The sequence below is a fragment of the Syzygium oleosum genome, unplaced genomic scaffold (genome assembly GCF_021117445.2).
Source record: "Syzygium oleosum isolate NSW1041296 unplaced genomic scaffold, Sole_v2.1 Sole_v2.18, whole genome shotgun sequence".
NCBI classification, from domain to species: Eukaryota; Viridiplantae; Streptophyta; class Magnoliopsida; order Myrtales; family Myrtaceae; genus Syzygium; species Syzygium oleosum.
The window spans coordinates 6,516,561-6,588,477 of NW_026607502.1; the positions used below are offsets into that span (position 1 = coordinate 6,516,561).

The window sequence follows — 71,917 nt, forward strand, 5'->3', positions numbered from 1 at the left end:
GGCGAAAGTACTGTAGTTTCCTTGGCACCAGAAAGATTACTCGACTACTTGAGATAGGTTGGAGCAAGGAAATGGTTACTGGACTATCTCTGCGACACATTTATAGCGTCGCTGGTAAAGAAGAAGAAGGGAAAGCAGGAGGCAAGGCATGATTGCTCCTCGACTATTTAAGTATATTTTTAATCTCTCGAAGTACGTTGGTCGTTTCATGTATTTCACGTGTTCACACTTGGAATCTGGATATGCGTTCAAATTGGCTCAAAGCAAACTACTCACGCATTGCCTTCTTGTGGTCCAAACTCCTCCTCATCCTCGACGTTGGCTTCTCGGCAATATCCGATCCGATGGATGATCATTCCATTCACTGCTCCAAGCGCGCCTTTCCTTTCCACTTCTTGGAGTCTTCCTCTTCCGCGTGCTTAGTCATGGCCTTTTAGGCATTATCAGGTGGCGGTTCTATCTCAATGCTGAATGGAATCAAGATGAGCTGATTTTCTTAAGATTTATATCAGCAGTTCAGTTTGCCCGTGCTACGCATGGGTGCATTAGCGCATCGGGTTTATTTTGTTGTCATTTTCCACGGCAATGTTAGTACTGTGCCGAAAATCAAGGAAAAAAAAAGGAATAAAAGAACTTAATGGCTACATTGTCACTACGATCATCTTACCATTATTGTGGCCTATAGACCCGTGCTATGCACGGAAAAGTCTTGTGAAATAGATTATAGGAAACAATCATTCGAGAAGTATGTTGATCATCATGAAAATAAGAGCTTTTCGTAATATTGAAAGTGAAATATTTATAAGTTGGCAAAAAGAAAAAGTGAAATATCTAAAAGCGAACGTTAATAAAAAATTTATTAATTTTATTTGTGACTCACTATTTCCGCTGATACATTTTTATTTTGAATTATGAGCTTTTACATAAATAGATAACTTATATTGTACTTAAAATTAAAACATGCCTTACTCCACTGATTGTATCTCGTTTGGTAAATCACTGATTTCACTAGAAACTTGCTATCTCTACCATTAGGTCTTTGTTCGAGTGGCAAATTTCTAAAGATGTTGATAACTTACTATTGCGTTTGTAAATTACTGTCGGCATACCTAACCAATTACATTGTTTTACCATATAACAAGACTGAGTTGTGTTTTTTGCTCAACTTGCTAGTAGTAATAGATAAATTACTTAATTTCTCACTTTCAACAATACACTAAGTTTTCCCATATGTCAAATCCTTAATGAATTCAGGTGTTTGCTAGATACCTTGTAAATAACAAGTTTAATTCAGTCGATCATTCGAACTTCCCAATTGAGTCGGGGATATGATGGAGATGATAATCACCAGCACATTACCGGAAAGCATTCATCAATTATTTTCTCATCCGCCCCGGTCACTCTTTCTTTTCTGAGTCTCCAAGGGCATCATGACCCTCTCCTTTTTTTTTTATTTTTTTGGTCGAAATGACCCTCTCCTTGTTAGAGTCAATGTGAAACGCGCTGATTGCACCGACACAATTAGTACGTTCCAGAAACGTTTGCGTGAAGTGTTTGTCCTCTAATTTGAATCGTGCAGCAGGGGAATCATTAGACCTGGAAATCAAAGTCCATAGGCTGCCATGTAGCAAATAGTAAGTCTCCCAGTAGGGAACTATTTGGGGGACATATAAAAAATGCTTTCACAAAGAAAATGATAGATGAGGAGCTCTTGACGTGTATGTGAAGCTAAGGTTCATAAAGTTTGGGATTTTGTCTTTCAAAATTTGTGGGCTTTAATTTTTGTGGCTGAACGTGTGAATGTTTTGTTCAAGAATTTTGTTACGCATTTCAGAAAGGGAATATACCGCAAAAAATCTCTAACTTTATTCAACATGATAAATTTATTTTAAATTTTTTTATGATACAAAAAATTTTAAATTTATATTCGTATAATATATTTATCCTAAACTTTTTTCTATAATACAAAAAATTCTAAACTTTGCTAACTATGATACATTTATCCTAGACTCTTTGGTCGAAAGGCATTTTCGTCTTTTAATTTTTAAATTTTTTTTCCTTTCCTTTTTCTATTTTTTTTCCTTTTTTTCTTCTTCTCCCTTCTCTCAGCTAGGAAGCCGCCAGCGTCGGCAAGAGGCTTTGTTGCTGGTGGCGATTGGCGACGGGTGATTGTGAGATAGAGCGATAAAAAGCCAGAGGCGACTGGGTCATCATGGGTCCCTTGTGGGGTGTCGAAAGATTGGTCTTTTGGCTCGTGGAGGGGCTGTTGTTACATACGCCTTCATCGTCGAGGTGGGTTTTGGATGCGAGTGGGATCTGAATGGAGAGATGATGATGGTGATTCAGTTCGCGAGGTGGGTTTGGTGCGAGGTTGGCGGTTCCTTGCTGGGGACTCGAGTTCTTCTAGTGGGTGCCGGAATCGGAAGAGAGGCCGGCGCTTTCTTTCCTGATCAAAAGCTCGGATTTCTTCTTATGCATGAATCAATCGAAGGTGGTCAGCGCGCGTGTTGAGAATTTCTTCTGACCCAAGCGAGACCCTCACCCGACACCATTCATAACTCGAAAGTTTCTCTGACCCTTTACTAATCGGGTCTGACCACCATCTCTTATTGATTTTGTATCTTTTCCATCCTATTCTATATTCAATTCAAATGAATTGAATAATTTTTCGTTGCATAAGAATCCATTCAATTCCACTTGATTTTTTTGAATTGTATTGAATGTTGTATTCAATCGACAGGAAAAAAAAGGGGAGATTTGGTTAAAATATGCCGGATTCCGCCAAGTATACAAATGGATTTTAGCAACAACAAAAGCTGCAAAAAAGAATGTAGCAATACTACTAGAAGGGACGGTTTCAATACTGCCCATACGCAAGGGCCGCCCTCGCCGGACTCAGGTGAGGGCCGACACCGGCAGCTTCCCTCTACCATGGCTGGCGGAGGGAAGGGAGAAGAAGAAAAAAGGGAAAAAAATTTAAAAAATAAAAGATGAAAATGTCCTTCAATCAAAGAGTTTTGAGTAAATGTGTCACAGTTGGTAAAGTTTGGGGTTTTTGATGTCACAGAAAAAAATTTGGGATAAATGTGTCACACGGATATAAATTTGAGGTTTTTTGTGTCACAAAAAAAAATTTAAGGTAAATTTGTTACGTTGAACAAAGTTTAGGATTTTTTGTGACATTTTCCCTTTGTTCCCAAAGGCTAAGGTTCCTAAAGCAGTAGATTGGTGCATATAAATAGGGCATTAGAAAGCTTCAGCATGCCAAGCTTCGCTAATAGAAAGAGAGAGAGAGAGAGAGAGAGCTGGCTCGTCCGTCCGTGAGGGAATGAAATATTCTTACTTCTTTGCTTTAACTTTTGGCCCGACTGTTTCAAGTAATATTGGTTTTTGCAATTTTTTACAATAAACAATTTAATTTTGGGACCTCACGTTCCACTTGTTTATAATTTTTCTTGTGCCAATTTGCAATTTTTGAAAGGAAGCAAGCCACACAAAATATCACATGATCTTAAATCGAAGAAAAAAAAGAAAACAAAAAGCAAAGTGAGTTGGGTGGCCACATGTCTACACCTTAGAGGCTCCCTCTCCATGCTCCTACTATATGCAATCTTTCTTATTGATGAGTTACAAATATAGACATCATCCATATTTAATTTTAGTTAGTTTGCATATTGGTATTTCTATAAGTTGAACATCAATAAAAAAATATAGTTGGAGGTAATTTTTTCCAACTTAATGGAGGAAAAAGTGACATCGCTTACGATGAAGAAAATCACCTCAAGCTCCATGCATTTGTAAGAAGAATGTGAGATCTAATTCTAACATTTTAGGGAAAGTTTCATTTTACCCTTCATAAATTCGAAGTTGGCGCATGTCACATCTTAAAAAAAGTTACAACTCCTGTTCGCCTAACCCGAACTTGTATCTTGTTACGCTCATTAACACCGCTAACCTTTTTTCCATTAACAAGTATGGTGCACGTCTTTATGGGATAAATAAGTTACATATCCTATATAATCTAAAATCCTTTGCTAAATGATTCTTAATATGGTGAGTGTCAATTGTCTAATTGGCGATGGATTACTCATATGATGAGATGTTATTTGTTGCATTTGTGCTGCCATAAAAGTATTCAACTTTGTGAATAGAAATTGGGCTCCGGAGGATCAACGAAATTTGCTATGAAATTGACATTATCGGTAAGTCTTAAGATGGGCATTAGAGGTGGCAGTGCAATTTTTAGGCTCCAAAAGTTTAGAATTGGTAAGTCCAGAGTGGTTGTGCTACTAATTTGATACCCACCATGTAGCCTTACATAGTATATTTTACATGATATCTTTTAGAGAGGTAGTAGATTCAAAATATATTAATTAAATAATCATTAACTAATTAATTGTTCATGAAATTATCTTTTACGTCTAGAGTTTCATGTTTAAATTCGTAATAACCATTACTACTCAGCAATCTCTAGCTCCGCTTCAACCCTATCCTCTCTCTCCCTCCCTCCAACAAAGCTCTACCTTCCTCATATTAATATATATGTGCTTTTAGAAGGTGACATTTATTTCTTCACATTTTAATTTCACAATTATAAATATGTTTATCATTTTTATGTTTAAAAAACTAACATTTAAAGTTAAGATTAAACGGGCAAAGGGCAAGAATCAAAAGTTAAAGTCACACCGAACGCTCATTCTATGGCCACTGGCCTTTTAATCTTTGTAAGGCGCAAAAACATGCATCACATTTTGCATCAAAGTCACACCAACACTTATTCTATGGCCACTGGCCTTTTAATCTTTGCAAGGAGCAAAAACATGCATCACATCTCGCATCATCTCGACAGTGAATTACAAATTTATCTTCATGCTAAGTTAAAGGAGCACCTTGTTGGCTTTTTCTAGCATTGTAGAAATCATATTTACAAAATTATGTACATCTCCATTCGGATGCTCTCTTTTCCACACCCATCCACCCCCACCACCCTTTTTCTGCATCCTTTCCTACCGATAGAACCTACTACTCCTTTCGTGCGTGGCCACAGAAAGAGAGAGAGAGAAGGTTGTGTTTGGGGTGCGAAACAACGGCTAGAAGAAAATTGAAAAAAAGAGAGAGGAAAATAGAAAACAAAAAGGGAAGATAAGATGAGGTGTGAATGAGAAGGATGCGTTCATGGGAAGGATGCGTTCAAGTCGGGAAGGGAATGTATGGTGGGCCACACATTACACCTTACAAGTCAAAAGTGATGTCGTGTCTCAATTAGATTTGAATGAAAAATGACCAAATTCACTTAATTCACAGTTACCAAGAAATGCATTGCAACTTGTAATTACACCATACACTGCATCAGTTGGGTGGTTTTTTCAATCATTGTATATCACAAATGAAAAAATCGATCTTTCTATCTCATGAATTGGGGACGCAAATCTATCTCTCTCTTCCTTCCCTCTTTTGCTTTTCGGCTTATTATTCAATGGAGAAACAGATACAGCGAAACACGCCTCTACTGTGCTCACTGAACCCGCAACCCCTCTATCTCATTGTGAATTCCCTCGGGGACCTATGTTACTTTCCTCATCCGTCCGTCCCGCTCTTCTTTCCGAGTCTACAAAGCCACGAAACTTTTTTTTCTGGCGTCAATGTGAAACACGCTGGTTGCCTCCAGCTGTTCGAAAGAAAAAAAAGGAAAAGAGTCCCACATCAATCAGTACATTCACTGAATCGTCAACCTGAAGTTTCATCTGAGTTGCCTTTATTCACACTTATTCAACAAGTTCTATGCAGCACATGCATCATCGGATTGGGAAATTGACAAGATATTTCGTAATTCTTGTCTTCGACAAAAACAATTAAAGAGAAATCAATGTCTACTTGTCAAGGCTACTGTGTAGGAAATAGTAAGGGTAATAATAGGGAGCTATTTGGGAGATATACGATAAATGCTTTCGCAAGAAAATGAAGATGAGGTGCTCTTAAAGTCATCCGTGAAAGCTCAGGTTCTTTCAAAGTTTGCGGGCTCCGAACTGAGGAGAAAAAGAAAGAGTTGGCTCATCCGTGCCGGAAAGAAATTAAAGAGTTTGTTCTAAGTGCTTTTGCTTGTCATGTGAGAAAAACAATCGTAATAGTAAGTGTAAACTTTCACTAATCATAAATTATGTGTGTGATAGTTGGGTGATATATATTTTTTTGGGTGTGTCATATTCATACTTAATTGTCAGCTAAGTATGTCCCAACCCGAGTTGCTCATTACAATTTTCTTGTGTTGCCACTACTGCTTCCGTGCCCAACAACAATGACTGAAGGCACAACAATGACTGATGAATCATATCTAGTTTCAGAACAAATTTCGCTCCAATGTTACCGCCACATGATTTTTCAACCAAACCATTAATGACCTCTTTTTTTTAACTAAAACTTTGAAGACATGGCATAAAATCGTTATGTTCTACCGAAATTGTTTTCGGAAGTGACGCATGATGCAATAATAGCGATACGGCACTAATGCTGAAATTATTGAAGCCTTCGTGAGATTTGCTCTCTGGAGTCATTGTGAAAATGTGGGATGCATTCGCACGGTAGAGCCGACACGCACTGTCCATGGAAAGCTCGGTTTGTGGCTGGCATGCATGGAGTACAAACACGAGTTGAAAAAGCAATGTAAGGGGTGAATTATTGGGGAGAGTGACAAGGGGGGGATCCACTTTGCTTTGTCTTCATCATGGCTTGACCATCATACGCGTTTTGTGGACCATCATCTCTTGAGATCTTTCCCCCGATTGGGGTCAGGTTACGTGAACCTTCAAGAAACCTATCTACACGGTGATTGTTTGGGGGGGCTTGTGTGGTCCAGTGCCTCGACTTGAACTTCACATACATTTTGGGCCTCAACTACTATATTCTGACTCTTGAATGAACATTAAATAAAATCAAAACATGACTTTTCCAGACAGAATGAATTTGATTGATACTCCGCGCTTGGTCAAGTTTGACACGTAAATCTGATCAAGGAATCCAAAATGTCGGGGGAATCTTGTGAATAAAATATAGCAATTGATCAAAAAACATGCTAATGATTTACCATGAAAAGAATTGTTAAGGGACTGAGATAGCTGAACTTAAGGGATTTCCTAAAGAGAACATATGGGTTAGTTGAAGCAATTGTTCTTCTAGTTGAGCATCCTCATGGATAATATGAAATAGAAAGAATTTGCGTAAGGAAATAAAAACAGGAAAAAGAGAAGAAATTAAGTAATTAGCCCAATCCGCTTCTAACAAGAGACAAGCCCAAAAATCAGCACTCCAATGATAGCCAGAAACAAGCCCAATCAGTTTTTTTTTTCAAGCCCAGATCCATCAAACCAACTTGAACCTAAAAGAGGCACCGACGCAAGTCTAAATTTACCTAACCAGACTGAGCCCAGAATTATTAAACCCTGCTTAAGCCCACCTAACCATTTTCTATCTTTCCCCTTCCCCCCTCACACGGATCCGACTCACTGAAGCTCCAGGCTCCTCTCGCACTCGCACACTAGTGGGAGAGCAACACTTTGACTGATGCACTAAATTTCTAGAGACTCGGCTAAATCAGCCAAGAATTACCCATTAAGAATTTTAAAACACAAAATAACCTATACCATTTATTTCAGCAGTTCAGTTTGCCCGTGTGCTACGCATGGGTGCATTGGGTTTATTTTATTGTCATTTTTCACCGCAACGTTAGTACCGTGTCGAAAAGCAAGGAAAAAAAAGAGGAATAAACGAATTTAATGGCCAAGTTGTCACTACGATCGTCTTACCAATACAGTGGCTATGCACGGAAAAGTCTTGTGAATTAGATTATAGGAAATAATCATTCGAGAAGTATGTTGATTATCATGAAAATAAGAGCTTTTCGTAATATTGGAAGTGAAACATCTATAAGTTGGCAAAAAGAAAAAGCGAAATATCTAAAAGTGAATATTCATCAAAAATTTATTAATTTTACTCGTGACTCACTATTTCCACTGATAAATTTTTATTTTGAATGATAAGCTTTTACATAAGTAAATAACTTACATTGTTCTTAAGATTAAAACATGTCTTGCTCCGCTGATCGGCAACGATCGGCAGAAGAAAAAGGATTTATTGTGCTTATGAACGAGGAGGTGCTAATGATAGGTATCGTTGGGTACATATGGCTGATTGAGGAGGATTAGGATCTTATGGGAAAACTATTAAACCAATAGGTATTGTTAGTCTTAGTTACACGAGATTAATTGCAATCTTTAGATGCATGTTTATAAATTTTATAAAGTAAAATTTAAGAGCCAAAATCATGATATTTATAGAGGATTGCGAGCAAGTACTGCTCTAATTAGCATTGAAGTAGTGAAATTAACTGCATATATGCTTATAGAGGATGCACACCATAGGCCGATCGAGATAATATATTAGCTCTTGGAAAGAAGTTTCCAGCTTCTTTGATGAGATCGATAGACAGACTTCCTCCCCCATTTAATATCTTTTTCACGCAGTCTTTTCCTTTCCACTGTCCTTTCTCCCTAAGGAAACTTGGAAGCAGAAGTACCACTCGAAGAGCATAATTTTCAATGTAGGCCATGTAAGCGGGCGATGCTCTCTACACATGATAGTTGGTATTTAAATTTCTCATTAAAGATCATTCTTCGTAAATAACCTGAGAAATATATTAGACCAGCAACCATTGCTGGAACAGTGATCAAAGCGGTGACATCGTGTTTCTCCATAAGCTCAATGGCTGATTTAGCTTTGAACTTGGGTATTAAGACATGGCAAGCTCCAGCAGTTAACATTGCCATAACAGACCACCAATGTGGCACAAAGGAGCAGTATGCAAATAAACCTGAAAAAATTGTTTAAAAAGAAATTCACTTGTCATATTACTCTGACTCTTAATTGCCAGCATACCCTCCAAATATGGAAACAATCACTTCAGACTTATTCTGACAATGGTTATAGAATTTCCGATTGCCAACCAAGCATGAAGACAATAAACGAGAAGAAACTTGGAAAGGGCATGTGTCATTCTCACTGTAACCACATTTGGTTTTTTTTGCCATAGATTGAATGAACAAAGCTGAATGGCTTATGGCGACTCCTTTTGGTTCCCAGTAGAACCTGAAGCCACTAATAAGCCCAGTTGAACTAAACATCTGGAAATAAGAACTTGGGATGTGCCATGCATGACTATGAACTTCCAATGCCGCATTTTTCCAAACTTAGTTATCAAAGTGGCATATAATTGATATTTTGACCCCACCTATGAAAATCAGAGAGAGGAAGGAAATCGTATAAACAGAACCTACGCCCAAAGATATCGGTTGAGTATTGGAATGCAAGACAACCTTTGAAACTAGAAACCAATATCAAATACCGTAATCCTCAAATTTCTGAACCCTTCAAAAATTGCCAAGAAAGATGGACAAACAAGCTTTTCTAGGTAGCCTTGTTCAGATAAGCAACCTGTAATCAAGCCAAAAGAAAGTCGTATATATTTACAAATCTGGTACGGTTTACTCTTTGGCAAATCCGACAAGATTGAAACTTTTTGGGCGGGTAATCAATCCAAAAAAGTGCCATCTGGTATCAGTTCGTATGATTAAGACTTCGAAGTAGGTAATAACGCTACAAAGTGCCATTTCCATGTCTCCGTGGGTGTATATGTGTGTGCTTGCACCTTCACACGTCTCTAAATAGGATCTGTCACTTTATTGAAGAGTAAAAAACCATTCTTTCCCAAAAAATTATCCCTTGAAGACCACAAGAAAAATACTTGTTATTGGCAATAAGAGGAAGTAAAGACTATACCGGAGGTGAAGCATATTATAACAGTAACATCACGAGCCCAGACATAGTCAGTAGTTGAAATGGAACTCGGAGGAGTTACTGGCTGCATATCTAGTATGCCCATAGTTGATACTAGCACATGAAAAGAAAGGCTGGATCAACGATACTAAGAATATCATGATTTTCTACATTGCATGATGGGTAACATGAATTTTTCTCATCCTACGATAACTTCAGACTTCAAGAAAGCGACTTACCATTCACATTTTTTGCATATGGCGAAGAGAGGGAGCCCAAGGGAACATGCCGTTTTAGAGAAGGTATATTATCCTCGTGGATCTCAGAATACCAGCTGAGACAACTCCCGTCTATCACCATCACCGGGGTTATGGCTGACATGGCCAATATAGCTTCATTTGCACTCTACAATCAAGATTTTCGAACGAATTAACACCATCAAATAGAGATGTACACATCATAATGACATTTAGCGGTTTGCCCTACTTTCTCAATTTTCTGGGCGACAAAAGAGACAACTCAGGCACCGAGATCTGCTGATTTCCGCAACTAAGGTACTGAGATTGGCTAATTTCTCCTCCAACCGAATATGATACAGACACCTCATCATCCCTTCTGTTTTTCCACTTCCCCGGAGTCATCACCCACGGTTACACTTCACATGCTGTAATTGCAACATGTTTAGTATGTCTTGCTTTTTGGTTCCGTTACACAGCATTGCATTCATGCGCGGGTCTACTAAAGATTTCTCTGGAGCATCCAAAGTTAAAGCATATAAAAGATTTACATATTCATCATGCTAAAATTGCCATGAAGTCGGCTCATGATGCACTGATGTCTTGCCACTGGGAGTCCTGCTTATGTACCTAAAATTTGACAAGTTACCTCTACTTTCCAATATCGAGCATGAATTATTGTTATATCCATTTAATGCATTCAAATGCATAATTGCCAATACAGAGGATTGAATTCCTTCACTACACTAACTAGTTCTGCAGAACTTCACTCACCCATCTGTAGTTTAGAGGAGCAGACGATCCCTCCAATGAACGCAACAGCTAGTAACCACTCCATGTAGCAGTCACTAACATGAGAAAAATATAAAATTTGAGGGGGGAAACAAGGAAAGAACAAATCATAGGTTACACTAGTAAGAGAAGAGATGGGTGATCAAATTCATCAAAGCAAGGAGTGAAGCTGATGATCGGTTCTGCAACATTGATTCTAGCCATCTCAAAAATCATTCACCGGCTTTATATCCCATTTCAAGTTTCGCCTGACCACATCGATTCGTCGAAGAACAATGCTTGTCATGATAACTCTTTCCTGGGACTTTGAAACGCGAAAAAATGACAGGACAGTGACATTCTTTGGTAGCAAGATTCTGTCAATACCCGTAACTCACAGGACAAGATAATCTGCTGAACTATTTGCACTTCCTACGGATGAACGCTGAGCCAAAAGAATAACAATATCTACGCCAAGCAAAAAAAAGGAAAAATGGACCTGTCAATAATAAAAATATTGTCCATCGATCAATTATTTTAAAAGAACGTGGTCCGTCAGATTTGCGTTGCAAGATTTTCCATCATAGCTTACTGACGTTAAAGAAATATTACGAACACAAAGTTGATCAAACTTACATTACGAATTGAATATTTGACTAAACTTAATATTAACTCAGGTAGGTTACTATTTTCGTGAAATATTACGAACCATGGAACCTAGAAAAATTTACAACTACCGATGGAAAATTACGCCCTCCAAGGAAAAGTCAAGAGAAGATGTTTTACTTGTAAATTACTCGTGAGGACAATTATATATGCCAAAAGAAAGTTACAATTCATTAGGTAGTTTAGCAACAACATAAAAACAAATCGAGGTTGGCGGCGGCGAAGTTCCGGAGGTATGGTTTGGCTTCGACATTGCATGGTACGAGATCGCGCTCCCGATACTCCAGGCACAAGTGACGGCGGAGACTCTGGAGTGGGTGGGGATCGGGAGGGGGGACAACGATGACGGTGTGAACGAGGTGGTGGAGGCGTTCATGGTGGAGGCGGCGGAGGTTTACGGAGTGAAGGAGTTTGAGGTGGTGGCCGACGTCGTGTTCGAGCGAGTGGAATCGGTCAACTGGTCGAGGCACCGAGTCAAGAAACTAGTTGACGAAGGTCAAGATAGTCATCAAGGGAGCGACACACTGGGATTGATGGATTCATAGCCCTAATTTGTGATAATGCGGTTGACTGCATGTTACAGAAATTGAGTTTCGTTAGCATTTTTGTCATGTAAATATAAGAAGATCGAATGACATTTAGACTTTTCATTGTGCTTTGGCTTTTCTAAATTCTTTTTTTCTCATTTTTGTTCTATTACTTCTTGAACAAATAATGTCACGCCCCGAATCCCATCGAGCGCGCAACACACTTCCCTGGTCGATTAATGCGACATCCCAGGGTATTGCCGACCAAATTTCATTTTATCAGAGATTTAAAACGATTAGCGGAACCTACAAATACCCGGACAATTAAAACTGGCGTAATCAGGGAGAATGCACATATTCATTTCTCATTATCAAACATATATAATATTCACAATTTACAACCGCCATATACATATGCACCCCGTACTATAAACCACCGACATCAAAAGAATCGATAGTCTGGATACCCTATCTTCCAAAAATGGAACATTCCAAAAGAGTTACTATAACCCTAAAACTATCCCTGACGCCCGCTAGACGGCGTCCACTCCGATTCCGTCTCCCGGGAATCTAAGTCTGAATCCCTATGAACCTTTGCTCGTCTGTTGGGTACTCTACCACGTTATGGTCGGTGTACATCGGTATCCCAAACGTTGCGGCTGCGGAGGAAGATTCATTGCTCAGGCCGGGGTTCTGAAATGTTTGGTTGAAACAACCGTGAGATTATATCTCAGTAAGTATACCCCTAAACCCCACTTAGGCTATCACGTACCTCCAGACAATCACAAAACACAATTACACACAATCATCAAATAGTAGGCACTTCAATTGTTCTTACCTGGGTCTATCCTACTTGCATCCTGCACATTAGTCGCAATCACACCATATGCAATCACATGCATGTTCAAATCTCATTTCACACATTCGTTCCGATTTCTCCACATCTTTTCCACATCACTCGCCAGTGACCCGCGTAATGGTACCGCCTCAGGTTCACTGCGACCAACTCATCACAACACTCCAGGGTCCGCGTAATGATACCGCCTCAGACCGTGTATCTCGCCCGCGTAGTGGTACCGCCTCAGACTCAACACCTACCACCTACGACACAACCCGCGTAATGGTACCGCCTCGGGTTGGCCGTCCTCCGGTAATACCGGGCATCGTCCCGCGTAGTAGTACCGCCTCAGGACGGAAACATCCCCGCGTAGTGATACCGCCTCAGGAACAGCATCATATGGATGGCCTTCGCCAGATTTAGCCAAGGGTTAAACCGAAAGACAAGGTGGTTTTGCATGCAGAATCTTCCCACATGAGTAGAACACTTAAGAAAGGACCCTCCATAAGCACATCTTTTGCATGCAGAATCTTCCCACATGAGTAGAACACTTAAGAAAGGACGCATATATAGCTTGAATACACATCCAGTTTTATACTGAACCGTGCAATTTCGATCAGAGACGTGAAATTATGGAATAGAAGCTCTGCATACTCGGGTTTATCCCAAGACTTGACAAAAGACATCCCAAATGCTAACCTGATGTTTTCTTTCCAGTGCCTCAAAACCTACAAGAAATTAGATGAACGACCTTTGTACTGAATAATACCAAGAGGTAAATCGATAACATCCAACAACGAACTCCCAGAAAACTACTGCATCATTAGCCATAAACTCAGACTGTAAAGTACTTGTTTCATATAAAGACATACCAATTGTGGGTACAGTAGTTTCAATCTCTCCATGCTTGAGTTTGGACAACCATAGCATCAAGACTGACAGTAAGCACCCACAGCTACTCTAATTAAATCGGATATCGAATGTTACCATCTAGTCATAACAGAAATTTTTGCCTCCTTTGTACAATCAGAACCCTAAAAAAGAAGATGAAAAACCCTTAACACATAACTTGAGTACAAAAGACTGGACTCCATTGCTCGGATGCCCAGAAAACAATAGTTTCCATGTAGAGCATCATTCAAAGAGAGATGAGAGAAGGACATCGGACTCACTGGACATTTGAAGCTTGCTTTGCTTCAATGTCCTCAAGCCTAAGGGTAACAGCTCTCCTGTGGGCTTCCAATCCCTCCACTTCGGCCATAACGGCCACATATGGGCCTAGGTTTCTCAACCCTTCCTCTGTCAGAGACTGAACTGTCATGTACTTCTGAAAGGAGTCGAGAGACACTCCGCCATACATTCGTGCATAACCATAAGTCGGGAGGACATGATTTGTCCCGCTGGCATAGTCTCCAACACTCTCTGGCGTCCACTGGCCTAAAAATACAGAGCCTGCATGATAAAGGAAAGATAAACTTTTAATATTTTCCTTCTTTCTTCCTTTATTCCTTAGGATAGAGCCGTTCATCACAAAAGAGCTAGCACACGCCATCAGTGAAATATGATGCTGTTGATTTAGCACTCATTCTCAACCACAAATATCATCTATCTATAACACTAGCACAAGAGAGGAATTTTTAAGACTAAAATTCACCAAAATCTGCTCTGCAAAATTATGGTAATGAAGATTTGATCCCCTGAGCCCCCTTTCCAAATACCTGAACAATTCTTCAGGGTCTGATTGTAAGTGGTAAACATGGGATGGCCAGTCAACAAGAAATTGCAAAATAAAAATAAAGAACAACTTTTCTCCGGAAAAGAAATTATTTAATCTTAAAAATTTCTCAGCAGTCATGGCACTATGTTTCATATATTTTCTTTTCTAGCGAAAGCTGCATACTGTAGTTATTGGGCTCCATCCATAGTGCTGACTACTCTCTCGATCAGTTTACTCTTACTCTCCCTAGCCGCTTAGTCAAAATTGGTTCCATACCTTGACAGATCAAAAAACAAAATTGGATATATTTTTAGATATCTTTCATACCTATTATCAATAGCAACTAGCAGTAAAAAAATTGTATACATTTTTCATGATATTATGTATGAAAATGTGTCGGCAAAGATATATAGGAATTCTTGAACCTAGGAGTAAAGAATAGCCACTTAGATAATTAAACAGGTTATATTCATGAATAAGCGCAAACTGAGTAAATTGATTATTAGGAACTTGCCATTAACATATCTACTTCACAGAAATCTAAATAAGCTTACTATGGATTTCAGAAATTCATCATAGCAGAAAGGCTAAAGGGACTCAAATGAGGTGAGACTGGACTTCAATATAGTAAATTTGTATTAAATCCAACTTGGAAGGAAAAAAGTAGATCTTGAAGTGCAACCAACCCATGGACTTTAAAAAGTCGAAAGACTTTATTGGGGTTCCAGCCAAAGTTGGGCAAGCTGAAAGCTATATTAGAAGTATAATTTAGTTTTATCATGGAAAGATGACTTTATACCGGCGATTCATAAAACATAATTAGGAGCAACACATTACAAGACATGATATTAAGGGAATGATAGACGGCGAAAAAAAAAGGGTACAAACACAGTGATGATGCTATCCACAAGTTATACCTGCATTCTCAATAAAGCTCTCCCACTTCTCAGCATCTTTTACATTGATGATCAGATGCTCAGGGGCATACAAATTTGAGAAGGAAACTGCCTGCAGATATAAGTAGTTCTGTTAATATCAATAGCAAGTTAATGCATGAATTGGTGCATATATAAAAACATGAAAATAGAAGATATGCACATTTGAGATTGAACAAGAAAACAGATATAACTCCAACTAAACTCCCATAGGGAATGAAGTTGCAAAGTGACATATGAGAATTTTTTGCAGAAAGGAAGTGAAAACTCCTTAAGATAAGCCAAAAACTATCAGTTTTGGACTTTAAAGAACTTTAAATAGGTCTAGCCATCACACCGATGTGTATGTTGCATGCAGTGTTATGAAGCACCCAAATGTTCATACTTTATTTCCTCCGGTATTGGGGGCTACAAATAGACTATTCTCATATTCGGGAAAGATCTCACTTAGAGCATGGACATCAGAGAATCCCAAAGTTCAGGTCTCAAATTCTTCTGTGAAAAGATAAACATAAGACATTCTGAACAGTGAGAGGTTAGTCGCGTAACCTCAACCATATCACGAGCAAACACAATCAAGCTGTGGCTCAGAGCTTTTGAAGCAAATTCTCCTCTAGGAAGGCTCCCACACTGCTTGGTTATTTCTTCCTCAATAGCCTTTATATCCACTCCATCCCCAGCTACGACAAGAACAACTTGACTGTCTGGACCATGTTCAGCCTGACAACGATGAATAATGTGTCAACAAATAAGAAAATATGAACAGGGAACATAACAGATAAAAACCATGTGTGTCATGTGTGGGCAATGATATCAGGAGTCTAATGTAAGCAGACGATGGCTGAAAGTAATTGACACAGCATGGAGTGATTTTAGAAAGATCAAGCATCAAGTCAATGAATTAAAGAGAAAAAGAACACTTCATATGCCATTGATTGCAAGAACTTGAATTTACGGCACAAAGTTAGAGAGAAATGCAAAATGACTCCCTAACGAAAGTAAATCCGACCAAACAAGGAAAAAACAGACGCAAGTTGATTTTTTTGAGTGTGCCTTGCTTCCTTTCTGATGTAAAACGACTAGATCAGACGTAAATCAAGAGTGGAAGTACTACTTCCGGACTGTGACAAGTGCCCATGAAGACTGAAATAGTATTGCAGGCTGGGATTTTGATAAATCAATTCTGAAAGTTGATGAAGGCTTATAAAAAAGGATCTAATTGATAGTATTTGGATAGAATAAAAGAGTTTTGGAAAGAAACATTTAAATTCTCAGGCATCATATCCAAAGCTTCTTAAGCATCAAACTAGTGGGTCTACCACATTCAAATTTTGAACTATTGCTGCAAAGACCTTGGTTTTAGCACATCGTAGCATATCAGTTCAGTTCACAAATTAGACAGCTGTATTTATCTCAGGAAACGAGCAGAGACAGATACTTCAGCAAAGGAAAAGAGCAGAGCCAGAATACTTATCCATAGTGCAGTTTGTACCACAACATTATACATTTGTACAAACATCAAAGAAAGCAACGAAACTCTCCAGTATCTTAAGACACGTGGCACTAGGAAGAGGAAGCCATTAAAATACTAGGTAGAGTGCTTCTCCATTCTCCCATAAGGTTTGGGAGAGAATAATGGACTGAATGATAAGACTAAGGGAACCCTTGCATTCCAGTACGTTCAAACTTGTAATTGCCATAGAGATGAAACGGGAAAGGTAAGCACTTTTTAACAAAAAACTAGAAGCCTGACTGAACCATGTTTGATGCCATTACAAGATGTCGAATAGCCAGAAGGGTGGTCCTTCTTTTTCTTTTCTTTTTTTCTGGATGAAGTATCACATTATGCTACCATTGAGATAGACTCCCCACCATGAGATAGACTCCCCACCATAAACGGATTGTGGAGGCATCCTTCTCATATTCCGCACAGTGCTCGAGCTTCCTAAATAAGATGATGCTTACAGCAACAAAGAAAGCTGAAAGTAACCTTCAGAGCTTTTAACCTATAAGAAACAACTACTAAGTCCCCCAAAGAATTTCATCGCACAAATTGTGGCGCCTGACATTGTGCTAAACATTGTATTTGCAGCCCACAATCCATAGAATAGATCTTTTATTTAAACGACACACCTTAAATTCATAGAGATCAAATGATCATGATAATGCGTCATAAGGAAGCCACATGGAAGAAGCAAGGAAACAAGCCGATCATAAAAACACAATCATGCCACAGGCACCACAGATTAGAATTAAGGAAGTGCAGATGGCAATAGAAAGTTTCTGCTAAACAAAAGGCATGGGCAATACATTTCCTCCTACTGTCCTCTGTATTAGCATTTTGGTCTTTTTCCTCCTTTTCTGGATAAATCCTGCTAGGCGAGCCATTGGAACCACTTTGCTAAATCAGTCCAATACAAGATGTGTTTTGAATTCCATGAGAATTTAACTCCTCCCCTTGTAAACAAATTCTAACTCTCATTCTCTTGAAAACATTTTTCATAGATCATTTTCTTCCAAGATGCAATATGAAATTCATCTGCCTTATTAATCACTACCCTATAGTGAAAGTCTTAAGCTACATGCGATTAGATCATCTACAACTTCTGTAACATCTAAAAACATGATCAAAAGTGAGACAAACTACAACATACTCAATTCTTTTCTTTTTGTTTGTTTTCTCTTCAACAAGTAGTAAATCTATAGAGAAACAAACACCAACCTAATTGATTTCCAAGTTATGAGCAGAAGACTTTTCTGCCCATTTCTAAACAAGAAGGCAAGGCAAACTCATTGTACCAATGCAGATGTGTACTTAGTATATCCCAGCAGATGTCTACATAATATATCCCAAGACAATGATTTAGAATCTGTTGAATACAAATCATATGCAGCACCATTTGTAGAAGTTGTGTTATTCATTAGACATTAAATCACTTCACAAAGTAAAAGCACCTGGGATAGCAGATCAGCTGCTATGTGGACTGGACTAGCATACTTGTCTGCAATGACAAGAACTTCCGAAGGACCCGCAGGCATGTCGATGGAAACCATTGCTTCACTGTTCTGTTGAGGAGATGAGATTACACAAGAGGTGTTAATTGGTGATAATAAATCAGCAAAAGGTATCTGGCTCCAGCAATTTATTTGTGGATAGGACTGAAAATAGTGCTCATTTATACTTGGAGAATCATTTTTGCAGCGGTGACATACTGATTTCCGGGACCAAATATCTTCTCAACCTACCAAAAATAAAAGCAAACCAATATGATAATCATTAGATGCCCAGATGGCATTTCTTTTCATAATGACTCAACAACAGGGAAAAAGTTCTATCACTTTGAATGCAATTTAAGTATGGAGCAAAATTTTAATTGATACCGTTCAACCCCCCTTTTCCCTTAGTTGTCGTTTTTTGTTATCTGAATACTCAAAAGCACACAGATTTCTTTAGAAAAATTAAATGAAGCCCATAAATTCATCGGTAGCAAAGGTCAAGAAGTCCATTTAAATGCATCCACATATATTTGTAACCAAAAATTCAAGCAACCATTCACATAACTCTCATTAGATCCGTTAGCAGGCCTGGTTATACCTCTTCCAAGCAATCGAAGAAATAACAAATCCTATAATATTCCCGTATTCACGTATATAAGAGAAGACTTTGAACCAAAAACTTCTCTCTTCAATTTTGGCCGTTCAATAAAATATTGTCCCTCCCCATTATTAATCTTTGCCACATGCCTTTTGGTCAAGTAGGGTGAGAAATGGGTGAACCATGTAATTGCCCATAGACCTCATATGCACTTTACTAATTTCTTCTTATTTCATGGCCCAAAGCTACGACACTAATCAGGATTTTCACTGATTCCAATAACAATGTGGCTGCACTTCGCAATCCTAAGCATTTGTTGGAGAAAAGATTCATGCGTTTCTCTAAAAAGTCCTGATGACAAAGGATTTCATTGATACCAATTCAAAGTACCTTCGGGCAGGATTCAGTTCCCCATGCCATGGCAGCTATGGCCTGCATAGCAGAACAATACCGCAAATTAAGTAAACCTAACCATGTGAAAGAAACAGATAAAAAAATTAGTAGTCCGTGTCATGTTTCAAACCTGTGCTCCTCCAGCTTTAAGGATGTGAGTCACGCCAGCTTTCTTGGCACAGTATAGTACTTCCTTCAGGCAATTAAAAAATAGAAAGGTGTAATTAGCTCATATTGCTTATCACCTAAACGAAACATCGTTTTCGAAGGAAATTTACCTTGCAGATGCTGCTATCTTGACTTGGGGGAGTTGCAAGAACAACAGTTCTACACCCAGCAATCTGTGCAGGCTGAAGCATGCAACAAACCAGACATCAAGTAAATCTAATTTTCTATATATGGAAATCAAATTATTTGTTGTAGTGGCAAAAAATAACAGAAGAGGCAACCTTCATCCACTTACAACTGCAAGCATAAGGGCTGTTGACGGTAGAACTGCAGTACCCCCAGGAACATAAAGGCCTACAGAGCCAATGCTCCTGGCCACCCTTTTACATCTAACGCCCTAAAGGATCACAATATCCATGAGCCACAATGAGATTGCTAAATTGAAAAGGAGAAACCAGGCAACATTTCTTCTTACTTTCATGTTCTCGATGCTTTTTTCAGGTGATTTTTGAGCCAAATGGAAGGCATATATATTATCATACGCCACATCAAATGCTTCTCTTACTGTTGCATCAAGCTGCAAAATTGGCAAACGTTGGGTCATGATTTTATATCTCTAAACTGATGAGATCATAGGCAGCTGCTGGCCAACAAAAGACGGGTATCTGGAAAGCATGTTATCTTAAGACACCTCTGGGTCCGGAAGGTCAGACACATTCTCAACTATCTTCTCCAGCTCAACTTTGTCAAATCTCGCGGTGTACCTACGAAAACAAACAACACAAGCAGGAGTGTTGACATCATCACAAAGTACTCCTTCTGACTTCATAAATCCTGCCCTGTCGAGAGAAAATGCTAAACGGAATTCAAAGAACATCGTGTTAAACAAGAAGTCAGAGAGAACACGAACTCTTTGACCGCAGTATCGCCTCTACTCTGGATGTCATCGACAATCGGATTGACCTTAAACAAAAGAACGCCGCAAAGCAATCAGCGATGACCATAATTAAGAATAGCCCATGATGAGTGTCATGTGAATCAAACGAGCCTAGAAAAAAACTCACCACGCTAAAGATCTTAGAGAAATCAATACGCGGCCGGGCCTTCAGACGATCGACCTCGGCATGGGAAAGGTCCGACAACTTGTAAGACCTCATGGAACAACTTATCCTCGATCCTATCAAAACATCAAATGCGGCCAAAGTCAAGAGAAACCTGAATGAACTAACTGATTGTCGGTTTCGAACAGCAGAAAATGAATAACGTAGCGAACTGCTGAACACGGGAAGAATCAAAAAAGGAAAGTACTCGCTACGGAGCAATTTCGCCGACGATGCTTGATAACCGACGAAGAGAACGCTCGAAGTTCAGCAGTCGGCAGCAGTTGGGCCGAAAAGATGATCCGACCACAGGAGTGAAATTGTCTGACCATCACCACCTTCGAATCAGGATATATCATTACGCATTTCACCTGACTAAGAACGACGAACTCAGTTCACAAGTTAAAATGAGGAATAGTCGCGGAACCTGTGAGCGGCGGCGGCGGAAGCGGCGGCGGAGATTGGGCGGCGGTCGACTACTTCGGATGCTGCTGGTGCGGGTCTGAGGTCGCAGTGGGGGCTGAAGGAAGGGAAGGAGGGTTTGAGAAAAAAAAAAAGCACAAAATTTCCATATCCGTTTCAAATTTTCACCAAATATATATAATAACTTTCACTTTTGCTCTTTATTTCTTCTCCTCTTTTCTGTCACTTTTTTTATTAATCAAATTTCTTTTACCAAATTCTTCAATATACATTTTATAATTCCTTTTCTTTCACATGATCATAATGCACATAATTTAATATAAGAGTACTGATTGTGACATTAACAACTTATAAGTGTCAAAATTTCTATTTAAGTTCTTACGTGAAATAAGATCGCGCTATTAATAGACGATTTCGAACTTTTATTGATCATAAATTGCATGAGGATATGTCTTATACATGATGATGAATTCACAAATTATATAAGAGATATGGTTTATTAACTATCTATTTCTTTTACTAATTGAGTCAATGAAACATTCAGAGTTAATATGGAATATCACTCAAAAGATTATCTTTTCATTTTTATCGTGACAAAATATGGGTGCCTCGGAATTAATCATTTTGATAAGTCTCTCAAATCTAAATTCGACACGTGCTCTTATATGTGAAGGTAATATTCGAGTTAATTTTTCATTGATAGATAGAAATTTCTTCAAATATCGCAAAATTGTCTAAACTTTACTTTAAAAATATATTTAGGTAAATTGAGACTTATATAGAGTACCACAAACGTTGAAAAATTTAAAAGCGACTAGACAAGTAATGACACTTCGCGTAACGAAAAAATTGATAATTTTGTGATTGTTATATCTTTTTGGTCCAGCATCCATGTGGAGTTATTAGTCTAGCTAGATTATTATTCCTGGGTACCAGGCATAATTGGGCATATTTCCAGCTTGGAATCGTGTCAAAAATTTAATTTTGGAAGGCATCAAAAGGCAAGAAAGTCTGACCTAAGTTCCAAATCAGATGCCCTTATAGGAAACATTATGCAGCAGCAATTGGAGTGAAGAAATTTTAGGTTGTGTTGGTTAAAGAACAAAAATCAAGATTTGAGTTCTCCAACTGTAAACTGTTTTTTCGTTTAAATTGTACACGTGATTTTCTGATGAACCTAACAAAGTTCTCCATTAATGACAACCCAAGACAGGAAAATGGATAAGGCGCTAAGGAAAAGGTCGATCTATTAAGAATGTGCAAACTTCAAGCTAAATTGTTGTTGGTGAGCCAACACAGAGAAGGAGAGAGCAGAGCAACATCAGCTCATCCAAATACCAAGAGGGATTGGATTTAACATCAAAATCCTGGTCACTCTATCTGATGTGAAACTCCTTTGAAACCACCTCATCTTGCGAATTGACATCCCTTAGTCATATGGAATCTGGATATATGCGGCATCGCACACAAAGGGGATGTCGGCATACATGCCGGCAAGGGCGCATCTTATGCACTCCAACACGGTAAACAGGTAGGCGAATGCCACGGCCGTCCAGAAATGCATCCCCAGTTTTCCCCAGTAGACCGCGAGCGGCATCCAACGGCTCACCGTCCCTATCACTTGCAGGGCTATCTCCAACAGCATGCCCATCACCACATGGAACCTGAAGAAGTGAGGCCACTCCTTCCGCCTCACTACCCCCAAGTAGGCGACGAAAAAATAAGCCATTAGAAACCAGCTCGGCAGCCTCCCGATGGCCCCGAGGAACGGGTACGTCAAAAACTCAAAGTCTTCTAAGAAGGGATGAAGATGATAAGCCGTCTCGGCATACATCCAGGTCTCGTGGAGAGGCATCAAGTAAGGGAGACACGCCAAGGTTCTCCACCACCACCTCGGCTTCTTGGTCATAGGAGGGTACCGGTAACTGTATGGCACATCCTTGGATGCTCGTGGGGCCCTGCGAGGTCTCCGCCTGGTGGGAATAATTGGGAGTGAGAATGACAGGCCATCATTGTCTCCTCTAATAAGAGTGGTGGATGCCGAGGATATGTTCTGGTGCAGCAAACCTAAGCAGAGGAAAAAATAATCAAACTTCCATATCTTCAACATATTTCAGCATGTTTCGGAAAGCAAGAAACTGCCACACGCATATTAAATGACTGCATCATTCACATACATCTGTTGGACCATTGCTTAAACTCCAGATGAGGTCTCCAGGAACTCCTGATGCTCGATAAAGTGGCCTTGGTATGTAAGGCAGGTCTATGAGAAACAACTGAGTTAATAGGCAATGTGGGCTTAGAAGCGGGATTTGTGACCCCACACCCCAAGAGTGAGGTGCATCCACTTAATAACATAGTCGGATACCTGTAAAGAAATCGGTATTACTAAGAGAGAACAATTTATAGAGAAGGTGCGGGCAGAACAAAGGGTCATGGGAGGGAAGAGAACAGAACTTACTTCTCATGATAGAATAATAGAACAACTTCATGGAGAAGTCATGTAATCAATCAGGAAAATTAATGTGTGCAGATGTCAGGAGATAAGTGCAAAACATCAGTTTTCTAACCAACATATTGGTACTCCGTGCAAAATGACATTAACTGGCAAAAAGTAGCTATCCCGAGCAACTTCATTAGAGTCGAAGCAGGAGATGAGAAATTTTCCAGGGATTTGTGGAAAGCTTCTAGACATGAACTCTTTTCCATGCCATAAGATTACTCATCAAGAGCCAACTCCCAAGTTTTCATCAAAACCCAACCACAAGCTAGGCTTCAAATGCAGACGACAAGACAACTTCCCAACAAACCCCTAAAGCACTTCCAGCCTCTCGACCATGATAATTAGGGGTGTCGGGTGCAATAGTTGACGTAGTGCTAAAGCTCGACCCAGTTCCAGTTCACAACTTCATTGCTCAAAACCCAATAAGAGATCGATCGAGCATTATCTTTTAAAGCTCAAGCTGGATCTCAAATATTAATGGAGATACTCAAGCACCACTCACTGAGTCATGGATGGGCTCGTGCTCGCATTTTCTTCCAATGACCAAAAAGTGAATTCTCAGTTGGAGCTCCAAAATTGAAACCTACCAAGTCGCCTTAGATTGAAAGGTAACCCGACCCACAAAAATTCAGAGAATCAAAAGAAACAGCACAACGTGTCACCAACACAAAGGCATCTACGCCCCTTTTCCGACGAATACCTCAGTTACCCAGAAACGGCCGGCCGACGAAGGGCTCAAAGCAGACACCATCAGAGCTCATATACTTCGAAACCCACTTGGAAGAAAGCGAAACCAGTTCGTACACTTGGAAGAAAGCGATCACCAAGGCTCAAGCAAGCAAGAAAAGAGAAGAAAAACAACAGATTTGAACACGACATAGAGCGAACTTCAAGCATCTACTACCGAGCACGCACGACACCGGCTGAAAGCGATTCTTCAACAACATCGGAAGATAAAGACAGTACCACAGAAAGAAAACCCACCTGGAGATTCCGAGGCGATGAAGCCCCGCCACGCTCAGGTGATTAGGGTTCTTCCAGCTTCCATCGCCAGCTTAGATAATGCGCAGCTGCGAAACGCGAAGCGCTCGTAACCATATCGGTATTGCTCCCTGAAGAAGACGCACTGCCCGCCGTTGGATCATCGGTGTATCAACGGCCGAAAACCCTGCCCCCTTTCTCTCTCTCCCTCGCCCGTGTTCGTCCTCTCTTCTCGTTTCTTTTCTGGTAAAATTACATAAAACCCCCCCGAACGGCACAATTTTTTACCCTTGATTATCGACCGTCACAACATTCACTAAACTCGTATATTTTCAGTGTATCCATTCTTAGTCGGAACGTGCAATGGATATGATTTAGAAGAGCAAAAGTTGGATATTCATTCGTTATTCTATAAGAGTATCGACACCTAAAATTTCACATACAGTTTCCTCGTACATTTAGAAGTTAGAAGCATTATGATTTCTAGATAACTAATTTCCACCTCATATATGTCATACTGACGTAGTTCAAGCCCTAACCCAAACTATCGTTTATTGTATGAGCTCGGATTCGTGTTTGTTATTTTTGTGTGCCCCCTTGTTATTTGGTTTTGGAATTCGTCCAAATTAATTTGAACCTTTATTCACCCGCTTAATTCCACATCTTAGCACATTATTAAGCCCCCTAAATCAGCCCCATTTAGTCTCCACTAAATTGGAAAATTGATCGTGGCTCCGTTTGTTTCACGTAAGACATTTTTCAAGACAACATTTTTCTCATTTTTCGGCGTTTGGATTGCTTTGGAAAATGAGTCAACAGAAAAGATTTTCCTACCAAAACTTAAATATAGGAAAATTGTTTTCTCTTTAAAAAATTGAAAATCAAATTTCAAAATATGATTAGGTAATTAGCGCTCGGAGCAGAAACTCTGCTCTTAGACATGGAAATCCCAACACTCATTTCAGGGCCCTTGGTAGTGGGGTCCGGTCCTAAACACCTAGGCCTAGGTCCATTGAGGCCAGGCTCGGGACCCCGGCACCTGGACCAAGTCCATCTAGGCCGTGTCTAAGACTCCAGCTACCGTGCAGAGGTCCTCGGGGACCGTGCCCAAGTCTATTGAGGCCGAGCCTCGAACCCCTTACACTAATGCTTGGGTCTCGACTTCTGAGCCAAGGTCCATTGAGGCCGGGCCTAGGAGTCCCGTGCCGGTGCCCTTGCACCCGCACTTCGGTCTGATGCCCAGGACCAGGCGCCGGGGACCGAAGCTTGGCCTCGGAGGATTTGAGCATGGGTGCCAAGGTCCCGAGCCCGACCTCGAGGGACTTGGGTCCAAGCGTTGGGGATTGAGTCCTGAGCGCTGGGGTTTGGCCCTAGCCTCAATTGATCCAAGCCCAGGTGATCGGGTCCCGATCCCAGGTGTTGGGTTTCAGGCTCGGCCTTGATGGACCCAAGCTTGAGTGTTGGGGACATGGGCCTGGCCTCCGCAAAGCAAGGCCGGGGCATTAGGGAGCCGAGCATGAGCATTGAGTTCTCGAGCTCGGTTTCGATGGACCTAAGACTAGTGCCCATACTTATGCTCGAAGTCGGGGAACGGGGCTTGAGACCCCGGTGCCCATGTCGGATTCCTTGGCTACCTATGCGCAAGTCATTGGCGCCCAAATAATGAATATCTATTAAGAAAAATCAAATGAGATTTTCCTTATTAAACGACGGAAAATATTTTTCATTTCATTTTCAAGATTTAGCCAAATACTAAAAAATGACTTCACGGAAAATATTTTTCAGAAATGTTGCATTTCGGCAAAATAAATGGAGCCTAAGCTAGAATTGGAGAACCAAACAAAAGTCCCAAACCGGGCTCTATACTTGTTGGACAAGAGAGAGAGAGAGAGAGAGAGAGAGAGAGAGAGAGAGAGAGAGAGAGAGAGAGAGATGGTGTGAAATTGGGTGGAAAAGAACAAGCTGCGGGTTGTATTCTGGCAACCTACTTCACGGCGATGCCTCGTCTTCGTGGTCCTATACCGCAACACCCGTACATACTACAATGCCTCCTGGAATCCACGAATCTACCCTGGACAGTCTCGACTCCAAACTACTCTGTTCGCCCATGATGCCAAGACGGTGATTGAAGCAAAGCCCCACCGTGAGCCGTAGGAGCAGAGCCGTGAGTTGGGTCGCGCAAGCTGACTTGGTGCGTAGAGGACACGTTCGGCTCGAGTTCAAGTTGAGACAAGGTCCGCTCTTGAATGTGAATTGACACTAATTGTCCATAAAATTTGGCTCGATATACAATGTCATACTTAAACTTTTACTTTGCTTAATGCGATCCACAAACTGTAATCTTTTGTTACTATTCACAAATTTTCATAGTTATACTAATGCCTAGATTTTAGAAAATCTTTTCACTTCAATCCTTATCCTAAATAGACAAAAGATGGGATATCTTTTTATTACCTCTCTACCTTTTTATCATTATAAATATTAGGATAGTTCCCTTTAAGTAAATTTCAGATTATAATATCTAGAATAGTAAAAGTAGAAACTCATTTAGATATATTAAAATTTTATCAATCTCAAAAATAAAGAACAAGATTTAGATTAATATAAATACGAATATCTATAGATAAGTTGATATTGTTTCGAAATATCCTTATGAAAACATTGAGATATAAAGTAGCGGAAATATCAATTTAATTAGGAATACTTGGAAAGTTGAGGGACTAAAATGAACAAATTGAAATTTTAGAAATTGCATCGAGCATTTAGGAATAGTTCAAGTATCATATTGATTACAATAAAAATTTAAGGACAATATTGCATATTGGAATAAAGTTTAGTAACTATTGATATAGTATCTTGGTAAGAAATCGCTTAAAAACAGAACCATCCTTTTGTATAGTGTAGTGGAATGTAAGGTTCAATACTTTTAGTTATTTATTAAATTAATGTTTATATAATATGACCATTCAAGCAAATACCATGAATATTAAGATGAAATAGTAATATAACGGTTTATATTAATAAAAAAAATTGTTTGTTGATTAATGTAAAATAGGTATAAATTTGCGTAAAATTATTGTTTGTCTTATATTATTTGATTATCATATTACCTAAACTAAATTTGAATAAGTGAATTTCTGAATCTATTCAAGGCACCAGTCTCTTAACTAGCAATAGAATAGCGTCACCGACCAAAAGTTTCAAGGCCCAATAAGCCGAGGAAGTGGGCCAAGATAACTAAGCATGTCTTGAAGCTTCCTGATTACTTTAAAATATTCTTTAAGGGAAATATAAAAAATGTGTATTCTAGAGTATTCTTAGGGCCAATAGGAAATATACACTTTATCTCAAACATTAGATCGGGTCGTAGATCTATGGTTGTAATAAAAGAGGTTCTTGTATACCTCGCGATCCCAAAAATATAAATACTATATAAACTCAAGTTTAGAATTTCTCTCTCGACATGTTTCTCTCTAGGATTTCTTGTATTGTTATGAATAACACTGACTTGGGAAAGAGTTTTCCAATATCGTATGGCCTTGCATTCTATCATTGTTTAATGCACGAATATTCTCTGGATAAACATCATATTGGTTTGTTGAAAAGACTTTTTCAAAAAGAGTTAATTGAATAGGTAACAAAGTAATCAGGTCATGTGCCTGGCATGTTCTCCTTACCCAACGTGCATACACCTGTCTCACTAATAGCAAGAAGTATATTTTAACAGTAATATGAAAGATTTCACTAAATGATTCATAAGACTGCCTTTCAACCTGGGGAGTTTGATGCTGGAGAACGGGGATTGAACATAACGCACCTCGGACTTCTACTCAGAACTCATGTTGGGGTGGCTTGTCCCCAGGAGTCATGAGCCAAAGGGGCTTTCTTCCTCACATTGTGCTCCTCTACGATGGCGGCGGACCGCCATGAAGTGCAGACTCCATGGAAGGCCATGAAGTCTTCTATGGCTAGCTGTTGAGCAACGAGCTGCAAGAGCTCTTGCGGGAGTTGCGCCCAATTTGCCGTTACTCCACCTCCTTCATCAATCCTCCTCTGTGTTATCAGGTTCTCACGAGCAAAAGAGTCTTGCACTGATAATGTATGTGATAATGAGTTAGGAATAAGGGCAAAAACAATCTTATTAGGCCTCCGTTTGTTTCGTGGAAAATAATTGATTTGTGAAACATTTTCTCAAAAATGATCATCTGTACCGCTTACAAAAATAAATTAACGAAAACTATTTTTATCGTCCACGAAAATGTTTAGATATAAATTATTGTCGAGGAAGGAAACATTTGCCAATGATTAATTATTTCAAGCGATACAAACGACCATTTTCAGAAAAATATTTTTAAAATCATTCGTTTTTCACAAAATAAACGGAGACTTGGATTTTTTCTGGCCACTCATATAACAATCTTTGAAGATTAATTTTCTAGATCTACCCCTCGCTCCTTGAACAGATTGTTTATAATTTTTGTGCATAGCTAGCTGGCGGTTTGCACATGGGTTGATTACTGTATTATCACATGTTTTTGGTTTCTTCTTGTTATTAGTGTCGGTGATATTTGCGTATGTATTATTTAGGGTTGTTATCCATTATTGAGTATGGAAAATACCAAATAAAGATATTTATCTAGTTGTATGGCGGGAATTTTAACTCAAAATTTAAGTGAATACACTGTAATTGAAAATTTGAAACGAAGACCTTTTGGTTTTTCTTTTCGCAAATTTTATTCTATTTTTATACCAGTGGATCTGGATTTCCTTATCTTGTTCTTCAAATGTCATTTTGTTTTAATCTTTTGATTGACCAAATGAAACTTGAGATCATTATTCCTTACTCGTTATTTAAATTTGTTTACATTGCAAGATTAACTTTTTTTTCAAAAGATAAACTTATAAATTAAATCTTATGAACTGCTCTCTTGTTTTTTTTTTTCATTTTTAAATTAAGTGGACTTTAGATAAAATTGTATCATGTAATGCTTATTTCGTGACAACTTATGTGGTATTGCTGGCTAATCAAATATTTTTTTTACTTTATCTAAGCGAAAAATCGAGCATCTCTGTTTATAGAAATAGAATGCAAGCCCTAAAATGTGTACGCTTGATGGTTTATTGATAAGATGTCGATATGTATGATATTTCTGTCTCTTAATATACTATTTTCGCGCTTACATGAGCCTACCAATTTTGGCTCCTAAGGCATATTACGTAGGGCAAATAAAGAACATAATTATATCTCATATTACTGTCTTTTTTTTTTTTTGATAATCGAGGTGTCCGCGCGGCCGGCGAGCTAGGGCTCAAACTAGCGGTGATACCCGACTAGTCCTCGAGGGGGGCTAGCACAGTATCCCACCGCCACGACCCCCCACTTAAATCACCGATGGGCGAGTTTTGAACCCAGGACCTCTCGTGAAAGGAACTGAACGCAAACCAATGCGGCCACCGATGGGTGGGTTCTCATATTACTGTCATGTCTCGTAATATACTATTTTCGTGCTTACATGAACCTATCAATTATGGCTACTAAAGCATATCATGTAGGGCAAATAAAGAATAGAATTCTATATATTTTAAAACAAAACACCATTTCATCTTACTCTTAATCCATTTAAAAAAGGGAGAAGTGCACTAGAAGTCCTAAAACTTATCACGAAAGTGCAATTGAGTCCTAAAACTTTCAAAAAGTGCAAACAAGTCTTAAAACTTGTTACGAAAGTGCACTTGAGTCCTAAAACTTTCAAAAAGTGCAAACAAGTCCTAAAACTTGTCACGAAAGTGCAAACAAGTCCTAAAACTTGTCACAAAAGTGCAAACAAGTCCTAAAACTTTCAAAAAGTACAATCAATGGAAGGACTTGATTGAACCAATTTGACAAGTTTTAGGACTTGTTTGCACTTTCGTGACAAGATTTAGGACTTGTTTGCACTTTTTGAAAGTTTTAGGACTCAAGTGCACTTTCGTGACAAGTTTTAGGACTTGTTTGCACTTTTTGAAAGTTTTAGGACTCAATTGCACTTTCGTGACAAGTTTTGGGACTTTAAATGCACTTATCCCTTTAAAAAATATAAATCAAATTTCATCCACCACCCGTTTCTGCAACTTTAAAAATAACTACCCTTTTTTTCTTTTTTCTTTTTTGGAGGAAATTCTCTATTTTTCTTCCTTACATAATGATCCGCTTTTGCACGCCCCTTTAACGCGTGCTCAACACTCGTATGTAATTAAGGGAACTTTCCCATGTGCACGATACTTTTACGGCATTAAGATATAATCGGCAGCCACGCACTTGCAAGTTGAAAGGCGGAGCACAAATTGTATGTAGAGGTCATATACTATAAGCTTAATTTCTTAAATTAGAAGGAGATAATATTGCCTAATGAAACCCACGGCTTCTCAAGTTCTCAACTTTTGTCTAAACTAATTTATAAGCTAGATTGAACCTAACTAGTGAGAATCTGCGGTCCATACCCATCATAGATGGAGTCATAGGTCTAAATTTTTGTTCAGGCCATGGATTTAATCTATCTTAACCTGCACTGTGGATGGCGACTTCCTACCTAAATGGACAGTGACTTGATAAACTAAGCTTCTTGTTCTCTCGAGTCAATGGCTTCTTGCTCTTAACACAGATGAATTCCACTACTACATTCGCGGTCCCCCAATCAACTTTTCCAAAGCCCAATATTATTCTAACATTCATTGCCAACCAAATCGTGTACGTGTAATTTGGTCTTATTGTCGATGGAGAATCATTCTTTGTTTCTTTCCACAATGCTTTGATTTCATGTTATACACTTTGTGGATATTGATTTTCCATGTAAGGAAGGTCTAACATAATATTTTTGGAGTTTGATAAACTTTAAATTAAATTATGTCACGAGTTCAAAGTCCAACTTGGACTTCATATCAAACCATGTAACGTCGGTTTGGAGAATACGGGCTATTACCTACCCCATGTTGTAGATAGCTCAATAAAGGTTTTGTTCTTTTCTTTTCAAAATTTAAGTTAGTACTCTCCGTCATATCGTATGATCTTTCATGGAATCTTGTGCTTCTCTCCTTCTAGAGTAGGTAGGTCACATTGTTTGAGCCACGTAACTCTGGTGCACCATTTATTTCCTTTATTTATTTGTTATTGTGTTCGATTGCTTGACATACTAAGATGATCAGTCCATACAATTTTAGTTCCATATATTGAGCTAAGCATTACCGCGCATAAAACAGTACAGTTCACCCCATTACGGTCAACCGTGAATTCCCTCGAAATCCAACTTTATGTGCAGTGAATTGTCGAAACCAAATTCATCGCAAGAACAACAATCAAAAGGACCGAAATCACATGAACAAAACGACCGTTTAAGGAACAAAAATCTCACTGCGCGTGTTGGAAATTCAACTGCAGAAAGCAAAGTGATGGAAATTGTAGGAATCGCCTTGGCGCTGTTCCTGTTCTTCTGCTGTAATTCTTTCGACGATGGAAGATAAAACACGTGCATTATCTGTTCATAGCCCCATCATTGCCACAGACTGCAAGCCCACCAGCAATTGTGGTGATGTAATCAAATGGACGTCATGAGTTCGACGCATGCTTCTCCTAGTATTCAACGTGACAGAGACATGAGGACTAACATACGTACGGTCAAGGTCCTTTGTCCTTAGTCTTACCAAGTGCGAGTTTGCCGCACACTTTGGTTGACTACTGTTCATCATGCGACTCTAAGCCAAATACAGAATTTTCTCAATACTTAAGAAGCAGATGAAGCTATTGAACATATAGGGACCTCTTAACCAGTCTGTTCTCATTCTCTAACATTCATATTCATCCATCACCGACACCCCATCATCACTCGATCCTTCCTTCACCTCTTCACACTCCCATTCACTCATTTTCGGAGCTCTCCAGACCTTGTCTCTCCCGCAGCTATGGCAGAGAAGGTAAATCCTCCTCCTCTCTCTCTCGATACCCGCCAACTCCATTTTTCTTCCCTTTTCTTTTCTGGGTCGTTTTTTTTTTATCATTCTATGATTGTGATTCTTCAGAACAACTATCTCTCCATTTGGGGGTTATTATTTCGTTGGGTCTATCTTGTTCATTTCTCTGTTTTGCATCTTCCCCCTGATACTTTCTCTGCAAACGATTAGGAAAAGGAAAACCTCGAATTATTCTTCGCATTCATTTGATACACATGACTTTATTGATTTTTGCATTGTTCTTGTTTGTTGCAGGAGACCAGAATGTGGATAAAGGTGGATTTGCAGTGCCCGCGCTGCTATAAGAAGATCAAGAAAATTCTCTGTAAATTTCCCCGTGAGTCTCTCTCTCTCTTTGTTTTTTTTTTTTTTTTTTTGCTTCCCCTCTTTTTAGTTTAAAATTGTTATCATTTCTTGATTTGTAATTACTATTGCATTGGTGTTAATTTAATTCGACTGAGTTTGCTATGAATTAATTTGTGAACAAGAGAAATTCGAAATCAAGTATACGATGAAAAGGAGAACACGGTGGAAATCACCGTCGTATGCTGCAGCCCGGAGAAAATCCGGCAGAAGATCATCTGCGAGGGTGGCAAGATAGTGGAGAAAGTCGAGACCAAGAAGGTCAGGTTCGAAGAGCCGCCGAAAGAAACTGCCAAGCCACCTGCTCCTGCACCGGTGTCAGTACAGCCCTCGAAAGCCTCTGCTCCACCAAAGCCTCCACAGCAGGCGCCCGCGCCGCCGCCCCCGAAGGCACCAAAGCCGATGGCAGGCTACCCGCCAGTGCCAATGTATCCGATGGTGCCGGTGTATCCGATGGTGGGGGTGTATTGTTGTCCCCCATGCTATGGACGGTGTGGTGCGGCACAATGCTATTGTGGGCAGAGGAGGCCAGTGATGTGCTATGATGGATGTGGAAGACCAGCTGATGAGTGTCAAGGTGGGAATAGGGGTTACTACGTGAGCCCATGTGATTACTTCAGTGAAGAAAATGCCACTGCGTGCACCGTCATGTGATCAAATTTTTAGGGCTATCTTGGGGTCTTTATCTTTGTGGGTATGGAAAGACTTATGAGGATGGTGGTCCAGTATGGTGGTATATGTGGTCAAATATGTTCAACACACGACTTGTTGGTTGTTGATTTCTTCATTTCAATAAAACTTTAGTCCCTTTCATGTCTCTTATCATCCTCTCATTCAGCACATGTTCATGTCTTTTGCTTGCCTCTACTGTGATTCATTCTGTGAAAGAGCAGGTCGAGTGCACTATTGAATGACCTTCACAAGATTAAATGAAACAAAGATGATTGTGACTTTGTCATTTGGCTTGATGAATTTGGTATTCGTTATGGCCATATATTCTACATCTACTCTCTGCTTGTTCCTTCATTTCTTTTGGCTCTCAAACTTGTATTATATATCTACTTCAAAATCTCCACCGTAACCCCTCTTGCACTCTCTTCCCCTGCCATTTCTCTCTCCTCACACATAATAGCGCAACACATCAACGTTGGGAAAATTACAGAAAAAGAAGTCATAAACTTACTGTACGGATGCCAATTCATACCAAAACCTTTCAATTTGATCAATTTAATTCAAAATCTTTTGACAATTTGCCAATATAGTTCTTATGGTCAATTTTAGCCGAATATCACTGATGTGGACGCCGGCCGTCTTACGTTGTCACCGCTGAGGTCATGGATCGGCAGAGGGAAATAAGAAAGAAATAAAAAATAAAAAGGAAAGAGAATAAAAGGAAAAAATTGGAAAAAAGAAAAATTTTAGAAAATTTTTAAAAAAAATTGCAAAAATTATCTACGTCATTGCCCATGTAGGACATCCGACGTCCACGTTAGTAATCTCCGGCCAAAATTGGTTGAAAGGACTATATTGGCAAATCGTCAAAATGTTTAGGATTAAATGAACCAAATTGAAAAGTTTATGACTGAATTAGCATCTTTACAATAGGTTTAGGATTTTTTTGGTAATTATCCCCATCTATGACTGAGAGCCACCCCTAGGTTGATGCCACAGTTCAATGCTAACACCGACGATGTCACCTTCCCCCTTGCCTGTTGCCTATACCCCTCTCCCCTCATCCCCGTCTCTGTCTATGGCGAGATTGTTCGTGGCTTGGGACAACGAGGGCACACGAGCTCAGGCTGAGCCCGCGTGAGGTCCGCCTCGAGCTTGTGAGGGCCATGACTAGTCGCGAGCTTTTGTGGCAATCCAGCTGCGCAAGCTCTGTAACAAAGCTTAACCATGGTGGCCACAAGCTCGATCTGACCTTAAGCTGGCGTGGTGACCATCGGCTTCCTCAGATGTGAGGTCAGTGACGACCTCCGAGGGAACAATGGCATTACGTGCGGTGGAAGGGGGAAACGTGGTGGTGGGGTGTGTGGCATCGAGCTAGTCTCTCATGTGGATATTTACGGTGGGAAGTCAAGTTAAAGATGATTTTGGTAATTTTCTTCTTAAAGAAGATAACTGCCTGAGGAAGGCATCATTAGTATGTATCGTCACAGCACACCTAATCCTCAATGTAAAGGATTCACATGTGATGGAAAGTGAAACTCAAGCAAAATAATAGCTCTGCATTTAAATAGCATTATCGGCAAGACAAAAGCAAAGCACAACTTTCGGTGAATGTTAGTGACTAATCTAGCTGCAACGCTTTGGTTTGGTAGGTCTACTTTAACACAAATTGCTCCTAACTGCGTTTAACATCATCCTTCAAGTTCGCTTAATGTGCTCAGTTTGTTTTAGTAGTTGCTACAAGAAAGTGTCCTTCGTTTTGGTGTGGGTGGACGAGGGTTTTGGCTACCTTTGTGATGATGATATTCATTAGATATATTTCGGACTTTAAGAAAGATAGTTATCAATGTGCGCTCGTAAAGCGCTTGTGTCACATTTTAGATTTATTCATCCTTAAAAGCAAATTTCAGTATAGACAATTTTCACTCCATGAGGACTTCTAGGACGAGAAATTGGAGGCCTCTCATATTTTGGTTGTTAAAGTTTTCGGGGGAAATTTGATCTTAACTAATATCGTGGTATCAATGATGTGGAGAATGAAAAATTATTAAAACCTATAATGAATATCTTTTTGCCAAGGACTATTTGGTAGTCTCTCTCTTGCGCGCGCTCTCTCTCTGCCCACAGCTATACTGCTAATAGACATTTGATGAGGCCTGTCCAAATGAGTGTCTGCTTTTGAATTTAACTTCTTGTGCTTTTTTTTTCAATGTTAATAGACAAGATTTAAAAGAAAAAAAAAGGGTCATAACTGAGGATTATAAAATGTGCGGAAGATATTCAATATCAGGATGGAGATCTTCTATCCCATACGGTCCTTCAATCAGTATCTCGAAAAATCCCAAGAGTATATTTAAGAATGAAGAGGAAAAGAGAATTTTTTTATATTTTTGTGTGTCTGAGCTTATTTATAGGTTGTTCTAGACCTCACACATATGAAGAAGCTCGTACTAATCCTCTTTGGCAGAAAGAAACGGCGGATGAGTTGAAAGCATTAGAAAAAATCCCATACTTTGGATTTGATTGATTTGCCTCCTGAAAAGTCGGCTATAGGTTGTAAATTGGTGTACAAGATCAAAACAAAGGCAAATGGTACAATCGAACGCTACAAAGCTAGACTAGTAGGAAAAGGCTTCACTCGGAAGTATGGCATTGACTATGACGAGACGTTTGCTCCAGTTGCACGTCTTACTTCTGTTTACTGCCTCCTTGCTGTCGCTGCTATTAAGCATTGGCCTCTATTCCATATGGATGTCAAAAATGCATTCCTCAATGGTGATCTCACTGAAGAAGTTTATATGGAGCCTCATCCTTGATACACTCACATGCTTAATAAAGTGTTTTGCCTACGCCAAGCATTATATGAACCGAAGCAAGCTCCTCATGCATTGTATTCTAAGTTTAGTTCCACCATGGAACGCCTTGGTTTTACATCCAGTTCCTATGACAATGGTCTCTTTGTTCAACGAACATCTCGTGGGTATATTCTGTTACTATTATATGTGGATGACATGGTTATTACTAGCAATGATCATAACGGTATTATGAAACTACAGCAGTATTTGAGTCAATAGTTTGAAATGAAAGATCTCGAATGGCTTAGTTGTTTTCTAGGTTTGGAGTTGTGTTAGATTCCTCTGGCTATTATCTTTCTCAAGCAAAATATGCCACTGATGTTCTTTTTCGAGCCGGACTTACTGTTAACAAGACTGCTACAACTCCCATTTAAACTAATGCCAAATTTGATGACAAAGATGGGACTTCTCGTCCAAATCCTACACCTTATCGACAACTGCTTAGTAGTCTTGTATACCTCACTATTACTTGCCCTGACATCGCTTATGCTATTTATATCGTAAGTCAATTTATGACCACGCCGCGAACGACTCACTTTGCTGCTGTTCTTCAAATTCTTCGCTACGTCAAGGGTACTTTATTTCACGGTCTTCACTTTTCTGCTAACTCAATCTTAAAGTTGACAGCTTATTCTGATGTTGATTGGGCTAATAATCCTCTTAATCGTCACTCTACTACAGGCTACTGCTTCTTCTCATGAAGGTCCCTTATTTCCTGGCAAAGCAAGAAACAAACTACAGTCACTCGATCGAGTACTGAAGCAGAATATCGTGCTTATGTTAATACAACATCAAAATTATTATGGTTGCGATGGTTATTAGAGGACATGGGAGTCCATCATAATGGGGGCACGGCCGTTCATTGTCCAAATATCACATAATGATGTTTTCCATGAGCGTACCAAGCATATTGAAATAAATTGTCATTTCATACGCTCTCACGTGCTTCATGGTATTGTTCGTCTTGTTCCCACTACATCGGTTGATCAGACTGCAGATATTTTCACTAAGGCATATCCATCTAAGCGTTTTCAAGATCTTTTCACCAAATTCAAATTAACCTCTTCTACGTCACCTTAAGTTTGAGGGGGATGTTAGAGATATATTAAAGTTATCGATCTTTCTTGATTGATAATGTTAGAGATATCGAGAAGTATGTTGATCATCATGAAAATAAGAGCTTTTCGTAATATTGGAAGTGAAACATGTATAAGTTGACAAAAAGAAAAAGTGAAATATCTAAATGTGAACATTAATAAAAAATTTATTAATTTTACTTGTGACTCACTATTTCCACTGATAAATTTTTATTTTGAATAATGAGCTTTTACATAAATAGAAAACTTACATTGTACTTACAATTAAAACATGCCTTACTTTGCTGGCTATTGTACAATTGGATCTCATTTGGTAAATCACTGATTTTCACTAGAAACTTGCTATCTCTACCATTAAGTTTTTGTTCGAGTGGCAAATTTCTAAAGATGTTGATAATTTACTATCGCGTTTGTCTGTTGGCCTTGTTTGTAAATTACTATCAGCATACCTAACCAATTACATTGTTTTTTTTCCATATAACAAGACTGAGTTGTGTTTTTTGCCCAACTTGCTGATAGTTATAGATAAATTACTTAATTTCTCACTTTCAACAATACGTTAAGTTTTTCCATATTTCAAATCCTCAATGAATTTTGGTGTTTCTTAGGTACTTGTAAATAACAAGTTTAATTCAGTCAATCATTCGAACTTCCCAATTGAATCGGGGATATGATGGAGATGACAATCACCGGCACATTACTGAAAAGCATTCATCAATTATTTTCTCATCCGTCCCGATCACTCTTTCTTTTCCGAGTCTCCAAGGGCATCTTGACCCTCTCCTTTTTAGAGTCAATGGGAAACGCGCTGGTTGCTAGTCCAAAATAAAAATGGGAAGCGCTTTACAGCACCGACACAATCAGTACGTTCCAGAAACGTTTGCGTGGAGTATTTGTCCTCAAATTGAACCGTGCAGCGGGGGCACCATTGGACCTGGAAATTAATGCCGTGTGGCAAATGGTAAGTCTCCCAGTAGGAAACTATTTAGGGGACATACAATAAATGCTTTCACAAAAAAATGACAGATGAGGAGCTCTTGACGTGTACGTGAAGCTCGGGTTCATAAAGTTTGAGATTTTGTCTTTCAAAATCTGTGGGCTTCAATTTTTGTGGCTGACCGTGTGAATTTTTTGTTCAGGAATTTTGCTACACATTTCAGAAAGGAAAAATACTGCAAAAATTCTCAAATTTTATACGACGTGATGAATTTATTTCAAATTTTTTTTATGATACAAAAAATTCTAAATTTATATCTGGATGATATATTTATTTCAAATTTTTTCTGTAACACAAAAAATTCTAAACTCAAGCACATTTATCCCAAATTCTTTGATCGAGAGGCATTTTCGTCTTTTAATTTTTAAATTTTTAAATTTTTTCTTTTTTTTCCTTTTTTCTTCTTCTCCCTTCTCTCCGCCAGAAAGCCGCCAGCGTCGGCCCTCGCCTGGGTCGGGCGAGGGCAACCCTCGCCAAAGCAAGAAAGCCTGGTCGTGCAAGAATCCGAATTGAAAAGGCTTTGCTGCTGGTGGCGATTGGCAACGGGTGATTGCGAGCTGGAGCGATAGAATGCCAGAGGCGACTGGGTCATCATGGGTCCCCTGTCGGGTGTCAAAAGATTGGTCTTTTGGCTCGTGGAGGGGCTGTTGTTACGTGTTGTTACGTACGCCTTCATCGTCGAGGTGGGTTTCGGATGCGAGTGGGATTTGAATGGAGAGATGATGATGGTGATTCAGTTCGCGAGGTGGGTTTGGTGCGAGGTTGGCGGTTCCTTGCTGAGGACTCGAGTTCTTCTGGTGGGTGCCAGAATTGGAAGAGAGGCCGACGCTTTCTTTCCTGATCAGAAGCTTGGATTTCTTCTGATGCATGAATCAACCGAAGGTGGTCAGCATCGAAAGTTTCTCTGGCCCTTTGCTAATCGGGTTTGACCACCTTCTCTTATTGATTTTGAGCCTAATTTCTTTAAAAAACCCCAAATTTTAAGATTTGTTTTAATTCTATCTGAACTTTTTTTTATTTTATAAAAACCCATCAACTTTTATGTAAGTCCAATCTGCCCTCCGTCTAGCTTTCCGTTAGTCGTCTAACGTGGTATTTCCACGTCAGCAAAAAATCCACATCGGGATTTCAGACACTGTTCACACGGACTGATCAACTTCTTTGCGATTACTGTTCATTGTCTTCAACCTTCACCTGCCTATCAAAAGACACAGAACTCTACTTACCCATTCACCTTCACCTTCACCTCCCAAAACACACGAAACTCTTAACTTATCCAGTCACCTTCACCTCAACCTCTCTCTCTCTCTGCAGCCATGCTCGAAGAATTAGTGACAAGTGCATCGTCAATCTGGGCGACCATGCATAGCTGGTTCACGCCCAGTGTTTTGTCCGTGCTCCTCAACCTCATGATTGGCACCATTTTCACCACATCAAGCCTTAGCAGCCACAAACCCAAGGAAGAAGAAGGAGACCCACATCAACAACAAAGAAATCACGAAGATGCCCCAAAACCCCGACACCTCGCCATATCTCCATCAATGTTGCAGAGGCTCAAGTTCGTGAGTTTCTACAACTACAGATCCCAAGAACCCAACACCCATTTTGGCAAAACCCTTGAAATGGAGACCCTTCATGGGTTCTTACAGCAAGGCTCCGAGCTTGGACAAGAACAAGAGGGGGAAAGCGAAAAGGGAACGCCTTTCTTGACCAGATCTCCTTCAATGCCGGACAGGCTCAAGTCGTTCAATTTCTACAAATGTGTGTCCCAAGAAGCCAGCTTTTCACAGACCTATCACAGTTCTAAGCTACCCCCAGGAGCCAGAACAACACGAAACCCAAGCTGAGGAGGAAGAACAAGTTGACCCAGCTGGAGATGACGAACCAGAAGAACAAGATGAGCAAGAAGTTGAAGAAGACAAGGAAGAGGATGAACAGAGTCTTAATGATGTGTACAGTCAGCTAAAAGACAATCAGGTTAAAAAAATCGAAACCGACACCAAACCAACATTAGGCGAGAGCAGCTGGACTTCCCCATTTCCAACATCTTCAAATGTGTGAAGGACGGCAATGTGATTGGGAGAGAGGTGCCGGGATTGTGTATCATGGTAAAATGCCAAATGATGTATTTGTTGGATGACAAATCGAGCACTCCGGAGTAGTCATGGCCATGGGCCAGTTTTGGCCCAAAATTGGCCCGTGGCCTATGGGCCCGGTTCCGGTTCCGGTTCCAAATTATTTTAAAAAAATAATAATAATGAAATTTTAATTTTTTTTTTTTTTTATAAAACAGTTTGAACTCTAATTGCCATGCATTGTAAGTGCATTGATCTCTAATTACAATGCTTGACTTGGGTGTATTGAAGTCTAATTACAAGACTTGGCTTGGGTTTTATACACAATGATTCTAATGTTTCTTCGTTCCCATTCGATGTGGGACTCTCGGCTTGCCTTGAACACCTTCAATGTGAGACTCTTGGCTTGTCTTCATGCAAATGCCAAGAGTCCCACATCGAATGGGAATGAAGAGACTATCAAAGGGGTTGTGTATAAAACCCAAGCCAAGCCATGAGCATGTGAAGTTGTATGCCTTTTGTGGCTACGATCCTTTTCTAGTTAAAAGCAAAGGGTTCCATTGGACCGCCTAGAACCGGACCGGGCCAATGGTCCGGTTCCCGGTTCTATGATTTGCCGGTTCAGTTCCTAGTTCTAATTTATTTCACAATTTTATAATTCATAATTTTTTTTATTTCATAATTTATTTTTAAAATTTTTAAATTACGAACCGGAACCGGAACCGCTAGGGGCGGTTCCGGTTTCGGTTCACACATGGCCACGAACCAGAACCGGCGGTTTCAAACCGTGGCCATGACTACTCCGGAGGTTGAAGATGATAAACAGTAACCGCAAGTTGATATGGCATTTTTATGGACATGGCGATGTCACGTGGGACGACTAACGGTACTGTTGAACAGAAAGTTAATGGAGGGCAAATTTGGGACTTGAGGGAAAGTTTGTGGTTTTTTACGAGATAAAGAAAAGTTCAGGATATAATTGGGACAAATCTTAAAGTTTGGAGTTTTTTAGGGAATTAAGTCATTGATTTTGTATCTTTTCCATCCTATTTTATATTCAATTCATTTTTGAATTGAATATTTTTTCATTGCATAAGAATCCATTCAATTCCACTTGATTTTTGTGAATTGTGTTGAATATTGTATTCAATCGACAGGAAAAAAAAAGGGGAGGGGGGTTTGATTAAGATATGCCGGATTCCGCCAAGTATACGAATGAATTCCAGCAACAACAAAAGCTGCAAAAAAAGACTGCAACAATACTATAGGAAAGGACGATTTCAATATTGCCCATATGCGAGAGCCGCCCTTGCCGGACTCAGGCGAGGGCCGACGCCAGCGGCTTCCCTCTACCATGGCCAGCGGAGGGAAGGGAGAAGAAGAAAAAAAAAAAAGAAAAAGAAGAAAAAGAAAAATGAAAGAAAAAGAAAAAAAATTAAAAAATAAAAGATGAAAATGTCCTGTCTTTCAACCAAAGAGTTTGGGGTAAATGTATCACAGTTGATAAAGTTTAGAATTTTTGGTGTCATAGAAAAAAATTTAGGGTAAATGTATCACACGGATATAAATTTGAGGTTTTTTATGTCACAAAAAAGTTGGGGGTAAATTTGTTACATTGAACAAAGTTTAGGATTTTTGGTGACATTTTCCCTTTGTTCCCAAAAGCTAAGGTTCCCAAAGCAGTAGATTGGTGCATATAAATAGGGCATTAGAAAGCTTCGGCATGCCCAGCTTCGCTACTAGAAAGAGAGAGAGAGTTGGCTCGTCCGTCCATGAGGGAATGAAATATTCTTACTTCTTTGCTTTAGCTTTTGGCCCGACTATTTCAAGTAATATTGGTTTTTGCAATTTTTTATGATAAACAGTTTAATTTTGGGATCTCACGTTCCACTTGTTTATAATTTTTCTTGTGCCAATTTGCAATTTTTGAAAGGAGGCAAGTCACATAAAATATCACATGATCTTAAATTGAAGAAAAAAAGAAAACAAAAAGCAAAGTGAGTTGGGTGGCCACATGTCTACACCTTAGAGGCTTCCTCTCCATGCTCCAACTATATGCAACTTTCTTATTGATGAGTTACAAATATATATATCATTCATATTTAGTTTTAGTTAAGTTTGCGTATTGGTATTTCTATAAGTTAAACACCAATAAAAAATATAATTGGAGGTAATTTTTTCCAACTTAACAAGGGAAAAAGTGACATCGCTTACAATGAAGAAAATCACCTCAAGCTCCATGCATTTGTAAGAAGAATGGGAGATCTCATTCTAACATTTTAGGGAAAGTTTCATTTTACCCTTCATAAATTCGAAGTTGGCACATGTCACATCTTAAAAAAGGTTGCAACTCTTGTCTGCCTAATCCAAACTTGTATCTTGTTACGCTCATTAACACCATTAACCTTTTTCCATTAACAAGTATGGTGCACGTCTATATGGGATAAATAAGTTATATATCCTATATAATCCAAAATCCTTTGCTAAATGATTCTTAATATGGTGAGTGTCAATTGTCTAATTGGTGACGGATTACTCATATGATGAGCTGTTATTTGTTGCATTTGTGCTGCCATTAAAGTATTCAACTTTGTGAAAAGAAATTGGGCTCCGGAGGATCAGCGAAATTTGCTATGAAATTGACATTATCGGTAAGTTTTAAGATGGGCATTAGAGGGGGCAGAGCAATTTCTAGGCTCCAAAAGTTCAGAATTGGTAAGTCCAGAGTGGTTGTGTTACTAATTCGATACCCACCATGTAGCCTTACATAGTATCTTTTACATGATATCTCTTAGAGAGGTAGTAGATTCAAAATATATTAATTAAATAATCATTAACTGCTCAATTGTTCCTGAAATTATCTTTTACTTCTAGGGTTTCATGTTTAAATTCGTAATAACCATTACTACTTAGGAATCTCTAGCTCCACTACAACCCTGTCCTCTCTCTCCCTCCCTCCAACAAAGCTCTACTTTTCTCATATTAATATATATGTACTTTTAGAAGGCGACATATTTTATTTCTTCACGTTTTAATTTCGCAATTATAAATACGTTTATCTTTTTTATGTTAAAATGGCCGGGGAATCTTGTGAATATAATATAGCAATTGATCAAAAATATGCTAATGATTTACCATGAAAAGAATTGTTAAGGGAGTGAGATAGCTGAACTTAAGGGATTTCCTAAAGAGAACATATGGGTTCGTTGAAGCAATTGTCCTTCTAGTTGAGCATCCTCATGGATAATATGAAATGGAAAGGATTTGCGTAAGGGAATAAAAAAGGAAAAAGAGAAGAAATTAAGTAAGGGCCCATTTGGCAACGTGCCAAATAGTGAAAATTTCTGTTCTTTTGTTCCTAGAAATAGTTTGGGAACAGAAATGCGTTTGGTAAACTTTTTGTTCCCGGGCACATTTTTGCAAAAATTTGTGCTGAGAAACAGTTTTGGAAGAGAAATAAGAAGTAAAAAAAAAGTTGTTTCTTTTTTCTCGGCACAATTTTGAGAATCAGTTTTTTTTTTCTTTTTCTTTTCTTATTTTTGTGTTGTTCTTCCCTGGCAAATTTGGTCAAGCCGTACGACGGATGCCATGCTCCTCAGTGGCGGCGGAGGGCGTCACGGCCCTCACCGCCGCCGGCGGAGGCGAGGTCGCCCTCGCCGGCGAGGAGGCGGACCCTCGCCGCCTCTGGGCGAGGCCGACCTCGTCGTCTCCGGGCGAGGCCGCCTCGCCCAGGGCGGCGAGTGGTCCGAGCCCCGCCCTCGCGGCGGTGGCGACCTCGCCTCCGTCGGCGGCGGCGAGGGCCGTGACGCCCCTCGGCCTCCCTGGGCCGTGGCCGGGGCGCGCGGGCCGCCGGTCGCCGTCGCCGACCGGCCATGGCCAAAGAAGAAAATGGGTAGAAAGAAAAAAAAATTAAACAATTGAAAATATTATTTGGGAACATAAATTTTGTGTAGTTCAAACGCATTTGTTCTTTTCTACTCTAGGAATAGAAATTTTGGTCGTTTATCAATGCGCCCAAATACTCAGGAAATTGTTTCGGGCGCGTATGAATAAAAAAAAATCATTTACATTCAAAAATAGTTTTAGGCGCGAGAATGGTATTAAATGCGCACCCTAATTAGCCCAATCCGCTTCTAACAAGAGAACTAGAAACAAGCCCAATCCGTTTGTTTTTTTCAAGCCCAGATCCATCAAACCAATTTGAACCTAAAAAAGGCACCAACGCAAGTCCAAATTTACCTAACTAGACTGAGCCCAGAATTATTAAACCCTACTTAAGCCCACCTAACCATTTTCTATCTTTCCCCTTCACCCCTCACGGCACCGGGCTCTCAGCACTGTCCGTCGATCTGGGAGAGCAGCCTCTCGAATCGGGTCGGGAAGTCCATGCCCGGCCTCGTCCTGGCGATATGAATCGATCGAACGACCGACCTCTCGCGTGATCCAGTGTGGCCGTTAGTAGGGAGAAAATAAAGGCCGCGCGTGTGGCAATCGTCGGTTGCTCATGGTCTGAAGGATGTGAGCTGTTGGTTCGTCCCGTTGTCTATATTTGTGATTGCGCAATTTAAGTTAGAGGGTCTTGTCGTTTCTGTTTATCTGTCGTGCCGTTTTGGGGTCATGGGTGGAACTCAAACAGTAAGATTACCATGATTCTTTTACAATTTCTAAGAAATCAGATATTGCAAATTACAGAAGATAAAAAGGAGGTACGGAATTGAGAAACAAGTTTTAATCACACGTGCACTGTAACAGTTGACTCTTGTCCTTCTAAGTACTTTATGTAGTTATTTATGTTGGTGCGCAATCATTGGAAATGTTTTGTATAGATTGTACGGGGTCGTGCTCTATTCGGGAAAGGGAATCGCTGTTGCAAGCCAAGATTAGTGAATAACACGGGGGAACAGGCTTCGAACTCGAATGCCCGGAAGAGTTGTAGCGTGCTGGAAACATTTTGTCGCTAGTACGAACTAATGATAGCGGAAACCGGTTAACCCAATGGTTTTGCAATAATAACCCGTAATTTTCAATGAGCATATATGGATTGTGCCAGTAATTAGAGCAAATTCCCAAGCGTTGCGTAGCTCCTTGGAGCGTCATAGATGGAGATCAATGAATGATATGTAAAAGAAATGATTCAATTGTATTTTTTTAACGTTTTATGATTCGATTGCACTTTCATAACAAGTTTTAGGATATAATTGCACTTTTTAAAAGTTTTATGAGTCAATTGTACTTTCATGAAAAAGTTTTAAGACTTCCAATGTACTTATCCGTATTATCTATGATTGAAAGGAAAGTGCCTCTATCTAATAGGCCAAATAATAACATGACTTTGTTAATTTCAAAACTAAACATGCTTCATCTAAATAGACGTCATTAGTCAATTGCAACTGCATACACGTAAATTAAGACTCGAGCATATTTTTACACATCATTGCATACTTCCAAAACACAAGCAGACATGGCACACGGAGTCATGCCGAGGCGTTAAATGAATAAAGAATTTCCCTTGTTACGTTTCCAGGCGGTAACCGTTCCCTCTTTGATTTTAGTCTTTTCAAATTTCAAACACTCGAAACTTCCTGCTGGCATATGACTTAGCGGCTGCCAGCCAACCACAATCAGAGACTTTGCTTAGAACTGAAAAAACTCCAATCACAAAATGTTGTTCCTATACCTATACATACGAGAGAGAGAGAGAGAGAGAGAGAGAGAGAGAGAGAGAGAGAGAGAGAGAGAGAGAGAGAGAGAGAGAGAGAGAGAGAGAGAGAGAGAGAGAGAGAGAGAGAGAGAGAGAGAGAGAGAGAGAGAGATTCGGGAGTTGAACTCGCCGGTGTGAGAGAGGCAGATGTGGAGGTAAGTCTTGTCCATCCAGTGGTGTAGATCGCCGATCCATATGGTCTTGGCCACGTCGGAGCCCGACGCGCCCTGCTGCTACTGCTGCATAAGTAATATGAATAAGAACTGATGAGCATTTAGTTCGCAGAGTAAAATGAGGGATAGTGATGCTTCTTCAGTACTCCTGCACTTGGTGAGCATTTAGTTCATAGAGTAAAATGCTTCGCTCTTCTCTAAAATGGTTCGCAGGGCTCAAAAGAGGAAACGAGGTTTGAAGTAAAAATGCACAAATTTTCATATCTGTACGACACAAATTTTTGTGACATTTTAAAAATCAATTTCAATGTACCCTTCACACCATCCACGTCAACACCATTTCAATTTTAGTATGTTTTTTTTTGTCACATAGTTTTAGTATGTGACTGGTTATGAAAGACAAAGTTTCAGAAAAAGTATAAACATATCAACGATAGGAGAAAATAATTGATTTTAATTTTTAAATTAATAGATTAAAGAACGAAAATTTAATTAATTTCAAATTTTCACCAAATTTATATCAACCGTCACTTTTGCTCTTTGTTTCTTCTCCCCGTTTATGTCACTTTTTTTTTCATCAAATTTCTTTTACTTTATTCTTCGAGCTATATTTTATAATCCCTTTTCTTTCATCAAATATTTGCAGAATGATAATGCACAATTTAATGTGTGGGTACTAATTGCGACATTAAAAACTTATAAGTGTCAAAGTCTCTATTTATGTTCCTAAGTGAAATAAGTTCACACTATTGATAGACAGCTTCGAACTTTTAACGATAATATTATTGCATGAGATATGTCTTATACATGACGACGAATTCACTAATTGTATAAGAGATAGAATTTATTGATTATCTATATTTTTACTGATTAAGTCAATGAAACATTTAGAGTTAACATGGAATATCACTCAAAAGACTATCGCTTTAGTTTTATTGAGATAAAACATGGATGCCTCAGAATAAATCATTTTGCACTCTTATATATGAAGGTAATTTTTGAGTTAATTTTCCCTTGATTGATAGATATTTCTTCAAATATCGCAGAATTGTCTAAACTTTACTTCAAAATATATATATATATATATATATATATATATATATATATATGTATGTATGTAAATTGAGACTTATATAGAGAGCACCACAAAAGTTGAAAAATCAAAAAGCGACTAAACAAGTCATGATACATATTTTTAACGTCACGAAATATTTGATAATTTTGTGATTGTTAAATCTTTTTAGTCCAGCGTCCATGTAGAACCAGCCCACAAGGCATATTTGGGCATGTTTCAAGCTTGGAATATGTCAAAAACTAAATTTTGGAAGGCATCAAAAGGCAAGAAAGCTTGACGTAAGTTCCAAATCAGACGTCCGATTAAGTAGCAGCAATTGGAGTGAACAAATTTTAGGTGGTGTTGGTTAGAGAACAAAAATCAAGATTTGAGTTCTCTATCTGTACACTGTTGTGTAGAACGCGTGATTTTTTGATGGACCTAAAAAATTCGTAGTATCCATTAATGACAACCGACGACAGGAAAATGGATAAGGCGCAAAGAAAAAGGCCGATCTATTTTATTTTTTTGGTGTCATGGAAAGCACTCTTATTTATTCAGAAGAGGTTCGAGAATACACTCCATGGTTTTGGAACACAGTCAATCCCAAAGACCCGAGGGGGGGATAAGGAACCCAGTCACTCAGTTAACTTTTTCTCCTTCCGGCTTTAACAACCTAATCAGCCACCCTATTTGCTTCTCTACTAACAAGGGCCATGTTCAGTTTTGGCCCTTGAAACCGAATCCTGAGCGCACAGTGGAGAATGCTCACTCTTTGTTTCAAAAAAGCAAAAGATGGCTCCCAGGAAAGAGAAAAAACGAAACTCTATCGGCAAATCCTCCTCAATTGTGGCGATCACCGGAGAGAGGAAAACTAAATATCAACATAGACGGCGCTTACCTGGAAGGAACGAGTGAAGGAGCCACTGCAGCTGTTTGTAGAGACAACCATGGGTGCCTTGTCGACGTTTTGCGCAGTCAATTAGAGCTTCATCGACGGCAATGGTTGAGGCGACAACCTTAGTCAAAACCCTAAGGCTACTTTTGGTAGTTGAGATAAAATTTGAGATAGGATATATTTTATCCTATCCCGTGTTTGGTGCCTACCCAAGACATGATAAAGTCTGATATATAAGGGATATAACAAGGATAAAATTATCTCACGAGGGAGGTGGGATAAGGGTGGATAGGATTTCTAATATTCATAATATAAAAATTATTTTTCTCGAATAAGGAACAAGTTAAATTAATAAGATTAAAATAATACTTGAATATAACTAATAGTTGAACTTTAATATAAAAAATTCAAAATAACAAAAAATTAACAATAAATTCGTTTTTATTTTTATTTATATATTCAAATTTCTTTCTATCTCATGATTAGATTTCATATATATATAATACATTTAGTACTTATATTAATTACATATTTTAGGTATATTTGTATAGTTTACTATTTAATAAAAAATTATTAGAGAATGATGGAAGGGGAAAAAAGAAACAAAAAATAAAATAATTAAAAAATAGAGGAAAACTAATTAAAAAATAAGAAAATAAAAATTAAGTAGGTAAGAGTGTCGTGAGAAATTTTTATCATCTCTGTTCAAGTTTATTTACTTTTTTTTAGGTTTATTTACACTGATATGACGTTCATTGTAAAGAATGGACATGATAATATGTGAATATATCTGGTTTTATTACTGCGATTCACCAAATAATAGATAGGATATAACAAATCCCTTGGATTTCATATCATTTCTTAATTAGAAATCCAGACTATCAAACGCAGCCTAAAGTATTTCCACGCACGTGCAAGAGAAGACTTGGAGATAGAAACAGACCATTTAGATTTGATACGTGGGCTTGAAGATCACGCTTAGATCAGCTGGGAACTCCACTTGCTTATCAGCGATGCCCATCAACTTCGCAGAGGCCGATCTATTAAGAATGTGCCGACAACAAAGAGGAGGAGAGAGCAGAGCAACATCAGCTCATCCAAAAGTAAGCAGGATAAAAACGAAAGTAGGAAAAATTGTATTGGGCTCACACGATTATGCACTACACTTTGCATCATATTTGATTTTTAAGAAGTAAAGCCCATCGTGTTTTCGTGGTACAGAGACTGCATTTTGTTTTAGATTTGCAAATAGGAATTTATAAATCATATTAGCACTAGGGTTTGCAAAAATCATGCATTGCATTTAGGATGGCTAGACCTTAATCATGTTTACCGTAAATGAAAATAAGACCCATTTGTTTTGCCCCTTCCATTTAGAACCCATTTATGACTGGCCTATGAAATTTTAAGATTTTTGTATTTTTTTGAATGTTCACTTTATTACATTGAACAAGTTGAAATGTTAGGGACTGCACTGAACATTTAGAAATAGGTTAAGGACCACATTAAATGAATTAAAAGTTTAAGAATGACATTACACATTGAACCAAAGTTTAAAAAATATTGCTGTTGTTTCCCGTGAAGAGATCCGTTATTAAATAGTATCATTCCATTGTATAGTGTAGTGGAATGTGAAGATCAATACATTTAGTTATTTATCCTATAATTATTTAAAAAGTGAACATTCAAAAAAATACAAAAATCTTAAGATGAAACGGTAATTGACGGTTTATATTAATATTAAAAAAAATAGTTTGTTGATTAATTTAAAATTAATCTTTACACCAAAGTTTTACGCATTTTAAGTTGTTTGATTATCACATCACCTAAATTAAATTTGAATAAGTAAACTTCCAAATCTAAGCAAGACACCAATCTTTAACTAGTAAGAAAATAGTCTATTCGATTGTAGAATTTAACAGAATGGGGAATTAAATGAACAGGTCAGAAAATGCTAGAGTATAGAAAAGCATCCACATTAATATTACCGAACGACCCAGCATTATAGCATTTTTTTTAGAAATGCATGAGTATTCTCTAGATAAACATAGTTACTTTCCAGGTTCGATTCATCGGAGAGACAGATCCTAGAAAGAGTAAACTGAATTGGTAACAAAGTAATATCAAGAGTACGAAAACGACTTGTATTGTAACCATTAATCACCACAAAATAAGTTGGAGACAACTAATCTAAGAACGCAGAATTGTTACCAAAAACAAATTCATAAATACAATAACTAGATCCACTGTTTCCTCCAATGCACATGATGAGCATTAATCATGTCAGGATCCTACTAAAGCACTAAGAATACTGAAGACCGTTGCATCTGCTCCACCTAAATAAATGCGTAGAAGAGGTGCCTGGTTATTTGTCATTGCTTCTCCAGCATAAGAGAAGTTCACCCGTTGAAAGAAATCTTGCTAATATGGCTCCATTAGCCTTTCACCCGTAAAAAGAAGGCTTCTTTTCTGGAGCAGGGGCGATGGCAATATCCAGAAAGTCTCTTCTCTACGTTTTTTGGATGGAGAACTCCGACTTCTTCTAAACACAGGAGCGTAAGGCCTTCAAATGAAGAACATCATGTTCTCCACATCAGCGTGCAGCTTGTAGAATCGCTCTTCATTTGAACCAACCGATGAGAACGATGTGGACGCCTTTGAGGAGAATGAAGAGGCCATCGAATTGGGAGAATGCTCCATCGCTGCTTCGTGATACAACCTTCCTCTATAGGCGGCAAGATCAGCATAGTGCACAGGCGGGACCAGAGATACCGGTTTGGTGCATCGAGCAAAGGTAAAACATAAGTTGTAAATCAACTTCTGCAAGTGGTCAGAGCTAAACCTGTGCTCGTCCCAGAGGACATGGTAATGGGTTGGCTTGCTTGTCCCGATGCCTCCATAGTGGCTGCACAGATAGAAGTCGAATTCAAAAGGATGGACAACTGTTGTGTCCATGATTGTCCCTGGCGGTACGTTCCCTATGGGAGCCCCATCGACATCGTTCAGGAAAAGACGAGTTTGGTGGCGCTTCTGCGCCACGATGATCGTGATGGTTGGCTTGTAATCTTTCTCGGCGAAAGCCTTCTTTAGATCCTGCAATTCTTCATTCAGAACCATATCGAATTGGCTTTCGCTCACCCCATCGCGAAACAATATGAGTTTCCTGGGCCTAACTCGGTTCAGACTGGCGTATGTCTCGATGAGCTCCAGACACATCTCCCCGATGTTGACAATTTTTTCTTGCCGGTGGATCTGAGGTCGCACCCTTGCGGCATAGCGATTGGCAGCGGGCCAGTTGATGGTGCCGACGACTGCAGCAAATGACGGACTGATCATGTCGCGGGATGCTGGATGGTTGACATCAGCACCAAGGAACATCACATGCCCCTCATCGTTGATGTGCAGGAATGGATTGAATAGCTCCACGTTGCTGCCCCCAAGCTTGGCATTGATCTTGAGGGCCAGATATGTTAGATACTGATCGTTGGCTTTATTGGCCCTCATGGAAAGGCAACATTGAGTGACTAACCCGACTCGAGTCTCACAGATCCATTTGATGTTCTTGTAGCCAATGTCCCTTCTAGACATGACGCAAAGAATGAATTGAGGACGCCCTCTCTTGACTCTACAAGCACGGTCGTTGACATTCTCTAACAGCTCAATCAATCTAACCACATTGGATAACATGCTCATTGCCGCAACTTGATAAAAGAGTGGTTCTTCCATCCGAATCCCCAAGCTTCGGCATTTGCCAATAAGCTTTTGGATGAACGGCTCATAGTTGAGCCGATTCTGATCCGACGCGCTGAAATCAACAATGCCCCATCTTTCGATTGGCTTCCCATCCACGACACATTTCCCCATTAAATTCCAATGGCATTTATCTTTATCAACCTCTATCTTGATCGCCTTGCCATTCGGAGCCGCCAGCTTCAACTCGGGAGGTTCGAGGACACGTCCCACCACTTTCGTCATGTTCATGTCGACGTCCATTCCAAAGTTTCGGCTGACGTCTCTGTAGCAATGAAAGAAACATTTGAAATAAAGAAAATAATATCAAAGACATAGAAAAACATAGTTATGTTAGTCCGGTGCTTTCTGTGATATAAACTTACACTTTCTTCGTCGGTGGAATGCCATTTTTGTCCTATAGTCTACCCTTTTTGTGCAACCATTTCACCAAGAAAATATATATTTCAAGTATTTTGTCTATTTGAACATATTTGTCACGCCCCGAACTCCATCGAGCACGCACACACTTCTCTGGTCGAATAGGGCGATGTCCCAGGGTATCGCTGACCCAATTAAACTTATTAGAGATTCGTCAATCAGCGAAAGCCACAATCAATACCCGGACAATAATAACTGGGGTAAACAGGGAGAATAAACATATTCATTGCTCATCCAAACTTATATAATATATACAATTTACAAACCACCGTATACACAAGCACACCGAACTTCTACACTATTAACCACCGACATCAAAAAGATCGATAGCCTGGGTACCCTATCACAAAAAATGATACACTCCAAAAATCCTATTCCCAACCCCTACGCTAGCCCCTACGCCCTCTGCTTGGCGTCCATTCCGAGTCCGTCTCCCCGGAATCTAGGTCTGAAACCCTATCAAAATCTGGCTCCCCGGAAGACTCTGAATCCGCCTCAATCTCAATCGGGTTGTTTATATCACCCGACTCCGCTGGACCTCGTCCCGCTCCTCCTCGACTGGCTCCTCATCAGACTCGTCCTCTGGCACAAATTCGGGGTCAATCCATTGCTCATACGGAGGTACGTGCTCCGGTTCTTCTTCAGGCTCATCCTCAGGTTCTGCCTCGGGTTCTTCCTCTGGGATCGCCTCGAGATCCACGTCCATCGGATCGTACCCCGCCTGCGATTCTTCAGGCTCTGGTTCATGCTCGGCCCCCGAAGGCTCTGGTGCTGCAGGCGCTTGCTGCAGTCCAGACTGCGCCAGACTAGTCTCCAAACTAGTCATCTCGCCGTCGGGAGGGGGTATGGCTGACGGGTCCCAATCTCCAACTCCGTCAAAAGGGACATCGAAACCCCGGACGGGTCCAAACTCGTTTATCCCGTCCCTGAAAAATCAGGCGGTATATGTGTGGGCCTGCCAGAGGGGTAACCTTACATCTACCCAGACTACTGTCGTATGCTTAACCCATGTCATAAAATCATCTATAGGGTACTCTATAACATCGTGGTCGGTGTGCATCGGTACTCCAAAACGCTCAGGCGGCGGCGGCGGGAGATTCATTGCTCAAGCCGGGGTTCTGAAATTGTTGGTTGAAACAACCATGAGAATACATCTCAGTAAGTACACCCCTAAACCCCACCTAGGCTATCACGTACCTCCAGACAATCACAACCACAACCACACTCAGTCACGACATAGCAAGCACACGATTATGCTTACCTGGCCTTTCCAGCGTGCAACCTGCACGTTAGTCACAACAACATCATTTCCAATCACATGCACGTGCTAATTACGTTCATGCATTCGTTCCGGCCTCATCACATTCTTTCCACACAACTCGCCAGTGACCCGCGTAACCATCTCATATTCACAACACTTCTCAGCCCGCGTAATGGTATCGCCTCAGGCTATGTCTCTTGCCCACGTAGTGATACCACCTCAGGCTCAACATCCGTCACCTAGTGCACAACCCGCGTAATGGTACCGCCTCAGGTTGGCTATATTCACAACACTTCTTGGCCCGCGTAATGGTACCGCCTCAGGCCGTGTATCCTGCCCGCGTAGTGGTACCGCCTCAGGCTTAACACCCACCACCTACAACACAACCCGCGTAATGGTACCGCCTCAGGTTGGCCGTCCTCCGGTAATACCGGGCATCGTCCCACGTAGTCGTACCGCCTCAGGACGGATCAATTCCCCGCGTAATGATACCGCCTCAGGGATTTCCGCAACCACACATATCACACCACACGCACTTTCTCACTCGTTCACATGCTCAACACCCACATGCCAACATATTGGCCATTCACACTTGGCCCGTGCACGCATCAAACCATGCATTTCTCATGCTCAATCGACGCTCAAACACGGCCAATTGACAATCAATTCAATTCGGCCCGAGCGTGCACGTAACAAAGCATATTTCAATCCATCAAATCACGGTACAACAAACACACAAGGCCACTCACGGGCCCACAAACACAGCCACGTTCATAGGCATAAATTCAACATTCCCATCTTCATTTCAAGCCATATCAAGCCCTACCAACCCGTCACATCACAACACGCTAAACCGACACCATTTATCTCCAAATTGGATCATATGCTCGCCAAAGCGAGTCTCAATTTCCAGCAACCGATCCAGCATCAATTCAGCCCCTAAACATCGTCATTTCATCCTCAAATCAGCCCATATCGATTCCCCAATTCAGAATACCGACAAAACCCCTAAACGGCCCCAATTAACCTCTAAACCAACACTAATTAATCCGATTCAACTCAAATTTGTCCGTCGATACCCGAAGTCCTAAATAGAGTTTAGGGCGTGACTTACCCGAACTCTAGACTAATTCGGCTAGAGTGGAAAAAGGGGGAACGGCTGATCGGCGGCTCACGGCGGCGGCGAGCGGCGTTCGGCGACGGCGGTGGTCGGCTGGACGGCGGCTTCCTTGCCGCGGTCACTCACGGCCACGAGAGAGGGAGAGAGAGAAAGAGAGGGACGGCGTGAGGGTGGTGGTGCGGCTCGGTGACGGGGACGGCGGTGGCACGGCGAACGGCGGCCGGCGAGCGGCGGTGGCGCGGCCAAGGGGGGCGGTCGGTTCGGTGAGGGAGAGGAGGGAGCCGAGAGAGGAGAGAGAGAGAGAATGAGGAGAGAGAGAGAGGGAGTTGGACTTAAATAGTCCAAGGCAATAATTGAGGGGCCAAAATGATCATCTTGCCCTTCTCTCACAAATCCAATCAACGGCCGAGATTCATCCTTATCCTGAGATCGACGGCCCGGATCGAGTCGTTTCCAAAATATCCAAGGGCAATTTGGGAATTTCTCAAAAAGTCCAAGGGCAAAATTGTCCAAAATTCTCTAATTCTAAGGCTAGGCAAAATTACCAAAATGCCCTTCCCAAATTACATTGGCCTTAACAAATCTCCAGGGGTAAAATGGTCATTTGCCATTTCTCACCGAAATTCAATTTTTCTGAAGGATTCGGACGAATCCGAGGCTACCCGGGCAAATGACAATATCGTCCAAGTGATCTGTCGTGACTTTCTGAATTTCCAATGCCCAACTCAGGCTCTAATTTAATGACTAAGTTCTGAACAACGTAACTTGTGTATATCTCATACTAACGGGCGGCTTTTGGGGAAATTCGCATTATTGACCCGTGGCCGATACTGAATCATGCCACGTACAAGTTTACTCGGGTCGTGACGACCTCGGTTGTCACTTAATCGCGAGGATCGATCGCTAGATTCGACGGGCACGATCGTTTGGTATAGGTTCGGGGCAATTCGTCGATTCATTTCGTGGTCAAGCGGAATCACCCGCGATCCACTAATATGACAATGGCGAACTGATCCCTGGCTATCCTTGGATCGGCCTATAGTGGCTCAAAATGTCACCTCAACAATTTTCATGGTCGAAGGTCGGTTCACGATCGAGTTCTTTGGTCGCGCGAATTTAAATCTCTAATTAGCCTTTCCCTAACGGTTAGTATTCCCGAAGTGATCAATTCCGGGCGAGATCTAACTACAAGCACGTCCATAAACTACTCATTTCATAAATCCCAAGTGGGTCGGATTTCAGAATGTCACAATATCCTTTAACATAGTATATTCGTAATGGAATATCACCTAAACAACAGCACCAGTATTATAAAAAAAAAAACAAGAGCATATATAAAACAAATTATAAATTGACTACGCTAGAAAAGGATGATGGAGCAATAATCACATTAATTTTTTGATATGCAGGTTGAGTTCTGACAAAAGCAATGATAGTGATGCACAATTAGAGCAAAGAACAAAGTGTTGCATACCCGCAAGGTCCGGTGTTTGACCTCATCATGTGGCATATGGACTTCTTTCTGATATGTGGGGGAGGCAAGGAGAGATTCTTCAACAAGGTGGAGGCATCACTCTCCAAGTTCTCTTTCGGGTACCGTTGCCCCTCGACCAACACGCACAACTCCATAGGCACGTACTGCTTCTTGTTGTTCTTGCTGATATCTAAGCAAGGAATGTCCCTGTACTTGATCTCGATTTTGTACTTCTCCAAGAAATAGTTCACTAGATTGATCTTATTCATCTTGCCCTCAGAGTTCTCGTAGTTGAAAGATATCGAACTCGTCGTCTCGTCAGTCAGTCTCACGATCGTATACTTTTGTTTGGTCTTGCGGTGGGTCACTGTGACCTTCACCCCCTTTAGCGCCTGCTCGACTTTCCTCCTGTACTTCGCAAATTGATCCATGCTGAATCCACGTATGTTCTCCTTGAGGAAATCGATGACCGGCATCCTCTTTCGAAAGGCCATGGCCGAGCAATCGAGAGACAGCACAAGACCCTGGGAGGTTGGCTTCAAGCTGTGTTGGAACCCTCTGAATGCCGCGACGCCGCACTTCAGATCGTTCGTCTCCTGATGCTCGAGGGGATAGAAGTGCCGTCCGACCGAGATCACGTGCCTCGTTGGGTTCTCCTTCATCACCAGATCCATGCCCTGCAATATGTCCCGGGGGATTGATAGCAAGTTTCCTTCTAAGTAGTCTTTCAATTTAAGGAGATTGAACTCGTTCACTAGCTCAATGGTGCATTGGAATGAGGAGTCCTCGCCGTCTTCGCCAGAAAATATCTTCACGTTGTACGTCCCACAAGGCAGTGGAATCACACTAAAGATGTTTTTCTCGCCATCGTAAGCGGTCATGGATAAAGGAAACTGTGTGCGGTTGTCAGAGAATAACTTCTCCTTGATCTGACCAACGGTGGTTTTTGATAGCCTTACGGAACGGCGGTGCATTGCAGGTGCCTCGGGCTTGATTTCGTTATTGTAGTGCCTTATGATGGTTTCAGGATTGAAGGTGATGCGAAAGTGGTTGACAAGAAGCTTGACATGCCGAGCAAGCAACGAGCCACCTTTGTCGGGGCGTCTGATGGGGCAAATCTTATCCCCATTTCCTAGGGAAACCTGATTAAACTCCGGCGCAAGGTTAAACTCTGGCCGGACAGCAACAGCCTGGAGTTCTGTCAAGAGAATATAAACCACATCAGTAAACATTCGCTTCAGTCAAGAAGTTCCCTGTGTGGCTCACTTATTAGTTGTTTATACATTGAAACGTGAAAATGAAATATCAGCGGTATTGTGCGGATTAGTATCCCATGACTTCTTTTTTTATTGCAAGACGTCTGTCCATTTAACCAACAGAACACGACTAAAAATTAAATGCAACAGTCATGCACTTGTTCAGGAGAAAACAGTGGATCAATATAGAGTGTGTGGAAACATTAGAATTGAATTTGTGAATTGAATGGAAAATTGACATGATTCACATGCAAAGATCCTCCTGGTAAAAACAAATTGAAAGAAAAATACAAAAAGAAAGCGTTTCTAATGTCACTCGAAAAATGCAATCAAAAGAACTGAGTTTCAGGCCATTTGGACCACTTTCTTATTCCAAAGCAAGTCGATCAATATCCAATCAGGTATCCCTCTGTAGAGCAACGTCGAGGAGACAAGCTTATACGTACCAGCTATAGGCTCAGGGTCTGGATACAGTGATGCATCATATCCAGGATGACGAGCGTCGGTCTCGGTATGTGATCGACTCCCATCTCTACCGAGAGATTCTCGGGAAGTGTTTCTCTCCTCTCCATGATCACCCCTTGCATGCCAGTGGCCTCGTCTGCGGTGGTGATGACCCCTAATGCGGTATCTCTCATCCCTCTTGCGATGCCTATCGCGTTCGCTCCATTGGTTTCCCCCTCTGTCCATGACTGTCTGTCTTCAAGGACGGAATGCTTTTACGACCAGAGCCACACGACTATATGAAGAGAGAGATGAAAGATAGGTGAGCGATGCACGACGAGATAAAGGTTAAACCAGAACGAAAGAGAGAGATCTCGGATGCTAAGTATTGAGAAAACCGCCCCACGTCTTCCCCCTCTCTCTCCCACCACGCCTTTGTTCATTCTCTTTTTCCGTTTCTTTTTGTTAGAAGGTGATCTGTATTTGGAAATTCTAGAACAAGCTAGTCTACACATGCTTGGGAAGGAAGTATACTTAACGAAGAAGGGAAGAGTCGGCAGCAGCAACTTGTCCAAGCCGGCAACGAGGAAATTCAACAAGCAGGAGAGAGGGAAGTCGGTTAATATTTGCTGAAGAAATCTTGAAGTCATTAAGGAACGTCATGCGACCAAAAAAATATTAATTAAGGAACGTCCAGCTGTAATATGCAAAAGTACTGCTTGCAAGTGTTAAAAAAGATTTAGCGGAAGACTAAAGATTCCGATTGTTGATGGATGAACAAAAACTATATATAATTAGAATCGAGTGCGGAAATGTGAAAAAATATGTACTAATCTCCAACCATTGATGAAGTCGAAAACCATATACGCAGAGACTTGAACGATCGGTGAATGGGTACTTTTAGCCAATTGCCCTGTCAACATTAATGGTGTGCTTTTTATATCTCATATCAAATAATAGAGGTTTGACTTAGACTTATTTATATTCCCATTCAAACCCTTATCGATAACTTTTTTCATCAAGATAGTTGTCTTAATATTGGGGATCACCATATGTAGCTTAACGCGGACAATAAAATGCCAACAAAATTAATCAATGTAGGCAATAATAAACTGAATGTGGGAATACATTATTGATCAGTGTGATAACATTCTCCCCCTTAACCCCAACATTTCATCAAACAAATGTTGAACCAAATCCATTAAAACTTCACGTTGAAGAAAAAAGCATGAATCATGGTGATAAGTCTGCTTAGAATGAGAATTATCTTCCATGTATCACAATGCACCTCTTCTTTTTAAAATCAGTCCATATGTGATAACATAACTTAATGAATAAACATTCTGTTTATTCCAAGTCAAAAAATGATTATTATTCTCAAAATAAACTAATTTGGACACCAGGATTGACAAAAACATCAAAAATGAATAAGAGTTTTACAATTCGTTCATACAAAGAAAATTTACATGATATGAGGCATGCCTTTAGTTAAAGGATCGGCTACCATCAATTCAGTGCTAATGTGTTCTATGACCACTTTATTCTTTTTAACATGTTCCCTTATGACTAAATACTTAATGTTAATGTGTGCTTACCTTGACTACCACCTTTGTTGTTTTTGGCCATGGAAACCGTAGCTGAATTATCAAAAAACATCCTTAATGGCCTAGCAATGGAATCCACAACTCTAAGCCCTAATACGAAACTCTTCAACCACACACCATGTGAGGTAGCCTCAAAACTGGAAATGTACTTAGCCACTATTGTGGAAGTAGCAATCAAAGTCTACTTCACACTCCTCCAAGACACGGCTTCGCCAGCAAACATAAAAATGTATCAAGATGTTGATTTTCAAGAATCAACGTAACCAACAAAGTCTGAATTCAAATAACCAACTATCTCCAGGTTGTCAGTTCGTTTGTACATAAGCATGTAACTTTTTGAACCTTGAAGTTACCTCATCAACTTCTTTATAGCTTTCCAGTGGTTCAAACCTGGATTACTCTGATATCTTCCTAACACTCATACAGCAAAAGAAATGTCATGTCGAGTGTAAATCTGAGCATACATCAAGCTTTCGACTACAGAAACATATGTGATGTTTTTCATTTGTTCCTTTTCAATATCGTTCTTTAGGCATTGGTTCAAATTGAACCTGTCACCTTTCACAATAGCTTCTATACTTGGTGAACAATCTTTCATCTGAAATTTCTCTATAGGTTTCTTGAGACAGTCCTAAAATGCCTCGAGGTCTATTTTTGTGGATTTTAATGCCAATGACATAAGATGCCTCATCTATATGTTTCATGCCAAAACTCTTAGAAAGAAGGGTTAATACCATGAAAAACCCCAAACTGGTACACTAGTGAAAATTTTACCCAAAACTAATTTTTTTACCACAAAAAACCCCAAACTGATACACTTGTGACAAATTTACCCTCGGTTTGTTTTTGTTAAATTTTACTGTGAAATTGCTTTGTTAAATGACACGCGGCAGTTGATTGCAGTTTTATGTTTTACCCTCCGTCTGTCACAGGTGTATCAATTTGTAATTTTTTGTGGTATTAATCCAATTTAATGGAAACTAACGAAGAGTAAATTTGTCATAAATGTACCAGTTTGAGGTTTTTAGTGGTCAAAAAATTAGTTTGGGATAAATTTATCACATGTGTACTAATTTGGGGTTTTTCGTGGTTTTAACCCTAGAAAGAAATTGTTTCGCTTCATGTAGTAACCCCTTATCATTGGTTGTAAGTAAATTATTATCCATATATAGGACAAGAAAATAAATTTTGCTCCAACTAACCTTTTGGTATATACATTGATTTATGACATTCTCTACAAAACTGAATGAAGAGATGACACCACAGGGCTATAAGTACCATTGGCGGGATGCTTGTTTCAAGCCATATATAGATGTCTTAAGCTTGCACACCAAATGGTCACCATTACTAGAGGAGAATCCTTGTGGTTGTTTGATGTAAACTTCCTCCTCCGATTCTTCATTGATGAACGCCGTTTTCACATCCATTTGATGTAATTCATGTTAAAATGGGCAACCAATGCCAAAACGATATAAAGAAAATCTTTCTCAAATATAGGAGAAAAGTTCTTCGGGTAATCGATTCCTTTGTTTTAAGTGAATCCTTTAGCAACAAGTCTACCTTTATATCTGTCAATGTTGTCCAATGAATCCTTCTAAATTTTCAAGACCCATTTACAACCAATGGCCTTTGCACCATTAGGCAATTCAACAAAATTTGATATTTCGTTAAATGCAATAGAACTCATATCTTCCTTCATGGTGTTGTACCACAAATTGGATTCATCACAACCCATGGCTTGTAACAACGTTTCAGGATCGTACTCAGCTCCAACATTATAGTCAGTTTTATGTAGATACACAATGTAATAACTATGAATTGCCAATTTCTTCATTCTAGCAGATCTTCTTGATGTTACATCAGCATTCACTAGAGGAGCGTGTTGTTCAACTAGTTGTTTAACAATTTTTGGTAATTGTTGAAAACTAGATCTACCGAATCAATATTAGCAGGTTGTATAACTTTCAATGATTGGTTGTTTAATAGCCGGATGAACAGGAGGGCTGTTATGAACAAGAATTAATCTAATACTTGAGGTGGAAGATTGAGTATTTGAATGATTTTTCTTAGGAAAAAGGTCCTTGAATTGATCACTCCCACTAATCAAGTAATTTTCAAGAAAATTAGCATGCCTCGATTCCACAATCCTAGTGGTGTGAGATAAACAATAAAATCTGTATCTCTTGGACTTTTTGGTAGATTAACGAAAACTTATAGCCCTTGGGTCTAATTTCTTTTCCTATGGATTGTAAACTCTCACTTTAGATGTGTAACAGTCTGAATTTTCGATCCTTTTCCCGGGATCTATGAAATGAATATTTTGGCCAATGCACTTGTAGTGAAATCTCACCCGGAAATGCGCATTCACGGGATGCTAACCTTAGGGGTAAGGCTATTACGGGATTGAGTTCGCACGACCAAAGAACTCGACCTGGGTTCGATCTTCGACCATATGGATTGACGAGGGAATGTTTTGAGCCAACCGAGACCGATCTACTTGATTGATCGTGTCCAAAGGGCACTAGCGACAGACCCTCGCAATTATATGACAATCGAGGTCGTCTTGGTTCGAGCAAACTTAAACGTGATTTGACTTAGTGTCGGTCATGGGTCGAGAGCGCGTAATCCCAATGAGCCACCCGTTAGCCAGAGATAAGCTAAAGTTGCTATTGCTCGATTTTAGTCATTTCTTGGAATTCGGGCCCGGGAATCGAGAATTTTGAAAGTGACAATTTTGGATGGCCGATGACGTTTTTGGCTTGGCCAACCTTGGGGCCACCCATTTCTGCAAAAAAATGGATTTCGGTCCGGGGCCGGAAAAATTACGGTTTTGCCCCTGTGGGCACCGAGGCTGGATTCGAAGGCCGTTTGAGGTTATTTTTCGCGGCCAAGGTCATTTTGGGGTGGCCACGCACATTTAGAGTGGTTTTGGCCAAAAATTGGAATTTCGACAAAAATTGGAAAAATAATATTATTTTATTCCCGAGACTTTGACGTGGATTTTCGAGGGCTTGCGCGATGAATTTCGCGATTCCGACGCCATATTATGTTGGCCACGCATATATGGAACGCGTATGTGCAAAAATTGGAATTTCGGTTCGGGATCGGAAAATTACGAAAATGCCCCTAGGCCATTTTTGATTAATTCCGAAAATTGGATTTAATTTTGGGATTAACCAAGGTGAGTTAGGCTTAACTCAGGTCTGGTCAACCATGGTTAAGAGCAAATGACCATTCTACCCCTAAATTATTGGATTGGATCAAATTTGGGCCCTTGGATTAGGGGCAAAATTGTCCAATGGGCCTAGATTGTGACACTTGGACTCCACTAAGCTATCTTTGACCCATTTGACCAGATAGTCTTCTCTCTCTCTCTCGTGCAGACCCATTCAGCCATATTTTCCCCAGAATTTTCCTCTTCTTCTTCACGTTTCTGGTTCTGCAGTCCCGTTTCTGCCATTTTCGGTACTGTTCACGCCGGAACAGTACCAGCCGGTGCTGCCCCCACCAAGCCAACATCACCAGCAACCATTTCCACCTCTGTGCAGCCACCACAGCCCCAGTTTTTGTCCAAAACAGCCTTGTTTCTCTGTTTTTCTCTTTCCCGGTCTGCAAACAGTACCGCCGGAGCTTCGCCGGAGCTCCGATCGTCGTTCCGTCGACACCCAGCCGTCCAGCCTCGCCGTACGTCGCCGTCCAGCGTAGTCCGTACAGTGTCCGTACGGGTACTGTTCACCCGTCCGTACGGATCACTGTTCACGCCGGACCGTCGGACGCCGCGGCTGTCACCGGCACCTCTTTGGCCACCGTCCCAGCCTGTCCGTACAGTGTCCGTACGGAGTGGTGCTGTTCATCGCGTCCGTACGGGGACACTGTTCACGCCGTCCGTACATCGCCGGCGACGCTGCTGCCGCTGTCCCGGCCCGTTCAAGCCCCGTTCTGTGTCGCCTTTTTGGGTAAGTGTTTTCCCCAAATGTCATTTAGGACCTCGGGTATTTCTAGACTCGTTTAGTATTCGGTTTAAGTGATTTTAGGGACTGTTAGTGGTTATTTCGTGGCTGTCTTCGGGACTAAATTAGGGGCTGAATGTTTGGAGGTTGTGGGCTGATTGGGTGACGAAATTCGTGGTTTAGGAATGCTGAGTTAGGGCGGTGATGTCGAGGATCGATCGGGAATTAAATGGGTGATTAATTGGAAATGTATTGGTTTGATTGGGTTTATCGGATTAATTGTGTAGTTTGCTGTCATTGGCTTGTTCTAGTTTGTGATTGGGCCGAATGTAATGTGGCGCTATGCCGTGTGTGTGGCCGTGAGGTGTGGTGGCGTGGACATGTGAATGTGCATTGAGTTCGTGTGCCGAGTGTGGGTGATCATGTGGTGTCCGTGTGATGAGAATGCGTGTTTGTGAAGTGTACGTGAGATGTGAATTTGGTGTGTGGCTATAAATGTGTGAGGCGTGTATGTTTGGCCGTGCGTGTGCTGGTTGTGTGTAAGTGTGGTTTGAGTGGAACGAGGATATGGAAATGTGAGATTGGTTGGAAAGGATCCGTCCTGAGGCGTGTACGTTTACGCGGGACGATGCCGTCCCTGACGAGGTGACGATGCCCGGCCCGACGGGGTGTCGATGCCTGACGTGGTCAGAAGACCGTTGGCCTGATGCGTTTTACGCGGGCGCGGTAGAAGGAAAGTGTGTGTAGGATTCCGTCCTGAGGCGTGTACGTTTACGCGGGACGATGCCGTCCCTGACGAGGTGACGATGCCCGGCCCGACGGGGTGGCGATGCCTGACGAGGTCAGAAGACCGTTTGGCCTCGATGCGTTTTACGCGGGCGCGGTAGTGGTGGAAAGGTTGAGAATGAACAAGAATTGGCGGGACGAGTGAAATTAAGAAAGTGACGCGTGGTGTGAGTTGGTGTGCGAGTGTGTTTGTATCGCGTGGTGTGATGCTCGATTATGGGGTAAAAACTGCTAGGCATGGTATGGGACGTGCCCAAGTGGGTTTTGCTCTATAATCGGGGCACGCGCGCTGCTGTGATGTATTTCTGTGGCATACTGGATGTGTGGTTGACTAACGTGCAGGGACGTGCGTGAGGAATTCCAGGTAGGGTCGCATGTGATTGTTAGTTGGCTGATCGTTGTGTGTTATGTGTGTTTTCGTCCGCGGTACGTGAGTGCCTACGTGGGGTTTGGGGTTGTACACTTATTGAGATTCGTCTCACGGTTGTATAACCGTCACTTTGAACCCGGCCCTAAACCCGGGAAGTGCGCCTTTTCTTTTGGAAGTCCGGGGAGCTACGTTGGTACCCGGTGGAGCCCGGGTGAGTTCCGAGATTCGAGCGAGATTCGTGAACGGACGGGAGGAGGGCGATCCTTAGGTTTTTCCTTAAGATTTTGGGGGTTGTGTAAATCGGGTTGACCCATAGGGAAGTTAAGTTAACCAGACCCTGATATTTTGTTGACGGTGATTTCGGATGCTAGTTTGTTAATTATGCCTGTAATATGATGTATGTATATTTGGTGTTGTATGAATATGTGGTTGCTGGATTGTTTTGTTGTTCTACCCCGTTGTCGTCATTATTTGTCCGGGGTTTTATTTTTTTCGCTTCCGCATGTGGCTCTGATGTTTGGGTTGGGTCGGCGACGTTCCTGGGACGTCGCATCATTTCGACCGGAGCAGGGGATGTCGCGAGCTCGATGGGGTTCAGGGCGTGACATCCCGGTTTGAATTGGTATCAGAGCAAGGTTAGCTCGATATCAGTAAGGTCGAGACCTGGAGTGATAAGGAGCGACGACTGCAGGGTAGCCAGTTAGGGAGCCCTTTGTAGATGCCTGTTTATGTTAATTGTGCGTGTTTTGTGAGTACGTGCCTGTGATTGCTGAGTGGTTTGTTGTAGTTATATTGATGGTTGAGACGAAGGTGCGGCAGGACTTGAGGTGAGTACGAGATCCCTGTTGGGTGTTTAATGGTGTTGGTTTGATGTTAGGTGATTGATTTGATGGTGGGTTCTTTGGTTGTTAAGTCTTTGGTTGTCGAGTGTTGTGCCTAGGGTTTAGACTAGTATAGTTGGCCTAGACCTACGATACCGTGTGGACTTATAGCGAGGTAAGAGAGTAGTAGGAAGCTGATACAATGAGCAGCCAAGGAAGGGGTGCAGGAAGAGGAGTAAGGGGTCGAGGTCGAGGTCGTGCTAGAGCTAGAGCCGTAGAGGATCTGGGTATGGATGCTGGTATAGTAGGAAATCCTGGAGCGGGTGTTAGAGCTGCAAGGGACCCCAGAGCTGATACTAGGCCTGCGGAAGATCCGCGAATGGAAGGAGTTCTCAGGGTATTAGAAAGGATTGGGAATATGTTGGATCGGCAAGCCCAAGAGCGAGATAATGCGACCGCCCAAGCTGCTGAGGCTGCAGCTGCTGCAGTGAATGAAAATGCTGGTATTGGAGGGAATCAAGCCCATCAAGGGCAGGTTCAACCAACCGGGGTTAGGCAAATGCCCCAGTTAGTAGAGCAATTTATGAAATTGAAGCCGCCTAAATTTCATGGTCGTGGTGACCCCTAGGTTGCGCCAAGGTGGGTAGAAGAACTGGAGAAAACTTTTAAGGTTTTGGGGTGCACCGAGGAGGAGAAAGTGACATTGGCGGTTTATCAATTACAAGAGGGTGCAAATGATTGGTGGAATGCTGTGGAAGGTAGAGTGTTTCCTGTAGGAACGGCCCCGACTTGGGTTGTGTTTGTAGAGAATTTTTATGAAAAATATTTCTCGGAAAATGCGCAAGAAAAGAAGTTGATGGAATTTATGCGCTTGCGCCAGGGACAAATGACTGTGGATCAGTATGAGGCCGAGTTCGCGAGATTGGCTGAGTTTGCACCGACCATGGTGGAGAACCCGAGAGATAGAGCGCGAAGATTCCGGGATGGTGAAGCCGGATCTTCTGAGTCTCGATATTATCGCATGACATTAAGGATTATGGAGAAATGTATAGGCGGGCTCAAATTATTGAGCAGGATATGATGGAAAGAAACGTCGCGTCTGGATCACCACATATCTCAGCCGGGGACGATCGTCAGCTGGGGAAAAGGCCGATGATGGAAAATCGACGTTTTGTCCCTCCGGCAAGAAGGAATATTGGAAAGTCGGCATATTCGTCTAATTCCGCCTGTAAACGATGTGGGAGATACCATGGGAATGGTCCCTGCCCAAGTGTGATTGGGGCATGTTTTGGGTGTGGTGGAATGGGACATCACATAAGGAATTGCCCGAATCTTCAAGTTCGACCACCCCCGTCAGTGCAGGCACCTCGGATTGGGAATCCGACTAGTGCAGCCCCGCCGGCTAATTCGAGCAGACCGCCGGCACAAGGACGTGTGTACGCCTTGACGCGAGAGGGAGTTGAGGATGCGCCAGGCGTAACCCCAGGTATGGTTCTTGGTATAATTAGGTGGCATTTGTTTTATAGATTCGGGGCGTTGCACTCGTTTGCGTCTGTTTGATTTGTTATATGGCTGGATTGAAATTGTTTCTAGAAGTACAAGCGTGTGTGATTATGCCATTGATGAATAAGATGTGCATGCTGTTGGGATGTTCAGACTGTGAAATGGTGTTTGGTGGTGTAGAAAGCGGAATAGATTTGGCTTTGTTAGTTATGTGTGATTTCGGTTTGATCGTGGGTTTGGATTGGTTAGTTAAACGAGAATCTGTAATGGATTGCAGAATAGGGTGATTCGGTTTAGTCCATTTGGACACCTTAGATTTGAGATTGTAAGGAGTCGAGAAGGAACCTCGATAGTTGCTTGTGACAGGACTTAAGTAAGAGATCTTATTGGATGACCAGTTTGGAAGGACTATACGGACTGTAGAGGATATGTTGGGAATATGTATATTGGATTTTAGGGGCAAATGTGAAGGAACAGGTTTTAAGGATTAGGACGGTCCCGTTGGTCTAAGTTGTGTGGGAATATTACGGAAGTAAGGATAATAAGACGTCATCTCCCCCACTTTGTTTGGATAGCAGGTATAGTTGTAAATTTCGGGACGAAATTTTTATTAGGGGGGAAGAATTGTAACAGTCTGAATTTTCGATCCTTTTCCCGGGATCTATGAAATGAATATTTTGGCCAATGCACTTGTAGTGAAATCTCACCCGGAAATGCGCATTCACGGGATGCTAACCTTAGGGGTAAGGCTATTACGGGATTGAGTTCGCACGACCAAAGAACTCGACCTGGGTTCGATCTTCGACCATATGGATTGACGAGGGAATGTTTTGAGCCAACCGAGACCGATCTACTTGATTGATCGTGTCCAAAGGGCACTAGCGACAGACCCTCGCAATTATATGACAATCGAGGTCGTCTTGGTTCGAGCAAACTTAAACGTGATTTGACTTAGTGTCGGTCATGGGTCGAGAGCGCGTAATCCCAATGAGCCACCCGTTAGCCAGAGATAAGCTAAAGTTGCTATTGCTCGATTTTAGTCATTTCTTGGAATTCGGGCCCGGGAATCGAGAATTTTGAAAGTGACAATTTTGGATGGCCGATGACGTTTTTGGCTTGGCCAACCTTGGGGCCACCCATTTCTCGCAAAAAATGGATTTCGGTCCGGTAGGAAAAATTACGGTTTTGCCTGTGGGCACCGAGGCCGGATTCGAAGGCCGTTTGAGGTTATTTTTCGCGGCCAAGGTCATTTTGGGGTGGCCACGCACATTTAGAGTGGTTTTGGCCAAAAATTGGAATTTCGACAAAAATTGGAAAAATAATATTATTTTATTCCCGAGACTTTGACGTGGATTTTCGAGGGCTTGCGCGATGAATTTCGCGATTCCGACGCCATATTATGTTGGCCACGCATATATGGAACGCGTATGTGCAAAAATTGGAATTTCGGTTCGGGATCGGAAAATTACGAAAATGCCCCTAGGCCATTTTTGATTAATTCCGAAAATTGGATTTAATTTTGGGATTAACCAAGGTGAGTTAGGCTTAACTCAGGTCTGGTCAACCATGGTTAAGAGAAAATGACCATTCTACCCCTAAATTATTGGATTGGATCAAATTTGGGCCCTTGGATTAGGGGCAAAATTGTCCGATGGGCCTAGATTGTGACACTTGGACTCCACTAAGCTATCTTTGACCCATTTGACCGATAGTCTTCTCTCTCTCTCTCTCGTGCGAGACCCATTCAGCCATATTTTCCCCGAATTTTCCTCTTCTTCTTCACGTTTACGGTCTGCATGTCCGTTTCGCCATTTTCGTGATTCGTTCACGCGGAACAGTACGGAGTCTTTGCCCTCTAAGCCAACATCACCAGCAACCATTTCCACCTCATGCAGCCACCACGCCCGGTTTTTGTCCAAAACAGCCTTGTTTCTCTGTTTTTCTCTTTCCCGGTCTCGCAAACAAGACTCACGGAGCTTCAGCCGGAGCTCCGATCGTCGTTCCGTCGACACCCACCGTCCAGCCTCGCCGTGCGTCGCCGTCCCGCCGTAGCCCGTCGATGTCCGTACGGTGCTGTTCACCCGTCCGTACGGATCATTCACGCCGGACCGTCGGACGCCGCGGCCTGTCACCGGCACCTTCTTTGGCCACCGTCCCACTGTCCGTACAGTGTCCGTACGGAGTGGTGCTGTTCATCGCGTCCGTACGGGGACACTGTTCACGCGTCCGTACATCGCGGCGATGCTTTGCCGTGTCCGGCCCGTTCAAGCCCGTTCGTGTCGCCTTTTTGGGTAAGTGTTTTCCCCAAATGTCATTTAGGACCTCGGGTATTTCTAGACTCGTTTAGTATTCGGTTTAAGTGATTTTAGGGACTGTTAGTGGTTATTTCGTGGTTGTCTTCGGGACTAAATTAGAAATTTGAATGTTTGGAGGTTGTGGGGCTGATTGGGTGACGAAATTCGTGGTTTAGGAATGCTGAGTTAGGGCGGTGATGTCGAGGATCGATCGGGAATTAAATGGGTGATTAATTGGAAATGTATTGGTTTGATTGGGTTTATCGGATTAATTGTGTAGTTTTCTTGTCATTGGCTTGTTCTAGTTTGTGATTGGGCCGAATGTAATGTGGCGCTATGCCGTGTGTGTGGCCGTGAGGTGTGGTGGCGTGGACATGTGAATGTGCATTGAGTTCGTGTGCCGAGTGTGGGTGATCATGTGGTGTCCGTGTGATGAGAATGCGTGTTTGTGAAGTGTACGTGAGATGTGAATTTGGTGTGTGGCTATAAATGTGTGAGGCGTGTATGTTTGGCCGTGCGTGTGCTGGTTGTGTGTAAGTGTGGTTTGAGTGGAACGAGGATATGGAAATGTGAGATTGGTTGGAAAGGATCCGTCCTGAGGCGTGTACGTTTACGCGGGACGATGCCGTCCCTGACGAGGTGACGATGCCCGGCCCGACGGGGTGTCGATGCCTGACGTGGTCAGAAGACCGTTGGCCTGATGCGTTTTACGCGGGCGCGGTAGAAGGAAAGTGTGTGTAGGATTCCGTCCTGAGGCGTGTACGTTTACGCGGGACGATGCCGTCCCTGACGAGGTGACGATGCCCGGCCCGACGGGGTGGCGATGCCTGACGAGGTCAGAAGACCGTTTGGCCTGATGCGTTTTACGCGGGCGCGGTAGTGGTGGAAAGGTTGAGAATGAACAAGAATTGGCGGGACGAGTGAAATTAAGAAAGTGACGCGTGGTGTGAGTTGGTGTGCGAGTGTGTTTGTATCGCGTGGTGTGATGCTCGATTATGGGGTAAAAACTGCTAGGCATGGTATGGGACGTGCCCAAGTGGGTTTTGCTCTATAATCGGGGCACGCGCGCTGCTGTGATGTATTTCTGTGGCATACTGGATGTGTGGTTGACTAACGTGCAGGGACGTGCGTGAGGAATTCCAGGTAGGGTCGCATGTGATTGTTAGTTGGCTGATCGTTGTGTGTTATGTGTGTTTTCGTGCGGGCGGTACGTGAGTGCCTACGTGGGGTTTGGGGTTGTACACTTATTGAGATTCGTCTCACGGTTGTATAACCGTCACTTTGAACCCGGCCCTAAACCGGGAAGTGCGCCTTTTCTTTTGGAAGTCGGGGAGCTACTGTTGGTACCCGGTGGAGCTGCAGTGAGTTCCGAGAGATTCGAGCGGAGATTCGAAGCGAGACGGGAGGAGGGCGATCCTTAGGTTTTTCCTTAAGATTTTGGGGGTTGTGTAAATCGGGTTGACCCATAGGGAAGTTAAGTTAACCAGACCCTGATATTTTGTTGACGGTGATTTCGGATGCTAGTTTGTTAATTATGCCTGTAATATGATGTATGTATATTTGGTGTTGTATGAATATGTGGTTGCTGGATTGTTTTGTTGTTCTACCCCGTTGTCGTCATTATTTGTCCGGGGTTTTATTTTTTTCGCTTCCGCATGTGGCTCTGATGTTTGGGTTGGGTCGGCGACGTTCCTGGGACGTCGCATCATTTCGACCGGAGCAGGGGATGTCGCGAGCTCGATGGGGTTCAGGGCGTGACAAGATGGGCATCCCCAAGTGTGTACATGTCGCAAACTCGGTTTCCAACATTTGAATAGCTCAAAACATGTCATTGGGGTAGCTTTTGTTGGAACTCGGTTCAATATGTCTACTACCATCTTAAGAGCTTCAGTCCACAAGAACTTAGGAAATTTGGACTTGCTAAGCATACTCCGCACAATGTCCAATAAAGTTCGGTTTCTTCTTTCTTACAACATTTTGGTCTAGAAAATCAAGCATGGTATATTGAGCCACTATCCCATACTCTTAAAAAAACTTCACAAATGGACTAGTTGCTTCTCCATTTTCAATGTATCTACCATAGTATGACCTCCTCTATCTGATCTCACAAATTTAATTTACTTACCGCATGTTTCTCTACTTTGGTTTTAAATACCTTAAAAGCATTAACACTTCGTACTTATTATGAAGCAAGTAGAGATACATGAAGTGTGAGTAATCATCAATGAAGGAAATGAAGTACGTCTAACCATACGAGTCCATATTTGGACTACAAATGTTTGTATGTATAATTTCTAATGTTTTCATACTTCTCTTGG

At 41.1% G+C, this 71,917-nt stretch overlaps 4 protein-coding genes and 2 pseudogenes across 8 annotated transcripts in view; 2 read left to right on the forward strand and 4 right to left on the reverse strand.

Annotated features, from left to right (window-relative positions):
* Positions 1 to 460, reverse strand: part of LOC115662696 (disease resistance protein RPV1-like) — an 18,079-nt gene extending 17,619 nt beyond the window's left edge. For all 3 annotated transcript variants that reach the window (XM_056319628.1, XM_056319626.1, XM_056319627.1), the window contains exon 1: positions 1 to 460. This exon is cut by the window's left edge and continues 667 nt beyond it. The gene's annotated coding sequence lies outside the window, so the exon portion shown is untranslated.
* A 1,677-nt stretch (positions 461 to 2,137) lies between these two features.
* LOC115662990 (uncharacterized) lies at positions 2,138 to 40,798 on the forward strand (annotated as a pseudogene).
* LOC115662903 (histidinol dehydrogenase, chloroplastic) lies at positions 13,666 to 21,217 on the reverse strand. 3 transcript variants are annotated; one of them, XM_030584989.2, is made up of 15 exons: positions 21,199 to 21,217; positions 20,980 to 21,109; positions 20,736 to 20,848; positions 20,582 to 20,634; positions 20,363 to 20,435; positions 20,147 to 20,248; positions 19,967 to 20,068; positions 19,782 to 19,853; positions 19,634 to 19,696; positions 19,501 to 19,542; positions 18,698 to 18,757; positions 18,471 to 18,581; positions 16,065 to 16,235; positions 15,498 to 15,588; positions 13,666 to 14,315 (listed from the first exon to the last, which is right to left on the reverse strand). In XM_030584989.2, exons 2-15 carry the CDS (start codon positions 21,101 to 21,103, stop codon positions 14,032 to 14,034), a joined length of 1,461 nt encoding a protein of 486 aa, XP_030440849.1. In that variant the 5' UTR covers positions 21,104 to 21,109; positions 21,199 to 21,217; the 3' UTR covers positions 13,666 to 14,031. The 3 variants fall into 3 exon arrangements, with proteins under 3 accessions (XP_030440849.1, XP_030440848.1, XP_056175604.1); XM_030584988.2 differs by lacking the exon at positions 21,199 to 21,217 and having other exon boundaries at positions 20,980 to 21,136; XM_056319629.1 differs by lacking the exons at positions 18,698 to 18,757; positions 21,199 to 21,217 and having other exon boundaries at positions 20,980 to 21,136.
* LOC115662697 (protein TIC 20-I, chloroplastic-like) lies at positions 22,417 to 23,538 on the reverse strand (annotated as a pseudogene).
* LOC115662989 (protein PYRICULARIA ORYZAE RESISTANCE 21-like) lies at positions 32,454 to 33,841 on the forward strand. Its single transcript, XM_056319635.1, has 3 exons — positions 32,454 to 32,625; positions 32,917 to 32,998; positions 33,152 to 33,841. The coding sequence occupies exons 1-3, from the start codon at positions 32,614 to 32,616 to the stop codon at positions 33,676 to 33,678; spliced, it is 621 nt and encodes a 206-aa protein (XP_056175610.1). The 5' UTR covers positions 32,454 to 32,613; the 3' UTR covers positions 33,679 to 33,841.
* A 9,900-nt stretch (positions 40,799 to 50,698) lies between the features above and the next one.
* On the reverse strand, positions 50,699 to 58,692 carry LOC115664488 (protein argonaute 2-like). Its single transcript, XM_056319563.1, has 3 exons — positions 58,274 to 58,692; positions 56,572 to 57,769; positions 50,699 to 52,561 (listed from the first exon to the last, which is right to left on the reverse strand). The coding sequence occupies exons 1-3, from the start codon at positions 58,515 to 58,517 to the stop codon at positions 51,112 to 51,114; spliced, it is 2,892 nt and encodes a 963-aa protein (XP_056175538.1). The 5' UTR covers positions 58,518 to 58,692; the 3' UTR covers positions 50,699 to 51,111.
* Positions 58,693 to 71,917: the final 13,225 nt, after the last annotated feature.

What these genes read in the sequence shown, in the direction of transcription:
- LOC115662989 (XM_056319635.1), top strand. An exon ending in AATTCTCTGTAAATTTCCCC is followed by an intron (nt 32,999 to 33,151) that starts GTGAGTCTCTCT and finishes TGTGAACAAGAG; the next exon opens with AAATTCGAAATCAAGTATAC.
- LOC115664488 (XM_056319563.1), bottom strand. Translation starts at nt 58,517, where the DNA reads ATGGACAGAGGGGGAAACCAATGGAGCGAACGCGATAGGCATCGCAAG. An exon ending in AGACCCTGAGCCTATAGCTG is followed by an intron (nt 57,770 to 58,273) that starts GTACGTATAAGC and finishes TTCTCTTGACAG; the next exon opens with AACTCCAGGCTGTTGCTGTC. An exon ending in TCAAACACCGGACCTTGCGG is followed by an intron (nt 52,562 to 56,571) that starts GTATGCAACACT and finishes TCATTGCTACAG; the next exon opens with AGACGTCAGCCGAAACTTTG.
- LOC115662903 (XM_030584988.2), bottom strand. Translation starts at nt 21,130, where the DNA reads ATGATATATCCTGATTCGAAGGTGGTGATGGTCAGACAATTTCACTCC. An exon ending in GAACTGAATCCTGCCCGAAG is followed by an intron (nt 18,758 to 19,500) that starts GTACTTTGAATT and finishes TATTTTTGGTAG; the next exon opens with GTTGAGAAGATATTTGGTCC. An exon ending in CTGCAAAAATGATTCTCCAA is followed by an intron (nt 18,582 to 18,697) that starts GTATAAATGAGC and finishes TCTCCTCAACAG; the next exon opens with AACAGTGAAGCAATGGTTTC.